The following is a 72,089-nucleotide window of genomic DNA, read 5'->3' as shown; positions in this document are numbered from 1 at the left end:
CGTGTTATTCTGAATTGATTCACTTACACTACCCTCTGTAATGCACTAAGGACACTGATGATATTCTTAAAATATTTATTTATTCAATTTTGCAAGATTAATCGCACACCTCAATTGTGAAAATTTCCAGAAAAGGGTATTTTTTATGGGAAAAAGAAACGAAATATCCGTGGGAGAGCCTTTTAAATCAGATTGAACTAAATTCTCGCATCGAAAAAAAGGAGGCCAAATTAATCAAACCTGACGAGGACAAGCGCTAACTTGAAAGAGACGTTGCAAAAACACCTGTTCAAGCAGCGATACATGTTGGGACATGCGAGGACAGGCTAGGAAAAGCCAGGTACCGCATGGTATATTCAAAAGCCCCCCATGATCTTGGCATAACGTGCAGCACAACAAAAGTGAACCCGTAACGTGGGGTGAGAAACACACTGCGGCGGAAGACAAATATTCTAGTTCGTTTTGGGACAGGCTGAGGGAAGGCATACCTACACGTGTGTCACCAAGACGCATGATTTTCAGCGTCTCTTTCATGTAACTTTATGAGTAGATTACTGATAATAAACAGATGTTTCGATGTACAGGGTGCTGTGCCGTGAGCACGGACGCCGGACGCCGGACAAGCCTCGGCCTTAACCCTTTAACTGGCAAGATGAGAAAAAACAGCGGAAATTTTTTTTGCTTGTTTATTTCTTCTTTAGGGCAACCAGAGAACCAACAAAACAAGTTTCATGATGTTTCATAAAAAACTAAAAAAGATAGCGGGGGTCAACAATTTTGTTGATCTGCCAGTTAACGGTAAAAGGCGTGGCTTAAAAAACTTTTTTTTGATTATCGACCTTTCTGACGCATTTACTCTGGTGATTTTTTTATCAGTTTTCACAAAATGGTAGCGGGCTCGAAAAGTCAGAAAGCAGTTGTTTTCGCTCCTCACACCGCATTTAGCGTATTTGAATCCAAAGACGCCCTTGCGGCACATTGGCGAAGCTACCTCTTGTCTGCTTTCCTTGGTGCGACGGAGAACTAAAGGCACGTTCTAGAGCTGCAACTAGCCAGTGGCTGGCCTTGTCGTAACGGGTATCATCAGAAGCCATTGCGTGTTTATTCTTCGGGACAGAAAGCATCAGGGCTTTCATGCGAGGTCTTCCAACTGTGCGTGGTATGACAACTTGGTTCGCTGATTTCAGTGATTTGCAAACCGAGAGGCGAGAATCTTTGAGAGGCATAGTTTTTTCGTTTAGGGCAAAGCAGTCCCCCTTGCAGAGAAGCCGAGCGTTTCCTATGCTAACGTCCAAAAATACGCAAAACGCGGAAAGTGCCACCTTTGTCGCAATCATCATCATCGTCCGAAACGGGCACGAGGACGCGATTGCGGCCATTTGTTTTCTTTTATGGAGGGCAGGAGCTACTACCAACAATGATCATTTCGAGAGCCCTAGACTGGTTCTCTTAGAGCGATCAGGGCACCTGGTCACGCCACCAGCGTGGTTTGGTGGCGCTTCTGAGGTATCCGCGTGCACAGTTTTATCACGTGAGTCATCATCATTGGAGTCAATTTCAGAGCCACTTGGATGCTGCTGAACAAGAGCAACACCCCTTTCCGTTCCCCGCTTTCCTGCAAAGAAACAGATCGCTGAGTTACACGAAAATCCACTGGCGGCATTCCACTCTCAAACATACCATATTTGCGGCCCAAAGCTTTTATTGTAAAAACTGCAAAGTAGTTATGGCTCTGAGTGCCCACGCAATAGCTTATCAGGCTTTATTCGCGATAAGAATATTACAGCCGCCAATATTTACAATGATAAAAGCGCCCGAACTGAGGCATCCAGCAGCCAAACCCTTCATACGGCACGTGCGCCGTACCTCAACCCTTGCCTGGCAGCTCAACAATTTTGTGGACAGCGGTAAGGGCTGCTGTCTTAGCGTCTCTGCTAAACAACACCGCGATATTCATACAGCGGGTTCCTCGTACCTTGTTCTACGTGTTTAAAAAATCTCGATTTGCTTACCTTGTAGGAGCTCTGGGAACCCGAGGCAGAATTCCGCCGTGGTGGTGAACGTCAGCAAACCGCAAACCGCTAAATTATTGTCAACAAGGCATCAACTGGCGCCATCTGTCATCTTATTTACCAACTGGAATGAAGAACCTGCGTCCTGTTGCCGCTAAACTTAGCGAAATAAGCTTACGTTAGGCGCGCCTTTTGAACAGGGGTGGTTTTTTCTTGGGTCTACAATATTGTTGATATGCGGGTTAAAGGGTTAAGGTGCTTCGCCCCTAAACGATCACACACCCATTGTAAGCGAATAAAGAAGCACCACCATTAGAAGGACACTAATCTCTGAATAACAGTTTGTTTTAGCAGAACAATCATACATTTTATAGCACCACTTGGTTTTTTTGCGGGGTCCAATATTGCGTTAATTTCTGAGCAATAAATAAATCTGGCAGTGCCTGGCACTTGACTCTTCTATTTTCCTCTCATTTCATTCGTGACGGACACATCGCCTCACAAAGCGCCACCAAGGCGCCGATGCGGTTCAGATATTTGAAAACGCAGAACGCAGCACTCGGCAGCGTCAAGATATAGTTGGAACGCTCCGGCGCATGAAGTGATATAATTATGCCCCAGGCAATGGCCGATTCAACAACAAAACTTGCCTAGGAGGCTGGTTGAATTTTATTTATTTGGCCAAGACTTAGCATAAAATGCTCGAGTTACCCGAGTGATTACGTAGAGTGGCAATACCGACCACATCGAGCTGTCATTAAGGACAGCCACTTCTCTGTCGACAACCATCGGCATCGCTCTGAGTGCGGCTCTACTTCCCGGTACTATACTCCGTTTCATATATCACGTTCAACGCTGTCAGAGCTTCCGCTATTGCTTGGGCTGTGTTTTAAATGCGAAGCATCTCTTGCTCGGGGGGATGTCCCGCTTCCGTCCCCCTCCGCAGCGCCTCTCATGATTATCGTGGCAGGATGCCCCTAGGGACTGGCCAACGGAAGAATCCATCACGAGATAGCTTCGCGTTCTACCACCGTCGTCATCTTTTCGTAGGGGAACCGCTGAAAAAGAAGAAGGATAAGAAGACAAAGATGCGAAGAGGAGGGCGTGTACGTTGCTCCCAGCCGGTGCACCAACGTCAACAACCTTTACCTCACCAAAGCTGACGGATCCTACCGATTCCACCACAGAGACGACAACATCGACAAGAGCATAATGGACGAGTTTTGGCGCGTCGAGAACCACTGCCTACTCACCGTAACACAACACTACTTGCCTGCCTTTGCGACCGGTGTGGATCCGGACGCGGAATTCGCTCTGGTGCTACTAAACACCACATCACTCAACATAACGGCAACACAATAGAACCACACGGAACCCCCATGATGCTTCGCATCCTCATCAGGGTTCCCCACGGGAAGATGGTGTAATTCTTTTTTACGGCGACCAAAAGTACTGCGTTGCGCGCGGTGAGCTTGAAACATTAAACGCTTCACCAGCAACCTTGAAGCATAAACATTTGTCTTCAGCTTGACAAAAACGCACGTGGCGGGGAAAACAATCGAAATATACGAGTTTGCATTTTATGTTTGCCGCTTTTTTCTCATCTCTGATTTTCGTTCTGTGCGCACCCCGGCCGCCACATTTTGTTTCCCCTGAATCAGTGTTGTGAAAATGGCGTCTAGCTTCTTTTTTTTTGGCTACCTCGCCCATACGCATTTCAAATCAGAGCTTTCTACCTCTACCAGACAACGGTTCTTTCATGGCGTGCAGGACAAGAAACTCAATACGCGGCTGGGGAGGCGGAGGGCGCTTTTCACTCATGGAGTACAGTGTAGATGGCGCGGCGATAGGGCACTATTACCCAGCGTTACCCGTGCTCACCCCGGCCGGTGCGTCGGCTTGACCCTTCCGTCGGCTTTGTCGTCTGTTTTAGCGATGGTATTTGGCCTCTTTTGGCGCAGCTTCGAGTTCATTGCGCGCTTTCTTCGCACGGCTGAACCTGTTCGACAGCACCTCCTGGGTAACCTGGACCCGGTGGAACTAAGTGGTCGTGCGGAAAAGATACGTTAAGAATAGGTTTTCAGGGCGGGAAAACAAAATCTAGAGACCACATCTGACCGCTACACAAACGCCACCTTTCGGGCACTGCTTGTCACGAATGGGACTGTGTTTTATAAATTGCTGAATACCAATTACGCTGAGTTTTAACAGGTAATACAAAAGACGCATGGAGCAACTGGTTCTGATAAATAGCGATTTTAAAAGTTCCGGCAGCTCAAACTTACAGCTCAAAATTCTCAAACTTACGATTCTATTTGTTTTAAATCTGTATAAATGGTAATTACTAAGGTCCCAGGCCGGATTGTTTCGGTGTCTGCGCTTGTTTCACGCGGTGGTGTAGCCCCGAGCTAGCCGATCAGGATGGTTAGTTCCGCTGTGTCACCCTTCGAAAACTGCTCCTTTCCATTTTCTGTCTGGCGACGCACGGCCGGGGTACAGCGTCGGCGTCCGCCACTCGAGCCCGGCCTTGGCCGACGCTGCTGCGTTCAGGACGGCTCCCTCGCGAATCCTAGGTAACGGCTCGCAAAATCTCTGCTTTCACTCTTTCCAGAGCCACGTATGTGATTCAAGTGACGTCGCATGTGGAATTGTGCATCTTTGGTTTCAACCCCCTTCACAGCGTGGATTGGAGACAATTTTTTTCGGGGGTTCGTACATCCAAGTTGTGAAGGACCATCAAGCAAGTAATTGCAAATGTGTATGCATCTACCACGATGCCTTTTCCGGAGAAAGCTGTCCGGGAAATACTGAGTGTTGTGAGCGAGGACACCGGCAATCGGCTTCACGTTTGATAAGAGAAAACGGAATGTTTTGCTGATCGAGCGCAGTAAGTCATTCCTTGGCACCGCAGGTACCTGCGGGAGATCAAGGACTACGACTTCAGGGCAGGTGGGAATACCGAGATGTTTTCCACATTCTTAGCAAAGTTATATCTGGCTTATACTAGCCAGATGTCAATAGAGACTCCAATCCTTTAGCACACTAAAAGCCATCACAAAATATTTATTTCAAAGTTTTAGTTAATGTCGAAAAATAGAAAGGTGTGCCGAGTTTGGACTTTTTTAGGAACCACGCCATATACGGTTTCTGAGACCGATTAAAATTTTGTCTTCACGACTACCTAAGAAGCATTATTACGATGTAAATATTTTAAGGGATGAGAAGATCGGCACTTTCAGTTATAAGACGTGTAGTTGCGCATGTCAAACACAATATTGTTACATAGCGGCAAAACAAACGAAACGAACCATCTTAGATAGATAGCGAACTGATATATTTACATGGCAACCATGAGCGATGTCCCACGCAAGCTCTGCGCCGCCAAAAAGGTAATTACTGTTTTTCTCCACCGCTCCTCTCTGCTTGCATTGCAGCGACGAGGCGCCATTCAGTCTTTTGCCCAGAGCGTATTTAGCGAAAGCTTCCACAGTTCATCGATCTTCCCTACACATACGCTGTAGTGATATTGACCGGGGAAAAATGTGCGGCTCGTTGCCTAAATTTCTTCATACATAGCAAACGCCATGGAGGGCAATAGCTGTGCTTTCAAGAGACTCACGCAGATAAATCATTATGTAATACAAAGGTAATGTGCCTGACGCTGTGCGCGCGACCTATGTGGAAAACGTTGGTTAGAACAGTCCATGTCTGCCGTCAAGTTCTAATCTTATCGCGCGTGCGGCGCCGTGGAATGTTTGAATAACCTTGATCGGTATCGGATGGCACCGCACAGATGTCTGGACGCGCTGAGAGAAAGAATAAGTTTTTCCCATAAAGTTATTTGTATCGATGCGCTGACGCCGTTACCGCTTGCCATCTTTTTATTTGTCCGTGATGCTCTGTGGGCTTTTCAAGTTCATTTATCTTGTCGGCATGTAGCGCATGAACATTGTATGAACGATTTATTACAATATAGTTTGTGACTCATTGAATAAAGAAATGCGATGAAACAATGTTTTTCCCAGCGTTATATAAAATTACATATGTATCATACACGCACAAAAGGTAGGTATATTGATACCTAGATGTATAATGTAGCTGTTATATGTAACATATGCCCATTTAAATGTAGGCATATGTACGCAAAACCTATAAAGCAGGCATATATTATGTTATATACTTCTTACTTGTGTTTATTTTCTTGCCTTGTGGCATTTTTTTGTTTCTCTGTCGGTAGTTCCCCTTTACAAATTATGTGCTCCCCCTTACGCTATGCCCTTCCATGGGCCTGTAAGGTATCCTGAATAAATAAATAAATAAATAAAGAGTGTATCATTCACCCACTGATAGTAGGTGTAGACCCGCCGGGCGGAGTTGAGATAGAGGAATACATCTTTTAAAATGTAAATGGGGACTCGATGCGGCCAGCTATCTAGCCATAGTTTTTTGAAAAAGGCTTAGAGGTATCAGAAATGATACAGTGGGCCTTTCTTAGCGGTCGAAAGGTACAGGTGCGAGTAAAAACATCCGAGACATGGCGTATCTTATATGATACACGGGCATTACAGGGTTATCCTTGGTTTCGCACACTCGCTACTTTGAGAATTGGCTCACCATGCTCCTGCCAAGTTGTCAGCACTAAAGTGGTCCAGGTAAAACTGCCAGCACTGCGCAGAGCATTCAGGGCGAGCAAGGATCGTACCATTCAGAGCCAAAAGACGAGCCAAGATGTAAGCAGTGGCTTAACACTCTCGGTGTCAGTAGAGACGCTCAACTGTAATGCGGTTAGCCCACATTTTCAAAGATGACCTGGCTCAACCCTGCTGTAAGCACGAGGCAATAAGTGGTGTTTTGACATCAGGCTAACAGTCGGCCGACTGAGCACCATGTCAGCAAGCTTCCAGCATTCTGTCACATTGAGACGCTGACCATCAGCCGCATGCGGGCGCTGGTGTGTACGCGTACTCGCCTCTGGAGCAATCGAGGTTTGCTGCGCAAAATCACACACACAAAAAACTCACGAGTACAGTGTAGAAACTACAAAAGAATTTGACTGTCCGGGATTCGAACCCAAGTAGTACAATAACGCTTGGACAGTGTTTCCTAGGAATGAGCTACGGGAACAGGTAGGGCCACTTCGATAAAACATGTATCAAGCAAAGTTCTACCTTGCAATGTCGTACATTACGGTTTACTTGTTGAATGGCGGCATCCTGAGCTACTAATGGGAGCATTTCTTCAAATGATTGAGCAGTATCCTTCCACTATCCCGCTCAAATATCTTGTACAGCAAATTCGTTCGTTCAGTTAGCATAAGCGATTGCAAATGTGTGCTCGTCTGACACACTATGAGTTCAACCTGTGTCAAAAGTGCTTCTTGTAACTTGGTTTTATGCTTTGCTCAGAATGTTTTGGTTGATTTAGTTCCCTTATTCTAAAAATCCGCTTGCGCTACAGTGACCTTTGATTATTTACAATCGTGCCAGCTGCAGACACATACAAGCTGGAACTCTGCTGACGTAAAATCAGCAAAGCGTCTCTAACGAAAATACGGACCACGTGTGTGCTGTGTGGAGTTATTTTAACTTCATGGACCTTACTAAGCTTAAAACCTTCTGCATACCCACAAAAAAGAACCAGAATCATCGCAGCCCGAGTCATGTCTAGGCCCAGTTTTCACTTCACAATCAATTTGCAATGGCCTAACAGCAGATCGATTAGCCAACTGCTTTGGTAAGCGAATTTTAACAGCAAGCCTTAGCTAGTCTAGAAAAACTTCATCCGTTACAGAAAAAGTCAAAACATCAGGAAGAGAAGATGAAGAAAACGAATACCGCTTTTGAATTCATTTTTCTTCTAAACAAATTCGCATAAAGCAAACTGCAGTGGTCAAAGCACAATTTCGGGACTTCTTACTTTATTCTGCAGAAGTAATCCCACAATGTGCTCGAATCACGTCTAGGTCCCCTTAGAATGCTAACTATTGTTACTGATGTTACTGCTTACCCATATTCCTTAATGGGACACTGAGGTGTGCAAATTTTTCATCCCGATATTTTATCCTCCTGAGACCCGGCTATAATGATTTGTCCAATATTTTCGACATTAGCTAATGAGGTAATGCTCCTTCGATAATGCATCCGTCACCATAAAGCCCAGTGTTCATTATTTTGAACACCTGCTGGCACCATCTATGCAGCATTAGTAAAAATACATCGCTCGAATTCCCGCCAAAACTGTCCCAGAGCGTTCGGCGCGGCGGCGTTCGTCGGCGCCGACCGAAGAACTAAATAGTGCTTCTTGTATTTCTACCAGATTTAAATGTATATCTTAGATTCTTCAATAAACTTAATGCAACAGCGACCGCGCAGATTACACAATTTAAACGGTTCGCCCGCTTACTTTCTTCAGCGCTGCTTTTAATTTTTCGTGTCCATTACGTTGGACGCGAGGACTTTACGCGGAGATTTTAACCGATTTTTTGTAATGGCCTTGTTTAGCGGCTTGCGCGCCGAATCGCGTGTCTTTTTTTTTTTGCAAGACCGGCATCGCGTATCTGATGAGACACATTGTACGAAGGTCGCATTTGCAGGACCATTCTCCAAAGCTCTAAGATAAACAGCAATTCACTTGTTTTCGCAATGTAATAAAAACGTTTTTTCTCTGAATTCAAATGAAGTATTTTTCTGTTTTACATGAACTCCCATGTGAAAAAGAAACTAATGCGGCCAGCTGTTCACTGACAGGTGGCTGGATTAGTTCTTATTCTATATGCCGGATTAGTTCTGTTTTTATTTGATTACTTCTTATTCGATATTGCCGCGAAGCATGCATTTAACTCGTTTATTTATGGTTTTGCTTTTATCGCCAGGGTGCGCCTGGCTATGTTATCTGTGTCCAGAGTGAAACGCATGCTCCATTCATTCTTTCTTATGCCACGCGGATTGTCTCATTTGATAGGGAGAATGTTTCCTAATGCCAATAGCCTAGAATAGTCTTATTTTTCTACAGTGTTCTGGACGAACTTCGACGTCTTGAGAAACACCCGCGCCGAAAGATAAATGTCCGCAGGCAGACGCCACGGCGTTTGATTCGCCGACACTAGCCTGTGCACGTCACTTTGTTGACAGCTGCTTCGCCGCCTATGTATTCTTTGAGTTGTTAGGGGAGCAAAAGTTCCCCCCTATAAACTTGATTTTCCTTCAAGACAACTGCGTCATCTTTTGCTTCGTGACATCCTGTGGAGGTGCCGGGTACATATACCCTAAACCCTCTGAAAGTGGCCAAGCAATCCCCACTCGTACCAGACGCCGACAGCGAGGCCTCCTACCCGAGCTCGGTGTACTGCCGGAGAGAGTGAAGAAGGAAGACTTCGCGACGAGCACCATGGTCAACCAAGCCAATCCTCCCGTCGTTCTGCACCAACCTCGAGACCCGCCATAATTCCGAAGATCCCCTGGTGAAAACCCTGAAGAGGCGCTTGAAAAGCTGGAGCACGTCCGATGTTTCAACCGATGGGATGACGAAGAATCCCCGAGGCAAGTGTTTTAAAGCGTGAGCTACACTGGCCAAGGTTGAGCAGTTTCGCGTGGCTCGTGGAGAGCCATGCTGCGCAAGCGGGGCACGTGACTGCCTGGCCCACTTGGTGATCATGCGAGGGGTCGCCAGGTGAGAAACCGATGGCTCGTGCGTCGCAGCAACACCGGCGTGCGCCTGTGGAACCGCACCCCACGCGCCCAGCGTGTTCGCCGGCCTCCGTTCCGCACGTGGCGGCCCGGTCCACTTGATGATCATGCGACGGGTGGCCAGTTGTGGAACCGATGGCTCGTGCGTCGCACGACGCACGAGCCATCGGTTTTCGGCTTTTCGTTTTCGGCTTTTCGTTACGCTTAGCTCTGGGGTGATTGGTGACACTGCGCCGTAGCCGCTTGATAAATATACATGCGTCACATAATGTGTATACCATGTGTGCGTCATTGAAGCAGAAGAAAGCATTATAATCTAGCTAATCCTAGGCAACCAGGAAAGCAAAGAATAACCAGCTGAACCTTAACTCACCGTACGTATATCCTGGCATAGCCGAGCTAAGCCACTGCTAATTTTTTTTCTACCGCGGAGACCCAGCTCAAATCTGGTTTGAAAATCGCGAGACCTCGCTAACATCATGGAGCATCTCCAAAACGTAATTTTGGAAAAGGTTCACTACTGTCGTGCGTAAAGGACAAGCTGAGCTGTTGTTGCAGACGCGAATCTAACACCCCAATGGAGGTGTTGGAGTGTTAGTTGAGGAGATAAATGTGCTGTTTCCACAAGCCCATCCCGAAATGGCAGAAGAGAAGAAGCTGCACATTCTGTAGCGGGCGTTGAACAATAGCTCTTCGCTGGACTCACTCGCAACCCCTCGAGGCCGCTCGCAGCGGCGTCATAGCAACGCCAAATGCCCGACCTATCGGAGCCGTACTTCAAGGCTCGGCCCAACCGTACCCAAAGGTTCACAGATGCAGACGGAGCGCGCCACTGGAGAAACGCGTTAACACCGAGCAGGGCCGAGTATGCACCAAACACCAGAAAATGTCCAGACCTATGGAATAGCACAAGCTACAAGTGAAATCGGAGACTGCTACAATAGTAGGTCACCTCTAGCAATAGCAATCCTGATTTCTCTCGCAAGAAAACAACGTCGTACCAAAACTACTCGTATTCATCCCACACACCTTGTACTAGGCCCGCGACGTCACTTTGTTTCGAGATATTGTGGTGATACAACACACCCTCACAACAACGGTTGAGAACGATTATGGCGTGACGGAGCTTATTCCGCAAAAGGCTACTGAGGAACACAGCACTATCGTCTTAAACGAATTCTGCAGCCGAGGCAACAGCAAGAAAGGCGGGTGGCAGACCTCCTCCCTCAAGCAATCGCAAAATCGACTTCTTCTCTGTTCGCCATCACAGGTTATTTTAACGCGGCTCACTCCGTGGGGGATGGCGGAACGCGTACTCGAACAAGCGGCGGACCAAGCTCACAGTTTACATTGACGAGGAAAACCGCACTCTTCTTAACAACCACTCTTTTTAATACATGCGCGCACTTTCCTCTTTGCAGGAACGTTCTCTACACCTCATGGTGGAACTTAGCGGAAGCGATGGAAGTGTTGATGTATTCATAGAGACTGAACTACGCAGTTCCTCCTACAGGCGACACCTCGGTGAAGCACGCATCACGGACTAGAACCAACCCAGAGAAAGTAGGCAACAGACTACGGTGAACCCCATCGCGGACATAGAGAGCTGTACCTGGATCCTGCATAACGGCATAGGCCGCAAACTCAGACCATTAAGAATTCCACCCAAACCCCCGGTTGGACATTCGATTCTGACATATATGGGACACCCGTCAGTCTCAGTAAGAATAGAGGAGAGAAAAGCATATTAGAAACCCATACTTCGTGTTGCCGCCGGGACAACCACCGAGGCAATGACATGCGGCGCAGAACTATGCAGGAAATCTGTCTGAGTTAGGTGACGACCTCAAAAGGAACGTTGAGTACGTCCAAAGCCTGGAGTCTCCTACGCTACTTCAACGATACGTCGAAAAGAACGCAGAAACCGACAAAGCGCTCAAGACGATCCCGTATTTAAACCTCGAGAGCGAAGAAGACGTATTTAAAGAACTCCAGTCCCGACACATTACCAGTCCGCCCCCTTTTCGCCCATCGTTATACGAGGGGCCACTCAATTCTCACCTCGACCGTTCGTACTTAGAGGCCCAGGTGCGAGGGGCTCTCACTTAGCTACGAAAATATACAGCCCCAGCAGTGGACCAAATAACATATCTGCCTTAAAGAACCTCGACCACAACTCAATCGCCTCACTAAAAGGCTACATAAACACACACTGGGAACGAGGTTGTCATGCACAAATGCACGGGTGTAAAGAAACAGAAATTATACTGGCTCCAAAACCGAGCAAGGAAGCTAGTATAGAAATTCTACACCCGATCTCTCTTACTTCAAACATATGAAAACGTATGCAGCACTTTCCCGTACCAAGATGGCAAAGATACCTCAAAGAAAGAGATTTTATGCCCCAAACCGTTTTCGGCTTTTCGTTACACCTTTCGAAGCAGGGCATAATTCTTCAGCTTAAACAAGACATATTCGGCAAAACCAACGGAGACGCACCAACCAAAGGTAATTAGAGCAATTGATGTCAAAAGGGCATTTGATAATGTAAGCCACGCCACTATCTTAGGCAACCTGGCCACCCTCGGATGTGGTGAACAGATTTACGCGCACGTCAGGGATTTTCGAACGGGGCGTACAGAAACAATCAAGGTCGGAAACAAGAAATCGCAACCCTTAGCAATTGACAGCAAGGGCACTCCTCAGGAGACGGTACTTGCTCTGCTTCTGTTCAATGTAGCTCTCATCGACTTACAACGATTACTTCGCGAAATACTAGACGTCCATCATGAACTTTATGCTGACGACATAACACTGTAGAATGGCAAAGGATCAATGCGAGGGATGCAAGACCGATTACAACAGGTTACAGACGTACCCCGCGCTTACGACGACGTGTTCGGCCTTATGTGTACCCCACAACATATTGAGCTGCTTGTCACAAGCGGCCCTAGATCCAAGAAGTCCCCAGAATGGACCATCAAAATTAAGCTGGACGATGTCACCATCCCATCCTCCCCTTCCACATTAATCTTGAGTATGACTTTGCACGTGGACTGCAGCAATTCATAAACACTAGAAAACCTAGACGTCAAAACCACCCAGATCTCTCGCACTCTCAACAGAATCGCTAGCAGGCCACACGGCATGAAAGAGCAGGACACGGTGAGCTGGTGCGGGCTTTCGCTTCGTTTCTTATTGGGTATGTCACTACATACGCAGTCTTGAAGCAGGCAGACAGGAAGAAAGTATACACTTGAATCCGGAAAGCGTTCAAGCGGGCCTTCGGTCTACCGATGGACACATTCACTGTAGACGTACTCACGATAGGACTCCACAATTTCGCGGATGATATCATCGAGTCTCATCTTACAGCCGAACAACACCACGCCACCACCCCGAACGGACGGAAATTTCTCCTTCGTCTTGGGTAGCCGATCCCGCAATAATCGTGATCCAAGGTAGAAGACATGCCAAGCAACATCAGAGGCAAAACACGAGTAGCACCCTTGCCTATTGCATGCACCTGCAGTATCCCGAGGACAGAAGAGTAGTCCGAGCCCAAGTGCTACAACGAATTTACGACTCGAACGATCCCGGCGTCTACACCGAGGCAGCAAACTACACTCGTCCGCATGCCCTGACGGCCGTTGTTTCCAACCTTGAAAACGGCCTAGTGAGTCTTACACCGCGACACACGACCACGTTGAAGCGGAAGAAACGGGCCCACCGGCCGTCGCTCACACCGAAGCAACCACCACCAGACATAGTTCCAAGTGGCGTGTAGATCCTTCATCAACGGAAGACTTTCCGCTACCGCACTGAAGTTGCTCCGACAACGGGTGCCAAAAACGAACAGTCGTCATTGCATCGACACCCGTTCACTCCAGTCTCCGTAGGAACCTCGTCACACAAACAAGTTCTGGCCGGCCGGGCACCACGGGACGATCAACAGAGGGTAGACCAATCATTATGTACACATTAAGCACTAAGCCAACTCTGTAGATTCTACCGCAAGGTGTTCCCATCAGGCCATCCTTGCCTCACGAAGGATCAAGGGACAATGCTTAGACAGGTACACAGAAACACGTTTCCTCATCCCACCCACTTACATGCCGGTTTTCCCACTCTTTACACGTCCACCTTCTCATACTAGGGGCAGGCTTCCCCAATTTACCGCATGGTGTGGGCCTGTCAACGGAAGAAAGCAACGGAAACTATCCAGAACCCCAGCTACCGGGAGTAGTAGAGAACCGACTAGCTCTCGCCTTGAATACCAGCTACGCCTGGTGCAACAGGCGACTACGGCAGCAAGTTCACCCGAGGACCTGGAGAAAGGACTCCACCCACCACGCGCAATGCCACTACAGTAAAAGTATATGCCTCCTTTCCCCCTCCTCCCCGTCAGATGGCTTTTCTGGTTAGGATAAAATGGTCATAGGGGCCTTTTATAAGCACGTTCTTCCACCCTGCTGCGATGTTGGCAACACAAATGCCTTGCAAAATGCTGCACACTTACATTAGGCTCTTTGTTTGTTACCTAAGGCTCTTCTTTGGCGCCCTGTGGATCACTAGCCCTTGCGTAATTAAGCCCAACCATCATTCCAACCACCTGCACACTTGACATGCTCATACTCTATAGGTTTCATAAACAGTTGTGCACTTAAATTTGCATTGTGAATGTTCATCCTCTTCGTTGAGTTAGCATGAAGAATTTTTGTTTTCTTCTTTATTAGTCTGGGGTTTGTAATATAGTAATTGTTCTGCCAGTGGAAATTCGATCCTCTTCTTTATCTTTGTGTATTTTGTAAAGGGCATAGTCAGAAGCCCCGTGCTCGAAGTTCACAAGCATCAATGTTTAAGTGGGCTGAAATATCATGTGTACTTCTTCTATAATAATAATAATCAATCAATCAATCAATCAACCTTTATTTTCGGTGCCCAGGAACAACCCTAGGGTCTTGGTACTGGTACACCATATACAAAACATACATAAAAAAACTAAAATCAAGACAACACAACACCCAAAACCGTATGCATGAAAGAAAGAATAAAGTAAAGATAGTTACAGTAATCTCAGAAAGCAAAACAGCAAAAAAAAGAAAAGAAAAGAAACAGGAGACCTAGCGTTGCAAGCCATGACACTCGGACAGCGAAATGTTCAAGGCACGTGAAAAACACAAAATACTCACTGAACATTACAGAGATAAGTTATACGCATAAAAGGAAGGTTTCATAACAAAATGTTCAGAAGTTTCAACTTTGAAAGAAGCTCAGCATTACAAGCACTGGCACTCAAACCTACAGAAATTCAAGCAACGCAAAACCAGGAAATGTGAAAAACAAACAAGAACATGATTTGCCTAAAATAAATACGGCACATAAATTTGCAATGACATAAAGGCACTTAAGCTACAACAGTTTTCAAGTCGTTTGAGAACAAAGAAAAAGAGCTCTGGAATATATCAAGACGATCAGAATATTCATTATATGCACATTGTATTCTGCAGATGGACGAGCGTCTTCTACTTAAAACATCTTTTCTAAAAGTTCGAAATGTTCGGAACAGTTTGTTCTGCAAGTTGACATTGATAAGTGTAACCAAGTAGTCACACAAAATATCCCCATGAAGAAGTCTACAAAGAAAGATAATATCAGCTCGCATTCGTCGACACCGAAGGGAAGGAAGACTTTTCAGAAAAGGCACGCTGCCGTTAGCGTCTTCTTGTACATGACGGAAACGGTGCCTAAAGATAGAAAGGAACTTATTTTGAACTCTTTCGATACGGTCACTATTGGACCTGCAAGTTCCATTCCAAACAACAGAGCCGTATTCGAGAAGAGGTAAGCAGAGAGCCGAATACAACTTGAAGAAAGGAAGAGGACCTTTAAACTCTCTAGAATATCTGCAAACAGCACCCAGACACCGAAGAGAGCGACAGGTAATTTGTGTGACGTGGGAAGAGAAAGTCAGAGAAGAATCAAATAGTACTCCCAAGTCTCGAATTTCAGTCACCCTCGGCAATGCAGTGCTTGCAATTTTATAAGAGTATTGCAGCTGTTGAGTTTTTTCTACTATAGGAGACAACTTTCGTTTTTGAGGGGTTCAAAATTAGGTCGTTTTTGGTGCACCAGCGATGGAATGACGCAATATCAGCCTGAAGATAATTACAGTCATGAATATTACGCACTTCTCTAAAGATTTTCATATCATCAGCATACAACAAAAAAGAAGAATTGTGAATTACAGAAGCAACGTCGTTAATGAAAATGGAGAAAAGAAGGGGACCCAGAACAGATCCCTGGGGTACACCACTGGTTGCTTTGTACCTAAAAGAAGTTTGACCGTTAACACTTACATAGCAATATCGCTGCTGGAGATAGCAACGTATAAGACCCACCAAAGAAGCGTGGACATCTAACAGAATGAGCTTGGCAAGCAATAACGAGTGGTTGACTACATCAAAGGCCTTGCTCATGTCACAGTAGACCACATCAAGCTGGCTTCTACCAACGATTGCTGGGACGGCCTGCTCCATGAAGCACGCGAGGTTTGTGGAAGTTGAACGACCACGAATAAAGCCATGTTGATTAGGAATGAGGACGTGTTTAAGTGAGAAAGACAAGACCATATGAAGAGATAACTCGAATATTTTAGAGGAAGAACAAAGGAGCGAGACTGGCTTCAGTTTTTGGGCCTGATTTGAATACAGGGAATACTCGAGAGATTTTCCATGAGCGAGGGAACGTGCCAGACCGGAGACAGTTATTAAACATTGAAGTCAACACAGGAACGAATATGTTTGCATATGTTTTTAGAATGGCGGCAGGAATACCATCTGGTCCACAAGAAAGCGAGGGCTTTAGCCGCTTGATAATGGTCCGCACGATGTTCTCATCCAGTTGGAAACAACCAGAGTTACCACCCTGGTGACAAGGGGCGTTACTGTTATCACTGCCACCGCTAATTCCAAAAAAAAGAAGAAAACTGACGAGCAAAGCAGTCGGCCACCTCCGCAACCTCATTGCCATTGGAGTCTAGTAAACGAATAGATTCTTTAGTTTTACTAGATCTTGAATGAATGTACTTCCAGAAGGCTCCCGGTTGATGGGTTGCTTTAGCTTCTACTGACGCCAGGTACGAAGCATGATCACGCTTGTGCAATATTTTGCATAAGGCACGTAGGCGCCGAAACTCCTGAGCGAACGGGTTCGCACCAGAGCGCTTCATCTTTCTGTGCGCAAGTTCTTTGAGTTTAAGGGCATCCCGCAATTCAGAAGAAAACCAGTGTGGGAATTTGAACTTCTTTGGTAAATATTGCGGGATGTATTTCTTCATACCCAAAAGTACAATCTCAGTAAAACGGTCAACTTGTTCATTGACATCAGTTTCGTCAATGACTGTCGACCAAGGGGCAGCAGAAAAGTAATCAATCAATCAATCAATCAATCAATCAATCAATCAATCAATCAATCTTGTTTATTTACGTGCCCAGGAACAGCCAGAGGCCTGAGTGCTGGCGCACGGGTAGTTACATGAAAACAAAATACAAGAAACATATAGCAAGAAACAAACAAGCGACAAGACACACAAATTGAAGTAGTGAAAATGACGAATAAAGCACAGGCGGAGCCTGGGTACAGGTAAAAAATAAAAAAAGAAGATGCCTATGTTGCTCTGCCTGTCGTAAAGGCCACACGACAGGCAGAGCAACAAAGTTTGACAGTAATACAACAAAAACAACGGAGTGTAGAGACAAATGATAATACGAACAAATGACAGTAAAAGTTTCAAAAATAGACAACTATCAGTTGGATAGACACAACCGCAGAGAAACCAAATTCCAGAAAAAAAAGAGCGACAGACATATCATAGGTGTTTAACATACTGTATTCAACAGCGCTGTACGGTAAATTGTAAAGGATTTCTGAAAGATGTCAAGGCGTTCAAAGAAGATAATAATAATAATAGTAAAAATATTAATAATAATAATTATTATTATTTTATTATTATTATTATTATTATTATTATTATTATTATTATTATTATTATTATTATTATTGATGACTGGGTTGCACTTATCAATGTCAACTTGCCGAACAAACTTTTCCGAAGATTTCGAACTTTCAGAACAGATGCTTTAAGTAAACGATGCTCGTCCATCTGCAGAATACAATGTGCATATAATGAATATTCCGATCGTCTTGATATATTCCAGAGCTCTTTGTCTTTGTTCTCTAATGAATTGAAAACTGTTGTAGCTTAAGTGCCTTTATGTCATTTATGTGCCGTATTTCTGTTCCGTATTTATTTTATGCAAATCATCATCTTGCTTGTTTGTTTTTCACTTTTCCTGATTTTGTGTTGCTTGAATTTCTGTCGGTTTAGGTGTCAGTGCTTGTAACGCTGAACTTCGTTTTTCCATTTTGAAACTTCCTAACATTTTGTTACAAAACCTTTGTTTTATGTGTATAATCTATCTCCGTCATGTGCATTGAGTATTTGCTTGTGTATTTTCAATTTTTCACGTGCCTTCAACGTTTTGCTGGTCGGGTGTCATGGCTTCTAATACTAGGCTTCCTTTTTTTTTTTGCTGTTTTGCTTTCTGGGATCTCTGTAACTATTTTTATCTTATTGTTTCTTTCATATATATGGTTTTCTGTGTTGTGTTGTCTTGATTTTAGTTTGTTTTTATGAATGCTTGTATATGGTGTACCAGTACCAAGACCCTAGGGTTGTTCCTGGGCACCAAAAATAAAGGTTGATTGATTGATTGATTGATTGATTGATTATTATTATGAGCTCGCCGGCTCATCACCCGGCGAGCACTCCGAAGTCTTGGAAATGTGTGTCGGATTACAAAGGAATTCTCTTCTCCAGATCCATTTCTAATGCTATACAATGCAATATGTATACCACAGTTAGAATATGCTTCTGTTGCCTGGAATGGCATCTCCAAATCTAGTAGTGAATTAATAGAACGTGTGCAGAAGAAGTTTTTATCCATATTTAAGCACCGTCATCACAATCACAGTTTTCATCCTGATTCTGACTTACCCATAGTCCCTTCCATCCCTTCCTTGAACTGCAGACGTATGCGTGCAGACCTTACATTTCTTCACAAAATTGTTCATGGTGACCTTTCCTGCGCAGACCTGCTTAACTGTTTAGAGTTTAGTGTACCAGAAAGGCCCAGCAGGTCGCATCGCCCGTTCTTGACCGCTGCGCGCAACTCCAATCATTCTCCTGTGCGCAGAATACAGAATTGTTACAACCGCTTCTTTGAACGCCTTGACATCTTTCAGAAATCCTTTACAATTTACCGTACAGCGCTGTTGAATACAGTATGTTAAACACCTATGATATGTCTGTCGTTCTTTTTTTTCTGGAATTTGCTTTCTCTGCGGTTGTGTCTATCCAACTGATAGTTGCCTATTTTTGAAACTTTACTGTCATTTGTTCGTCTTATCATTTGTCTCTACACTCTTGCCGTTGTTTTTGTTGTATTACTGTCAAACTTTGTTGTTCTGCCTCTCGTGTGGCCTTTACGACAGGCAGAGCAACATAGGCATCTTCATGGGCATCTTCATAGGCACCCAGGCTCCGCCTGTGCTTTATTTCTGTCATTTTCACTACTTCAATTGGTGTGTGTCTTGTCGCTTGTTTGTTTCTTGCTATATGTTTCTTGTATTTTGTTTTCATGTAACTACCCGAGCGCCAGCACTCAGGCCTCTGGCTGTTCCTGGGCACGTAAATAAACATGATTGATTGATTGATTGATTGATTATTGTTATTATTATTATTGCTGCGCCGTGCTAGGCGCCGCAAGATGGCGCCTAGCACGGACGTCTGTGTACTGTGCTGCTCTGTTTTTTACGGAAAGCAGAAGTTTTTTCGATGTGCATCATGCCAAAAACGTGCTCACATCAAGTGTATTCAGCTACCGGATGAGGAGCTACAATCTTTGTTGACCGGTTAGCAACCTTTCCAGTGTGGTCTGTGTTCGTGTTTGGCGTTGGATGCCGCGGGTAGACCTAGCATCGACTCCGGCGAAGAGAGCCAACGATTGCCTCCCTCGTCGCAACCACTCCATACACAGAAAAGCACCCCCTGTTTGGATGACCTTGAAGACTCTGCCGGTCTTCAACTCATGCTTCTCAACGCCCTCGAGAGGATCTCTTTCCTGGCGGACGAGGTGGCGAAGCTGCAAGAGGGGAACGAGCGCCTGTGCAGAGACAGTGCCCGTGCCTTCGCCCAGCAAGCAGACGTAATTGCTGCGCTGCGAGCGGAGGTTCGCAGCCTGCGCGGAGAGCTGTCGCGACGTGCCGGTTCCTTTCTTCCTGTGCCTTCCCCCCTTCGACGCCCATGCTCAATGGGACGGCGGCGGCAGCTTCCCTACGGCGTGAGCCCTCTTCAACGTTTGCCGGTGCTGTGGCGAATACGAACGGGACGGTGGCGGACACTGCGCCCGACCAGCTGATGCCAGGGTCGACAACTTCTTCGCCTTCTCCCCTACTAGGTCCCCCATCCGGTGCGACTCCTCGCACCGACTCGGTGAAGTCCAACAAAAGGAACGTGAGTGCGGCGTTTGTAGGCGCAGCAGACAAAACTCTAATCTCCGTCGTGCAGCGACCGAAGCACCCGAGGCGCATCTTTGTTTCGAAGTTATCTCCCTGCACCACCTCTGCGCCACTGACCGCGCACTTATCGTCCGTGGACGTCACACCTTTATCGTGCCAGCGGCTGAAGACAAAGTACGACTCCTATTCTTCCTTCTGCGTGACTGTAAACGAGGACTCATCTCAGCATCTGGCAGATCCCTCCTTGTGGCCTAAGGATTGTCTTTTTAAACCGTTCCGAGGAAAGCTGCTTCCGGAGATGATACTTACTACCGATGTCGCGTAAGATGACCAAAGGGATAAATAGAATAGACGTCTATTATCAGAATGCTCGCGGTCAATTCGCACCAAAGCGTCTGAATTTTTCTCAAAGTTAGTTTCTTCAAGTATTCAGGTTATTGTTATTTCCGAAACCTGGCTCTGCGGTGATATTACCTCTTCGGATTATTTTCCACCAAACTACCAAGTCTTTCGTAAAAATAGAGATATTGGTGGGGTTAAGCAAAAGGGAGGGGGGGGGGTGTTAGTTGCGGTTGGCAGTACTTTTCAATGTGCGGCATCATGAACTGGAGGGCGACCACGAGTCTGTCTGGCTAGATATACGACTAAATGGAGGTGAGGTGTTTTTACTGGGGGCATTCTATATTCCTCCCGATATTGCTCCTTCATCGTTCAATCAGGTTCTTACATCTATAGAACAAGTATTCGCATCTCACCAAAACCATCAGCATGTTATTCTGGGTGATTTCAATACACCTGGTGTGCAATGGGATAGCCTTACTCTTCAACACTACAACTATTACGTGCAACAGAAACCAGCATCCTATTAGACTTCGTAGCCTTTACATCCATGATGCAACTTAATAATATCAAAAATAGCTCCGACAACATCACAACATCTTAGACCTCTGCTTTTCAAACATTCAGAATGCACGAGTATCGAGGTCTGGTATTTCTCTTGTTAAACCCGACAAGTTTCATCCTCCGTTTTTAGTTTCTACTCCAATCTCTTTTCAACGCCGTACTGTCTCGTCGAAGAATAACGAATTATCTTGCTACTGTTATGCTCGTGGGGACTACATTGGCTTGTATGACTTCTTTTGTACATTTGATTGGTCTGCAATTCAAGATCTTCCTGATTGTGATGCGCAGGTCGAGCGGTTCACTGAGGTTGTCAAAGGCGGTATGGACAAGTTTATCCCCAAGTTCAAGCCCAGCCGCTCAAAGTACCCCTATTGGTTCTCCGCAGAACTTCGTGCCGCGCTTAAATTAAAGGACCGCGCCCACAGAAAGTCAAAGAGCACTGGACTTGCTAAATGGAAGGAGGAATTTCGCTCTAACCGAAAAATTTGTAAAAGTCTATATGAGCGTGACAACCGCTCCTATCTAGATTCCGTGGAGAGCAGCATGAATTCCCAGCTTGCAAAATTTTGGAAGTATATCCGGTCTCGTCAAAACAACTCTTGTGATCGCATCAGCCTGGTTAATTCCTCTGGGGAACAGGTTCATGACGTCGCCAACTATTTTGCGCAGCAATTTAGCGCTACATATGGCCAGCGTGATGAGACGGTAATGAACCTTTTGTTAAACCATGTACAAGGCCCAAGCATTATACTATTAGACGAAAAGCTGGTTCTTGAGAGCCTAAAGCGCATGAAATCATCTTTGTCCTGTGGCCCTGACGGAATCTCTCCAGCCATTTTTAAAACCTATGGCAGTATTTTTGTACCTGTTCTAACTTCTATATTCAATAATTGTCTAAAAACAAACGTCTTCCCCCGCACGTGGAAAATCTCTCGAGTGCGTCCAATTTTAAAGACAGGCCCGACGTCTGACGCAACAAATTATAGGGCTGTTTCTCTCCTTTCTGCCTGCTCCAAGCTGTTTGAGACAGCGCTTCACAAAGTCTTATCAAGTTCTGTACAAAGCGTCCTTATACCTAACCAGCATGGTTTTATATCGGGAAAGTCTACAACAACAAACCTCACCTGCTTCATGGAGCAGGCCTCCGCAGCAGTTTCAGAGAGGGGCCAGTTCGACGTTGTATACTGTGACCTGAGCAAGGCATTCGATGTTGTCTGCCACTCGTTGTTACTTAATAAGCTTTTACTGTCTGGCGTTGATGCACCACTCGTGGCATTGTTGTGGAGTTATCTGCACAATCGGTTTTGTTATGTGAGTGTTAACTGCAAGAAGTCCGCTATGTACAGGACAACAAGTGGTGTGCCCCAAGGCTCTGTGTTGGGCCCTCTGTTGTTTTCTATTTTTATAAACGATGTGTCAGCTGCAATCAGGAAGTCTTCGTTCCTAATCTATGCTGACGACATCAAAATATTCAACCGTATTAAGTCTGCTGAGGACTAATTTCCCTAAACAAAGATGTGTCCTTGTTCTCTAAATGGTGTTCAGAGAATAGATTAACTCTTAATCCAAAGAAAACAAGGATCATCTCTTATAGCCGAAAAACAAACATCATTTACTTTTCTTACACCATTGATGGCGGCCCCCTGTCTAGATTTGATGGTATCAGAGACCTTGGAGTACTCTTTGACAGCGCCTTAACTTTCTCGCCCCATGTCGATCAACTTACTCGGCGGGCTCTTCGCTCTCTTGGTGCTGTATGCAGATGTTCACAGGACTTTCGGTCTCCTAATTCATTCCTGAAACTATTCAAAATACTTTGTATTCCTCAACTAGAATATGCCTCTGTCGTGTGGAATGGAACCTGTCATTCTAACAGCAAACGTATAGAGCATGTTCAGACCAAATTTCTATCAATATACAGGCATCGTTTTTCTTCTGGGCCTCCCGAGACTGCCTTAGCAGTATCCAGATTCCCAGTGCCTGTCTCTCTGAGTTGTCGGCGAACCCGCCTAGATCTTCTTTTTCTATATAAACTGCTTCATGGTGTTATCACATGCCAGGAACTACTTGCACAAGTCAGCCTTCGTGTTTCGCAAAAAACAACAAGGTTTACCCCCCCCCCCCCCCTTTCCATAATGCTATAGCACTCAACACCCATTCCCCCCTCCAAAGAGTGCAGCGTCTCTGTAACTGTCACTCTGGGAAACTTGATATATTTCAACGTCCCCAATCGGGGACGTTGAATAATTACTCTTCTTTTCGGCACTTTTTTTTTAGTTTTTTATATGGTTTTTATGTATGCAATGTCTTCATAGTTCTTGTTTCTGGTTTGTAAGTCCAATATATTCGTGACTTTGTGGCTGTAACTGCTTCATCGACTTGTCATATATTACGGTATGCTACTTGCCTTCCATCGCACCCGATTTATTGTGATGTGTCTGGTACTTTCCATCTTCTGTTGCTGTAATTTCATAAATCAGTTCCTGTATTTTGTTTCGTACATTCATGTTTAATTGAAGCTTTGTGTTTTCGCCTATATCTGCGAATATGTTTTTATGTCTGCTTGCTTCACCCAACTGCTGTGACCATTGTTCCATATACTTTTGCCATTGATCCACCATTAGAGCTTCTTAATCGTCTAATTGTGGCTGGAGTACCTTTTTATTATCCTTAGGGATTTACTGCTCTTTTTTTTTCTTCGCTCGTTCTTCTCGTTGACTTGTGAGTTGTGAGTTGCTCCTTGTGAGTTGCTCCTGTATATTAGTACCGCATTTTGTCTTCCTCAGTGCCCCAGAACCAAGGCCTCGGCTGTTCCTGGGCACTCTAATAAACATTGATTGATTGATTGATTGATTATTATCATCACGTCACCTGCGGGTCTTTGAGAGCGCATAGATAGGAGATAGTAATTTACAGGTAAGAGCTTCTGTGACGTCATCTTCATGACATGTACAGGCGCCTAGTCGACACATCCGTAAGAGATGCCAAAAACGTGTCTTACTCAAAACGAAGTCGCTATCAGCTTATCTCCGACCTTTTCAGAAGTGCATGATACCACGATACAACCAAACAAGGGCCAAGTCCGGAACAGGGCCAAATGCGAACAGCGATAAGAGGCGCCACTTATTCCTCGTATCAACCCGGATATACACGATTGTGGTCAACATGTCTAGGCGGCGGCATTACGTAATACGACGGGCTTCGCTAATAGTTTGGGTCCTAATGCCCACAGGAGAAGCACGCTGAGGCTCCCATTCTTCTTCCGTGAAAATAAGTCGACAGATCGCCGTGAAACGCTGTCAGGATGGCGGACATTGGCTGCTGCGCATGGATAATAGCCTTAGTCACCTGCGTCTTCTACAGTATAGGCTGGTGGGTAATCAGGTGAGATCTTATTTGACGTTTCGTAGAGGCAAAATAAAATCCTTCTTCTCGCGAATTGGAAATGAAGATGATTTTGCACTGTAGTACTCCCGTGTGCTGAAAGATGTCGCCAGGACACGAGTCACAACGATCGCAAACCCACTTTTTGCGTGCTACTTCTATCTGTCTTTTCGTCTACACCTCGTCTATTTCAAAGATCTTTAAAAGCAGAACCAGCTTTGGTCACAGAGGTGGGAAGCCGGAATTATCATTTTTTAGCATGGTGCACGCGAACGAGCGAAAATTACTTGTAGTCCTCTGGTGACAAGCTTCAGCAATCGTGGCTCTTCACGAAGATTTGACTACTGTGCATATTTGTAAAGAATGCATATGTCACCTATTTCAAAATACTCTTCTGTAATATTCGAAGTAAAACGCGGAAGGGTAAAAATCAAGTGTCGTATACACACATTGTCCCGCCATTTATTTTTTTCCTTTGTTATTGACGATGAAGACTACAATATACCAGTTCATATTTACCTGCTAGCCTTTGTTTAAATGTAAGACAGCTTCTCAGTAGGGTTACAAGGGGTTATTTATTGACATAAACAGATATACAGAGGGGCTCCTCGCAGAACTCTACGTCCCGTACAGCATTCATTTTAGTGGTTAACCAAGATTATCACCCAAATATTTCTGCCTACCCGAGTGCACTCAAGAAGGTGAGAACTGTCATTTCCGTTTGCATTTTAATTGGCCTTTAAAAAGAAAGATTCACTTTATTCCGGTTCATTATACTGCCATTAGGAAACCAAAAAACCACGTTGTACATTTCCGCCCCGGAGATTTTTATCTTGAGCTCCATCCATGCGGATTGTCTACTATCATCATCGGTGAAATAGTGATGGGGAATTGCTACACAAACAAGCCTGAGGTAAAGTTCCTGAGAGGCATGGAACCCACGAGCTTATTGTGCGCCTCAATGCAGAAATGCGCTTAGGGAGACCCGGGGAATCGAACCCTTGACCTTTCGCCGTGAAACCGGCAGCCCGATCACTCGGCCACCCCCAAAGGCCCGAGGTTTACGGGGTTAGCCGTGGCGGGCGATTATAACATGTGCAGCATATTGGAGAGGGAGAAAAAGTTGCGTTGGTACGCAAATGCGCAACACCAGCGAGGAAAAAACGCCAGATACGAATTTACACAAGTATTGCACAGAAATACAATAATTTTGAAGCGGAAAAAATAAACCTACCAGCAGATTTAAACACCCATTTCGTGCCAAAAAGCATTTCATCTCGCCTTCCCAAGTCACCTTGTTACACGGCGGGAAGGACTAATAAACGAATGACGAAAGCGGCCACCTATACCTCCACCTTAAGCCCAAGAGAAAACAATTAGAACAGAGCCGCCGTATGAAATAAAAAGTGCAAAAAAAACGCTTCCTGTCTTCGGAATGGAACATGGGTACCACGCATTATTAAACCGGCGTATATGCGACTGCTCTATCATTTTTTATTTTTATTTTATGGTATTTATTTAAAATAATGAGAAACATACATTCAAGGACTATTTAAGAATTGTGGCGCCTAATATTCAGGGTGAAACGGCAATTCGAAATTCGGCGAACCAAACATTTACGTCTATTCCAGCTAGTAGTGGGGCAGGGATACACACCGGTGGACGACAGGGTACAAATAAGGTCTGTAGAATAAGGTCGTTTTGGTGATAGTAGCCTTTGAGCTTACTATCCTGTGAATGAACTGCAACATGGACGATACCATCGACTCAGCGTTTCTGTTTAACATGTACGTTTTCAAAAAGCCGTGTAGCGCCATAAGAAAAAATGTTATTTGATGCCTCTTTAATAGGAATCGGTAAAACACTAAAGTCAAACGTGCCTTCACAGGAGCGTTTAAATCATTACTGTGTATTCATATGACCGTGCACATATACAATTCATATTACGTCGGTATGGCACCCATAAACTCATCAATGGCATACACTGGATTGCACGCGCCGGTACACTGCGTAAATCTGACTGAAACCACAGCCCCTTAAAAACCGTGCCAACGAAACGGAAGCGGAACCAAAACCGAAAGCAGTAGGTGCGGAGGGTACCTCAGTTCACCCCCGTACACCAAGACGCTGGCATCGAGTGGCCAACTGTAGCCGCTCATTAGTGTCATGATGAACTCCTTCGCTTCACTTATCCTAGACGGCAGCATCTCCTAGACGGCATCGGAATGAAGGAAGTAGTGGGAAAGATAAAAGGCGTGTTCGTAAACCTACTTGCGCTTGAATTCGCAGCCTATAGTTTATATCACAAGCTAGCTGCAGTACTGTGGAGGCTACATTGTTATCAATAGTGCGCCCACTGAGGGCGCCTAACTCGCCGTGAAGGGGGTTCTGAAAGGACACTCCCTTCTCCCCTCTCGGCAAGTGGCACCGCAAGGCTCCGGCGCCTTTTGTCGCTGCCTTCGCGGTGAGTTAGGCGCCCTGAGGGGAACAACAATGTAGCGTCCACAGTGCTGCAGCTAGCTTGTCATATGAACTGTAGTTGGCAGAGCGCTGTGTACTTCCCGGTGCGTCGAGAGAGCTCGTGGCTCGAGTCCGGGCGCAGCCGCGTCAATGGAACGTTTGCTGGTGACGTCATTTTCGTGACGAATATGACGCTGGTAAAATCTTGGTGTACCCCGGCATAAAACACTTTCGTGTTAAAAAAAGTGGTGACAAGGCGCATTATCGCAGGGCGCTGCAAGGCACCAAATACACTTTGGTGTTATTTCTCAATATTTTCGCGGCGCACAGCTTTTCCTTGTGGTAGTAGGGCGGGCCTTAGTATGAACTTTCTCTGAACTGGCTTCTGACTTTCGAAGTTTGTATTTTGGAGGATGGTGGATTGTGGTCTTCTATTTAACCCAGTTTGAATAGAGAAAGCTTCAATGTTTAACCATTTCAACCACCAGCTGCGGTGTTCCCTCAGAGTTAACATTTCAGTTGCGACTTCAGATGACCCAATGTTTTCTTTTGATCTCCGTGTCTCGAAACTGTAAATAATTGTACAAAGTATTCCGTCGATGCTTGCGCCTTGCGTATTACGCTCGCGCTTCGTGCAGAAGTGCATAGTAAAAAAGTATTTGGGGATAAAGATGCCTGTACAGTTATCTCCGCAGCTTTAGATACTCGCGTGAAATAAAATCTGTGGCCTAAAGTTCAATGTTTCGGTTGAAATATTTATGCTAGGCTTCGTTTCATAGTGTTTTTTGCCCTTCAGGCAATCAATGCATTCATCGGGAAAACTCTTATCTAGTATTTGTCGCAGGAAGGCCTGGAGTAAAGGTAGTAAACAAAGGCCGGAATTGTTTTCAGAAACAAGGGAGCCATCTCTGTTCCTTCTCTCGGAGAATTCGGTGTGGCCTAACTTATTTCTTTTTCTGTGGCCAGCATCCAATTCGTAAAGAAGTGTCGGTAATGAGCACGAGTCTTGTCCGCTCTTCCTCGTCTCCGTCTTACTCCACCGTTATTTTTTTAGAACGTGAAGAGTGTCGGTCACCGAAAAAATTGAAGCAAATGTCAATAAAATGTTTCTTAGTTGACTTTTAATACCTCGGTGTTTAAGCCTCTCTATAAAGCCCAAAAGAAATGCTCAATCGCCGTGTTCGTGCACCTCGTGCAAACTGTTGATGTTAAGCTTTGCTTATGTTGCTGGTTTTATACAGCTAATATTACTGTAACAAGCCCGCATGAGGACAAAAGGCGCGTTCGCCGTACCTCAAATTCACTCAATCCAACGGCAACATGGAAATGCACGAAAAGAACCGCACAAGGCAGCATTAGGGGATCTTATGAGCTGCTAAGATGCATTTAAAGTGATTGAAAAGGAAACAAAATGTGAGCGGTCTTTTGAAAAGGAAACAAGAGCAAGCGGCTTTGAGAACACTCCGAACGAGTTCCTGAAACGATTAGCCGAATTGTGTAGCCATTACTTTGTAATTATAGGTCTTTCGACCGCGCAGTATCCATATGATTGGAAAATAGCCTAAGTTCTACAAATTGACAAATCTCGCGATGACACACCGTTTATTTTCCGACAAATATCCCTCATTAGTACAAGTTGCAAAATCAGGAAACGCATCATACTGGAACACTTCAAGTGCTTTATAGAAAGCGAAAATTTCTGATGCCTCACCAGTATGGTTTTTCAAGTGGCTTATTAAGCGTCTCCCAGCAAGTCGAGGTAGTACAAGATCTCGCGCTGGCCATCAACAACTGCGGTCACACAGTCATTGTCGGTTTAGACGGCACAAAAGCATTCGACATTGTATCCCACGCCAAGCTAACCTCAAAACTGAGGGCCATTGTCGGGGAGGGAACAGTGCACTGTTTGCGAACAAGCACCATCCAAAAAAGTCGCCCACACCTCCGGTGCCCCCGCAGTACCAGTTTTGGGACCTCTGTTGTTCCTCAATTTCATCAATGACCTTACCTGTAAGGTAGCTCGTCACATGAAACTTGTTGGATACGACTACAACACATAAAGATATTCACGATCCGAAACACCTCGACATTCTGAACTGTTTACTAGAAAAAAATTCTGAATGGTGCAATACGTGGAAGATGCCCATTGCCCTAAACATAATGTACATGACATTAGAGAAAAAAAAATCCCTATAAGCTTTAACCAAACAGCGCGAAGCACGGGACAAAGGGAAGATGAAGACAAAACAAGCGCTGACTATCAACTGTTTATTTGAAAGCAAAGAACGAAATATATAGGCGAAATGTTATCAAAGAGTAGCCGCGCGCATGATCAGTGAATGAATTAGGCTATTTGCTAACAGAGGGAAAGTCACAATCAATGGTCACAAAGTCACAATTTTGTTAAAGTTATGTACCAACTTGCCCAACTACAAACCCTATAAGCTCTCCTACGCACTTGAAGGTAGTGTCGTAAGTAATGTCAACCGGCAGAAATATTTAGGTGTGACTCTAACATCAAGACTTCATTTGGATAAACACATCGCCATCTGCGCGCCAGTTATGTCTTAGACGACGCTTGCCACTCGCACCGTGGTATGCCAAGTTGCTAGCCTACATCACGTGCGTGCGCCCAATTTCGCAATATGCCAACGTTGAATGGTTTCCGCACACGATGGCTAAGAAATAACATAAAAAGGGTCAAACAAAAATGCATCAGGGTCATCTATGACAAATACACCCGTAACAACTCGGTAGCTTGCGTGGGTCTTCCCACACTATCTGCCAGAGCAAAGCTTAACGACGCATGGGTTCAAACAGTTGGTAATTCATAAGATTTTCAAGCGGGAAATATTTAAACTGGGGACGTAAAGATGACACACATACACTTTACGACTTTTACGTCCGTTGTCTAAATATTTGGCTCTTGAAACTCTTATCATCGAGAAAAACTGGCACGCTTGACATTTCCACAGCAGGTACATCACAATCGGCTGAAAGTCGATCCTTCTAAATATTTATCCTTTTCCAAATGTCGCATCTCACGCTACAAACACTCGTACACACTAGTAGAATACTCGTTTCATATTGATACATTTGAATACACTGTCTTTCCGTTTGCAGTAGATGAAAGGAACGAACTGGTCCCAACTACTTCTAACACAACTTGCCTAATTTTCTATATATATCTGGATAATGTCCCAACAAATCATATTCGCTAACCTTAAACACGTTTAGTGCATTTCATCCCGGTACTCAATAAACACAACAGAATATTTTAGGTACAAGGTGCCTTTGTTGTCATAGTTGCACCCCTGGCAATGCTATTCTTGCTTGTTTTCTTTATGTTGATCATGAATTTATGTGGTCAACCCAAAATGTATATTACGCGGGTTTCTGTATAGAATAATCCAATGGAACTCCATGCTATTCCAAACCAGTGGTACCTTTTATTGTATAGTTTTTCTTTTGTTTTCTTTTGTGGGCCAGTGTTAGGCCCATTGCTGTTCTTTCTGCTGGAACTGTATGAATGCCCACCTGCTAAGGTCTCGCTCGAGACTGGCAGTATTGAAAACAAATAAAGAAAATAAACTTTCAGGAGTTGTAAGAGAATACAGGCGTCTCATGGCTCAAGATGAAATACGCCCAGCACCTGTAATTAAGCACTGAAGTGGAAACGCTGGTTTTGGATATTTATATATTTTGTTTCTCAACGTCCGACTTCGCGCATTCTTCTTGATTCTGAAAATACATTTCAATTTCGCAAAGTCATAAAAAAATGCATCAAAACGCGAAATATTTCCAATTTGAGGGTAAGAAACGGCCATTACTTGTAGCTGCAGTCATTATATTGTCGCAACCAGACAATTGCCACTCAACCTTCCAACGACGCAGCTGCTATACTAATATAATTATAGTCACCACGTTCGAAAAGTTGCAAGGCACATTTTCTAACGACCAGGAAACAATACGTTGCCAGTCCGAACTCAGCGCAGCAACGATAGCTTTTAGTAACAAATATACTGCTCTTATTTGCAATTACCGTGACGCGGTGTTCTTGTGAGGTGCGAAAATAACGTACGAGCTTCTTTTTTCGGTGTAGAAAGCGTCGAGAGTGCTTCGATGTCTTTAAGGACACCGGAATACCTGGACCACCGATTCAAAGTCTCATCAGCGGAAATGCAGACTCCTTTTGGAAGCCGGTGCGTGAAACAAAACTTTTTTTTTAATCCCTAAGTGTTTGTATGCGTCACCTGGCTTTCTTATGGCAACCGTAACTCATACGCAATTCTGTTTTGGAAGCTCTCTCAAACAAAAATATTTTTTCTCCGCCGCCAGCTGTGAATGTCGCACAATGTTTTAATGGCACTACAAAGGGCGGGATATTTGCATAGACTCGTGTATGTCGTTATGAACTTGCTGTCATGATGAACCTTGAACACTATTCATCGTTCCAGACACAGATCGAAAGTTTACAGCAATGGCTGAAGAAATACGGGGACGTGTTCCGGTGAGTTAGCTAAGCTTTTTTGGTTAATAAGTAGTGAAAACATTGTTTGGGCAGTTATTACTGCTTACGCGGCTTCGATTCGAAAGACTTACAGCTTCGTTCAGCATACCTATGAAACAAATGTGTACTGCTACTCTTACAATCCACAGCGCAAACAAGAAACAAGGATAATACGGACAGCACAACGCACAAGCGCTGTGTCTCGTTCTCTCCCTATTGTCCTTGTTAGTTGTTGCGCTGTGGATTTTAAGACTATGGAACAACAACTCGCCGAAGCATCAACGTAAACCATTTCCTGCTACACCTAGTTAGAGCACCTGAGCCTGCATAAATATTATCTTTGGTGCAGCACCAAGTACCTAGCATTTGGCTCTCTACGCGAAATTTCACTCTCCATCCGCTTCGATTTTACTGGCGTACTTTCGGAATTGACCACACTTAGCCGACACAGCAGCATACGGAATCTCTTACGTAGAAGCACCCTCTCACAAATGTCCATAATTGTATTGTGATGCTTCTAAATCCTCCAATATGATGTCTTGTGGTTATCATGGTTCCAACTTTAATGCGTGGAGAACCATGAGCATACAAACCACTATTTTGTCAGCAGAAGCATACCGAATTCCGCTTATTGTACAACACATTCTTCAACATCAAATTCCCAAGTTAATCATTTGTACAGATTCTTTGAGCGCTGTTCGCTCGGTCTCCTCTAAGAAACCCCCCCAAAAAACACATAGTAAATCTAGTTTTTAACACCGTTATGTCCGCTTATGCTGAAAAATTCAACAGGTCGTTGTCTAGGTTTGAGGTAACGCTAGGATGGCTGGCAACAATTGGGCAGACGCAAGGGCCGTTGCCGCTGCTTTAGGATCCCTGTTAACATAACACTATAACACAGTGATCCGATTCCGCACATCAGACATCTCCGTAACAAGTGACAAGCACAGTGCAGCGAACAGACAACAGACCACGCGTATATAAAGCACACTTGATGCGATACACTAGCAATTCACACAACAGACGCACGGAAGTCGCCTTAGCAAGGATGCGGATAAGCCCCACACATTCAACCCACTCGCACATGGTCACTGGATCTCCAATACCCCTCTGTAGCAGATGTGGGAAGGTCCTATGCGTAGTTCGCGTCCTAATTACATGCAAAGCTCCCGAAACAACACTACGCAAGCACCTCCCAAGACTATACAGAAAACCCATTTCACTGCACCCATGATACTTTTCGGGCGACTACCCGTAATCTCTCATATGCGAAATTTCCAGTTTCCTGCGGGCATCATATTGTAACGTAGACAAGGACGACGCAATTGTTTTGAAGGAGAAACAAGTTTATTGGAGCGAACTTGTGCTCCCCTAACAACTGAAAAGAATACAGAGGCGGCGAAGCAGCGGTCAACAAAGTAACTTGCGTCGGCGAGCGTCGCAGATTCGAATACCCCGGCGTCTGCTCTGCCGTCTTTTTATCTTTCGGCGCGCGTGGTTCTCGAACCGTCGATTCGCATCGAGAACATTCCAGATCCAAGAAGATTATTCCGGGCTGTTCACGTTAGATCGGGATGCTCTCCCTATCAGAACAGATAACACATACGGCACAGAAAGAAAGAATGGAACACGCGCTTCCCTTGGCACAGAGATAACACAGACCGGCGCAGCGGGGCGGTAAAAGCAAAACACAAATAAACAAACCTAATGCATGGTTCGCGGCAATATTTTTTACACCTCATCTCTTATCATGCATGTCACAACCTGGCTCTTTACTCATATTCCCGGCTCGTATTCAGCGTTTCTCGTTTAATTTCACGTTTTTTACTGAAATGCTTTAGCAGTTACTATCACACCACTCTCACAATATAAGTTTCTTTTGGCGCTCTTTGCCAATACTCGGCCTTGCGCAATAAAAATCCAATCATCACCATGGCAGAAAACAGCCTCTGTCACGAGACAGAACGATGCACTCTACAGCTTCGACGAACTCTAGGCGTATGGACGGGTTCTTTTAATTGCGCGAAACAATGCGACTGGGGGATTTTAGTATTTTCTATATTATGTTTTTGGGTAAATGACAAATGTGGGCAATTAAAATATCTAACCAGAGAACGGCAGAAAACGCCGAATTGTTCACTTCATTAACGCACATAAGATAATCGTCTTACAAAATGTATGGTGACCTAACCTTGTATGCTAGCATTTTGTTTAGGTACGCTTCCTGAGTGTTCCGACTAAACTTGTCAAAATTGTCGAGGTATCGTTGACGTAGTGCTGATTCAAATGAAACAGTGCAATAACTTGGCTAAAGAGGAACATTACTGCCATTATACAACAGGTGGGATATCGATATCGTGGAGAGAACCAAACGCCGCTTTTCATTTATTCGAGTGCGGCAGAAATTTAGTAGTGCCTTTAGAAATTCCTTTTGCTTCATCGTAAGAAACTCCATGGCCAAAGATGTACAGCCAGCGAATGTTTTTTTCATATCGGGGGAACGTCGATTAGTGGGCAGGTCACCGTCTTATCAGTCAGGAAGCGGCGAAACGAGCTAGAGTGATCGGCATGCGCACAACGGTCCCGCTAGTGCCGCCATGGTCTGCTACAGGCTGTTCCCTCAAGCACCACACAACCCCTTCCCCCTGCAACGAGCCGGCTATCTTTATTGCCGGGCGGTGACATCGATTTCGCGTGCGCCTTGTTTGCTGCAAGGCGGCTGGCTAATACCCAGCAGAAAGGGTTTGTGTCGCCCTTGTAGGAACTGCCCATAGCAGGTCACGGCTGCACTGGCAGCATTGTTATACGCATGCGAAATCACTCTCCCTCGTTTCGCCGCTTTCTACCGTGGTAAGGCAGTGACCCACGCGCCGTTCGATGTTCCTGCGAAATTATTTTTAAAATACGCTAGTTTCATCTGCAAACATTAGATGCATGACGTTATCAATGAGGGTGATTGAGAGCCTAACGCGATACTCACAGCTCCCTGTACGATACTAAATAACTTGTATCAGAACGCTGTCAATACACTTTAAGGCAGCTCTTGGTGGGTCGTCCGGAGTTGTAGTGCCCTAAACTGAAAATATTTTTTCCTGCGTATGTACCGCTCACTGTGGGTGGCGCAAAGCCCTGCCTCTTATCCGGCAATTACTATTGGCATAGCCTTTCCGCGAGCTAAAGGAGTAAAATAGCATATACTGAGCAAAATTGGCGTGTGATATTTTCTTCACCTTCTACAATCACCCCATTTATACAAAGCTGTTTCTGTACATTAGTTGTGTTTTTCTTTTCTGTATATAAAAATAACTCGTTTTGGCAGTGCTGCTACTGCACGCAGAAGGCAGGGGTGGTGCAAGTTGCAATAAAACAGTTTTATTAGGGTAGGAACAGTTATATTATTGAAGCATTTCGGGCAACTAAGCAGAATGAAGAACAAAACGGCAAACACTCTTGTCCATTCACGGTGATATAATCGCTATACCTCCACATTTCCTTTATATTTAGCTTATATGTGTGTGTTTCGGTGTTACAACGTGCCCCTCCCAATGATAGGAATGCATTCGGATATATTTACAGATTCTTTCTGGGCGCCGTTCCCATCGTTGTCGTGAAAGACCTGGATATGGTAAAGGAAATTTCTGTGAAGGACTTCAGCAACTTTGATGCTCGGGGGGTGAGTAAAACTTCTAATCATTCAATTACTTACAAACCTGGGCTGCCTTGTCGCCAGATAGAAGTGGCGGACAGGGGTCGGCGGATAGAAGTGAATAGAGTCTGTCCTTGGCTTACGTCACGTGCCTCGCTTCTTCTCCGTCAGTTACACTTAACGTCCTCATCGACAAAGCAACCAGCATCCCAACAGTTGCGTCTAACTTTGCAAAACTACGCACGATTCCAAACTTTCGGTACTTCCTCGAACCAAACGGCCACGGATGCAGTCGCCGCTGATGGCTGCGAGTGCCAGTGTACCGAATATCCCTGTACAACCTAGAAGCGCCAGCAGAGCAACGATTAGGCCTTTCGGGTAGGGCGGCAGGGGCAGTGTGCAGACATCACAGCAACGCCACCTATTTGTTTCCGTCGGCCCACCTACGTGGCACCGCAACACATATCGGCAATTGCGTTCTTACTCCAATTACTACTGCTTGCCGCTATACATTGAACGACGTTTGTGGGGCAAGTTTTGGGTGCATCATAAGAGTAGTGAGATTGCTGATGACGCTGTGTGATATCGTCTATCTGTTAAACAGCCCTTTTCTGGTAAAGTCGTTTATAGGGAGCAAAAAAAAGCAGGCTGTGCTTGCGGCAGAGCTCATCCTAAACTATCGCGTGATTAGATTTACACATACTTAAGCCCATTGCCATACGTAGCAAAAAAACTTCTTGTTGTTAAAAGACTCAAAAGAGCACTGACTGAACTGTCTGCTATCTCTCTCCAAGCACATGATGCGGATGTACGAGCTGCAGTCTGTCTTTTCTGGAAATGTGCTGTTCAGCAAGGGGCGTGTCTGGAGGGAGATGAGGAACTGCATGGCGCAGTTCTTCACGCCGGCGAAACTGAAAATGGTACGGCTGTTCAAAGTGTTCAAAGCTCTAGCGTATTCCAGAGCGCGTTGCCCAATGGCCGCTTGTTTTATTATACTTCTGCAGGAAATATAAGGTAATGAACGGTAGTGCTTCGACACTGCTGCGGGAAGTGTAAGCCCAGGCACAATTGTGTGTAATATTGAAAGACTCTTGGAAACTGCAAGTGATGTGCAAAGAAGGTTAATTCTGACTTGTTTGCCCACTGGATCATGGTAAAACATTTCTGCATGTTCATGGTGAGGTCCTTGCGCTCAGCTTTTAAAATCACTCAGAACGATTAAATTACCATTAGAGTGTGCGGTTTAGTTTGCAATCTAGCATATACCCAATGTTACATAAAGTCAATTCTACTTGCCCGCAGGTGGTGCCATCTTTATTGGATGCCCAGAGCCAGTTCATAGATGAGCTAAGTGTCAACGCTGAAAACGGGGCCGAACTGGAAATTGGAAGCTACTGCGAGCAATTCACGTTCGACGTCATTTCAAAAGCAGCCTTCGGCATTGACACGGGAGTGCAGCGTAACCCGCAGAACACTCTATTCCAAACGGCCGTTGCTACTTCTCAAGATAACCTGGATGGGTTTCTGTACCACACGTGCTTGTTTCTGTACCAGACGTGCTAGTGGCTTGTTTAACACTGGTAAAGTACACCCACTGCCTGGTTAATTAGCCATGCACCATTATTAACGAATCAAAGAATATTTATTCGACATGGAATATCCAAGGGCCCACTGATACAAAAAATTGGTGCCCTTCCACTCTGTGAAGAAGGATGACCTGCAAAGCTGGGCGCAGTCCACGGAGTGCACGAAAGAAAGCACGTTTGTTGTAATTTGCGTTGGAGCACACCTCCCATTAGCTGAATGAACCTCTGAAGGATCCAAGCTTTGTTCTTGCAGACAAACATGGAGCTGCCTGTGCTACCCTCTCCCCTCCTCCTCCCCCTCCCCCCCTCCCCTCTTCCCGTGTCGTAAGCATCTTACTCTTTGTGTAACACATGAACCCAATACTCTCTACCACTAAGGACTCCGGACAGCTTCCATTTGGCCGTTTAATTTCCGTGTTTAAACCTCGCACCAGCACAACGAACATGCCATCCATCAGTAGGACATGAAACCTATAGCTGCGCGTGCACTCCCAGCCGCCCTCCTCCCACTGTTTTTCACTACAAACCGGCGCCCGCATAACCTGCAACCGTTCATGTGCGCGCGCTTAGAAGTGACAGACGTGGTCGAAAATATCTCTTAAAAGCCCTCTGAAGAAGTTATATAGGCTCACGCTGGCGTTGCGAGCGGGCAAGATGCTTTTCATTCAAAATTTATTCGTAGCAGGCTATTCGACGAGCTGAACTTAAGGCAGTAACGGCGGCGCCAGCAGCTTGCCTTTGTTTTTGCCCCCGTTCGCGCTTTGTTCGGGCCAGCACTTCAATTCTTGCTCTCCTTGCTCCAAACGAAGGGCATGCATCCGTGCCATAACGACTTTAAACCTGGAAGCCCTTGAGCTCCATTCTCGTGTACAAACATGTGGCGGTCCGATTCCCTTCCACCTCGTAGGCATCTTACTGCCTGTGTAACATGTCTATGTAACACATCAATCCACATTCGAACCACTCGATTAAGGAGGACAGCCGACTAAGCACACTGAGCAATGTAATTTCGACATTTAAATCTCCAACCAGCACAACCGGAATTCCATCGGTAGTGGCATGAAGACTAGCTGTGTTTGCACGCACCCCTTTTTCTACCGGCAAACCGCGCATGCATTAACAGTCAACCGCTGATGGCGCATAGTTAGGCGTGAAAGACATCGGTGAGAATATCACTGGGAAGGCCTTCAAACCTGAAAAAGAAAATATGGGCTCACGCCACTGTTCAAACTGAGCAAGTTTCTGCTAAACCGGGAGAAATTCAGAGCTCCGTGACGAAGTCTTATTTGAGCGGGAACGGATACAGCGGGTTTTGGTCGTTTTCAGGGGCAGCCCTTTTAGCAGCCGTTACTTGGGCTTCGCGGGAGCGGCGTCTGTTTATTTCCGCGTAACTGAGTGAACTAGCGCCGCAGCGAAGAAAGAAAGAAAACGTAGAGGAGCGTCTAGCGAAGCGTGAGGTGGAGTACGACACGTGCGGCTACAGCGTCATCTCTCTCACTGCCAGTAAAGATGGTTGTGGTTCATTTCCCCCAAGTCCGGTGTCGATCAGGAAACCAATCGCCCGGGCTCCGGTTGATTTGGCAGGAGGCTGGCAGGGCGATGGTGTTGAAGTTCTTGGAGACGGCGGTCGAATCGACGAACTCGAGGCATTGGGGTTGATTAAGTGAAACGAAGAGTTTATATACAGCTATTTACAGTAGGAAAACTGGGTACATGAGTAATGAAAAGAAAAACTTCAAACTTCAGCTAGGCGCTAGCTCCAAGTGCGCACAAATCACTTGAGCTTCTCAATTTCGTCTAACTCTCCTACCCTCGGAGCGTACACAAACCGCTCGAGAAACGACGGCCGAGACTCTGTCTCGCTGCAAGATCCGTCTAGTTGCCCGGTACGGCGCTGTACCCTAAACTTCCGACGGGATCTTAACCTCTAGCCTAGGGGGCTCACAAATCCCGACCTAGCGTTAACGGTCGAAACTCCTTGTCCCGCCGGAAACTGTCCAGCTCAGCGCTCAGACAAGAACGATTTCTAACGGCCAAGTTTGGCCTTATAACACCTCGAGATCACCCTCTCTCGGGAACGCCCCTGTAGCGTTCGTACACGCGTAAGGGAGTGCCCAAATTCACGTAGACAGCTGTAACTCAGCGCGCTACGGAATATTCAATGAGGCGCCGCCATGTTTGGGTCAACGGCACGCTCGCGGACGAGCAAGTGCGCGCGACGCCGCGGGGTGAGAGCGAAAGAAAGCGACAGTGCACTGTGCCGACCGGGGCGCGTTACAATGGTGTCTCGCGCGGCGCCCGCTTCGACGCCAATAATTCTACCTCCTCCGCGCGTCACGTCGACGATTCTCGGAACCCGGCGGCGCCGTCTGCGTTCTCAATGGGGGATTATCCCCGTGGTATTCGGTGGGCCAGACAATCCATCTCCCGTGCGCGCCGAGACGAATTGGCGACGGCTGCGGCGTAGAGTCCACAGAGTTGAGTTGCCAGACAGAGTGGCGGATTCTCACGCGCAGCCCGGGCGCCTGGGCGCTGATCTCACAAGTGGACCTTACAGTGCCTTTCCCCCACACATTTCGCATCCGTCCCAACAAGAAGTGCCCTCCCTCTGGCGCCTGGGCGCTGATCTCACAAGTGGACCTTACAGTGCCTTTCCCCCACACATTTCGCATCCGTCCCAACAAGAAGTGCCCTCCCTCTGACACTTTCCCCAGATGCTGTTCCATTTTCTGCTAATCCAAACCACTGGCATTTGCGCGGGAGGTTCAAACACGATTTGCAACAACATGCTCGCTGCTCCCTTGGGCGGGACCAATCCGAACCACGTCATATTTCCGCGTGAGGTTCAAACACGATTGCAACATGGTGGCCGGCGGCGGCGGCGCGCTGCGTGGTAGCAGCAGAGTAGCGTACATCGCCGCGCGTTCGGTGATCACACGAACACTTCCTGAGACGCACCAGAAATGCGCCGTTACCGAGAAGACTACAGCTCGCACTGCGCAAAAATCGTCAGCGCATTTTAAAGACGATAGTCTTTCTTGGGCTACTTAAACCCAGAAATTTTGGTCTGTCTGTCTGTATGTCTGTCTGCTGTCTGTCTGTCTGTCTGTGACTCGATTCAGCCACCCGGCCACAGTAAAATTGAAATTCCGCAATAGTCTTATATACTCACAGCTACATGTAAACGTCTAAGCCCGGTTTATATGTTCATACTTGTCAACTTTGCTGAACAAGGACAGGACATTACGCAAATATAAGACAGGAAATTAGTACACAAGGGATATTTACAGTGTTCCTTTATTAAAAAATACATGGATGCTTGGATTTTCGACACAAAATTATATTCAACATCTACTGCAGAAAACCTCCGCCTCCTGGCGGCAAATGAAAAATTCCCCGCATTTCCCCGAGGGGAAGAATGTGAAAGTGCGAATGCACGAGTTGAATTTGCGCGGTTCGGTAATGTTCGCGAAAGAGAGATCACACACACACACACAACTACAAAGAAAGAAAGATGCATTTATTCACGGACACCTATTTGTGTTGTCGTTGTACTTGATTGCTAGAGCGGATCTCAGCTTTGAAATTTCGTGACAGTACTCCTTTAAGCAGGTGCATTAGCCCTTCTCACGCCCGATTCTTGGCCAATCACCCACGTGGGTATGTGCCATGTCAGCGGCCAGGCTGCGCGCGCCCATCTCCACGTGCGCGGACTTCGCCGGTGGACGCAGGTTCAGTGTCGCTTAATAAGTGCATTCGCACTTAAAATCACGCGGCAACAGCAACGAAAGGTTCCACTAGGTAGGTTCGACGTTCTGCTTGGAACGCACGTGGACCATGGCCACGCGGCTCTATAAACATTCTAGTCGGCCGCCTCCATTCACGCGCGTCTGCGCAGTACCGCAGCGCTGGCGTCGAGGAACCTGGCCTGGAGCAGTGTAACGCGGTAAATTCAAATCGCCTTGCGCAAACCTTTAGTGTGTTTACCTTAGAATGAGCGCGACGGTACAGGAACAGCATGAGAGGTGAGCGGAAAGCTAAGGGGGGAATTTCCTCCGCAAATGTCTACAAAGACTATCGTCTTTCGACGACATTTGCAACGAAAGGAGCAGATACGCGGCCAATTTTTTTAAATGCGGAGCATTTCTTAGGCTCGCCTTGTCCTGCGTCGTTGATGTCGGCGCCGTCCACACGCTCACTGCGCATGCGCAACTCTCCTCCTTACACCCACAGCTCCGCGATACTACACTATAAAGAAAGAAATAGTTAGCGGTACCCGGTTTATGATCCCACGACTCTCTGGCCGCAACGGGAGGTACGCGGTGCTCTTCGCACTACGCTACAAATCCGGGACAGGAGCAAGTGCAACGAACGCGCCTTATGTCCTTGACTCATTCAAACTACATCAAGAAGCTACTAATACAACGAAGGCACGCGAAGCTGAACGTCAACGGAAACGACGAACTGAAAACTTTAGAGGGGGATGCTGAATTTCCCGTGGGAAAGCTGTGGCGGGAAGCGCCACGCGCCTTGCAGCTCAACCAGCCCCGTCCGCAGCGCCTCTGATGCTGATTGTGGCACGATGCCCCTAGGGATTGGCCAACCAAAGAATCCATCACGAGATAGGTTCGCGTTCAACCACCGTCGTAATCTTCCCGTAGGGGAACCGCGGAAGAAGAAGAAGAAGAAGGAGAAGACAAAGCTGCGAAGAGGAGGGCGTGTACATTGCTCTCAACCGGTGCACCAATGTCAACAACCTTTACCTCACCAAAGCTGACGGAGACTACCGATTCTACCACAGAGACAACATCGACAAGAACATGATGGACTAGTTTCGGCGCCTCGAGAACCACCGCCTACTCACCGTAACACAACAGCTCTTGCGTGCCTTTGCCACCGGCGTGGACCCGGACGCGGAATTGCCTCTGGCGCTAGTAAAAACCAGATCACTCAAAATAACGGCAACACAATGGAACCACACGGAACCGCCATGATGCTTCGCATCCTCATCAGGGTTCCCCACGTGAATATGGTGTACTTTTTTACTCCAATCCGTGCTTCTGTTTATTTTTCGCGATCATCTGATAACCGCACTACCGCCGTAAGCTGCCGACTGCGCAACTTACCAAAGGGGCATCGGAGGAGGCGAGGGGGATAATAGTGAAAGACGTGTCAGAGGTGGTGAGGAGGAGCGCCGAGTAAATGGATTGCACCGGTATGAAAACTGGGGGGGGGGGGGGGTAGGATAGGGGAGGGGGGGTTAGACATATGCTGCTATGCAGTAAAAGTTAGGATTGGAGTGTTTTGGCGCTATCTTTGTTCCTATGCAGGTCTATATGAATTCGTGTTATAAACTGGGACAGGAAAGGGACGAAAGAATCAGTAACGGACGAGTATGGGTGATATTAAGTGCTTGTCGTTACTGGTTCATTCCCCTTACTTTCGTTACGATTCAGCGCTGTTTTACACATTAATGATACCGTGTTGAAAGTAGAGTGACAAGATCCAATCAGGCTGTAACTTGTCTACGGGGACCCAGAATAGCACAAGCAGCTATAGAGTCACCGGGTGGTATGGTAACGACGCAGACATATCTGTCCTTGTAAAGAATAATACAAAAAGGTAATTTCGGGAAGTGACTTTTGCAGTGGCGTTGGCGCTGTGAAGGTCAACACAAAAACTACAGGCTAGTCGAAATCAAATATATTCCGTGGAGAGAGATGACTAAAACCATCGGATAAACCACAAGAAGGCGCGCAGTTTGCTCTGGTTGAATACAGAGCTCGCATTGGCAGTCATGTTGGCGTCACGTGACTCAGAGGGGACAAATGCGGCTCCAGGGTCGCTCCAGTAATGCTGCGTTGTCTGCTACAGTCTCCGCGCGGTGAAAAACCTGTTACAACAACTTTTAAAAATGGCGCATCTTGTACTAGTGTTGCGAGGCTGGAGAAACAGCATATCTGGAGGCCCCTAGCTCCATACCTTCGTCGGAGACCCCCTGTTGCACCTTACTTGGATGCCCGAACTTGCCGCTGAAAGCTCTCCGTGACTCGCAGACCCGGAATGTTTCGTCCGCAAGCTTTCACGTCTGTCCCAAAGTGGACCGCGGTAGCACGCACTAGAACCCGCAGCCAAGACTAAAGCCAACGCCTGCACTACGAATGCAAAGATAATTGCGATAATAGCTCAATAGGATAGACACAGGTTTCATAACGCGAGTGACAAGGTTCAATTCTGTGCACAGAAAGCGTTTTTTTTTTCAATTTTCTGCGAACCCCGTACCCCTCAAGACTTTAGGGTGACCCAGTGCTTAGGGTGCCGGATTTACGGCGTAAACGTCCCAGGTTCAATGCGCGGGACCTCCCTAACCAATTTTGTTCTTGAGTCTTTCAGGTGTTTTGCTGCGACGGACGGAAAGGCTCGGCCCAAACAGCTCTGCTGTTAAAAGCTTGATCACACGATTTGGCTCAGGTGGCTCGCAGCAGTAGTTCTCACTTGATATCTTCTCTCCGTGTGCGCGCGTGAAAAAAGGCCGTGGCCATCGCTAAATGGGCGCTAAATGGGCGCTGAAGGTATTTGTAAACATGCGGGATTACTAGGGAAAATTGTAGTCTGGAGTCTCTATAGCATGTTTCGTCCAGTCTCGCTGCGTTTACGTGACTTTATTAAGTATCAAAATGTATTTGAAACTACTGTCCTCCTCTCTGCATCCTCCTTGGCGATTTCCTAGGACGTTTCGTATGACATCAACACAAGCTGGCTAAACTTGCGGGGTGCTGATTTATTAAGAAAGCAGAGAAGAGAAAAGAACTAGGGATATAGTTGAACTGAGTCGGGGAGTTCAACCTCATACAACCCAGTCCAGTGAAAGGAAGTGGGGGTTTCAAAGCATAGGAAGAGAGAAAGAGGGAAGAAGGAAGTGAGTGGAGGGCAGTACATGTCGCGTTCGTCTCATCCGAGGCTCCACGGCTACAAATGCTGCACTAGCCCGGTCACAACCATGAAGTTAAGGAGGGACTGGAAGACGTTCCGTCGTAAGGCGACCGATCCCGTGGGGAACAGGAAGTCTTCCAACTTGTGGCTAGGTGCACCGAGTCACTGGAGTGCGGCCCGGAGTTCCTCCCTTGCGGTGTCGTGCTGGCAGCAAGAGAATAGTAAGTGCTCGAGCGTCTCCGGCTCTGGGCAGTCGTCACAGGTGGGGGACACCCGGCGGCCTTGGTGGTGCAGGCGGGTTCCCACATTGCAGCAATTAAGACGCAGGTGAAGCAGGAGTGACCGGGCGTCTCTGCTGATGCGTCCGGGCAGGACCCGTGGGGCCTCTCCACTGGGTCTGACTGAGCTACTACACGACTCGCCCACCAACCTCCACAATCAGTCGGCCAGGCATTTAGTCGGCTGGCCCAGGCGGATCGTCACAATTCGTTCGCTCACTTGAAACTACGCCCCAACACGTTCGGGCCTGGCAGAATGTGCCTTTAGTTTGTCGGTTTGTAGACTTTATCAAGCTCTTAGTCAAAGTCGCTCCACACAAGCACACATGCGATGCTTTGCTGACTGATACGTTACTAGAAATATCTAAGGCCAATTGAAGGCGAGAGAATAGTCTGGGAAGGTTATATATGTACCAAGGAATTGAAATCTACCACAAGGCTTACCGCACGCCGTAAAACGACGCTGCGGGAAGCACGTTTTGCGCTGGGTGAACGAGCACAGCGGGCGGCAGCACGACCGCACCTTTTAAAATTCCTTCTGCCTAAGAAATGCAGTCGCTAGGCTTGAGATATTTGTGGACGTTTGGGGGACTGTAATGCTTGATAGGTATTCAAAAAATAGTCATCTAAGATGCTTGGAAAGCTCTAAATAAAATCGTAAACGCGCTATAGATTATCTACTGCATTTTTTTCCGCTCCTGGCACGCTGGCTTATGGCCTACTTGACTGCAGCAGTAGGTCCGCTGTTTTCCGTTTCTCAAGTTGGAATCCCCGATAGTGCACGTTGTTTTAATTTGGTTTATTTGTGTTTGAGTAATGTTTTCTATACTGAATTCAACATTTTTGCACAGTAATGTTCATTGCTCCACAAGCGAGTTCGCAGAACGCATGCAGGCTGGCACTGGCGCGGTGAGTTCGCGTTAGCTTGGTGTTGCCAAAAGCACCGACAGCCTGCGGGCACAGTCCCGCATCAGACGACCGTTGGCCTGATGCGAGCGCGCGTCTTACGATACAGGCACATGATAGGCAATCCCAAAAAGGAGGTAGAGTGCATCGCATTTGAGCGTCTCCGGTGACGCTCATGGCGTTTATCGACTGCATACGTCTCGGCTAGTGATCGTTAAGATTCCAAAGCGTGCTGATAGGCTTATCCAACGCATTTGACAGCCGACAACATTGGAGAAGCGCGGTATGCCGATTACTGTGATATCGAGAATGCCCAGCCAACAAAAACGCTGTACACCAAGCATGTTTTTTCGCACAACCGAACGACAAACTGGTTTGAATTGTATCTTGGACATCGTCCAATGACGTAGCACCTTGTTAGGACTTGACTGCTTTATTTGGTGCGGCCGTCACAGGCCGCGCATGGTAGTGTTTTTACTTCCGGCCTTTATAAAACAAATACCGCCTCATAAACCGGACAAATGATGAAAAATGTGCTTAAGTGCAAGCCAAAATAGGAGCTTGACAAATACACTTCAGTGTGCCTTTAGGAGTTCTGAGTTCACTCTGCAGCACAGAAGGCGAGCACAAACGTACAGCTTCTAGTTGTAATCGATTTCTTGCTACCGTAAATGCTAGATGTTTAGCGCGGTAGCATGACCACGACATTTTTCCTGGACACTAGGCACCCGCAGGTGCCATGCTTCTCCGACAAGAGTATCCGTGGTTATCAGCTATGCTAAGCAATAGTACGCAGAAAACCTTCATCAGCGCCAACCGCCAATGCCAACAACAGTAGCCAGAAGAGCATGTTCTGGGCTGTATTGCGCATGCGCAGTTTCATCTTCCGGTCGACTGCGCCAATTGTACAGCCGCTAGCACAGCCCAATGATAAAATGGAAGCTCACAGGACGAAGGAATTAAAAAGATCTGTAGCGGGTCGTATGCTGGCACGTAACGTATATCTGCACAGCCTATTTTTCTCGTCATGGTATGACATGTGTGCTGCGTTCCACCACCTACTTGCGGCGCTTTAAAGCCTGCGCCTGAAAACAGACAATCAGGCCAACTTCCAGGTGATAAAGTTTGACATCGTAGTTTGCGCTTCTGCATTGTCAACCCATGCTAGATAAACTGACATCGCACATCTCGCGCTGTGCGGCATCCTCTGCAAAAACCACGCCATGAATTGCGGTGTATAAAGTGCGCCCAGAAAAGTATGAATGCATTTTGTGTGTGGCCGTTTATAAACTGATTTTTATGTGCCGGGCTCCCACGATACTCAAGAAAATAAACTTGAATAGAGAATGACTGATTGTTAATAAAAAAGCTGGTAGGGTGACAAGCTCCATTCAAGCTGTAACTGTCTACGGGGCCCCAGAATAGCACAAGCAGGTATAGAGTCACCGGGATGGGTGGCAACGACGCAGACATATCTCTCTTCGGAAAGAATATTCCAAGAAGGTAATTTCGGAGTGTGACGTTTGCAGTGGCGTTGGCGCAGCAGAGGTCAACACAAAAAATACAGGCTAGTCGAAACCAAATAAATTCTGTGGTGAGGGGTGACTAAAACCATCGAATAAACCCAAAGAAGGCGCGCAGTTCACTCTGGTTGGTTGCAGAGCTCGCATTGGCAGTCGTGTTGGCGTCACGTCACTCAGAGGGGACAAATGCGGCGCCAGGGTCGCTCCAGTAGTGCTGTTTTGCCTGCTACAGTTTTCGCGGCATACAATGAGTGTAATTACGTTACTTTTTCAGAGAACCTGCAGAACTGGTCGTGGTTACTAAAGGCAGCGCTGAAGCTAATGAGTCTGTTCATCAAAAACTCGTTCGCGGAAATGACCGACAAAGCAACAGCCGTCATCGAATTTCGGCGCCAGAATCCCGAGGTACTCTTTAGTATGCTTAATAACCAGCGAGTTTCCTGTTGAATACCTAGAATAAATCACATTGAGTTTAAAGTTGCATACCTTTTATATCAGAAAAGATGAATATTTTCGACTGGGTTAAACTGAAATTGCATCGTGGGTTTCAATTGAGGCGATTTTACAAAAAATCGGTGAAGTATAATCTCTCAAACATTTATTTTCAAACCGATGTGCTTTCGCGCCTATTTTTCCAGTTTGGAATAAGGTGGAAGAAAATGTACCGGATTTGATGAAAACCACAGACAATTCATTTCCTCGTACATTATAATTTTTCTCAAACTTTTTAAAACTGTGTTTCAGGGCAGTAACATTCAGTGGGATGTCCCAGTCAATTGAGTGCCGTGTGAGAGCGAAAACATTCGGCCTGGATTTGAAAAAACGTGATTCTTGACTAGTGCATTGCCAATGCTAGTGAATACCTTGCGCGGCTAGCGTAATAAACGGACCTGTTGGAACCGGAAGGCTGAGGCACATCTGTAAAATGGCAGTCAACCGCACGGTGGCTGGTTTTTTTGTGATAAATGATAAGACAAAGCCCCTTTATACGCACGTAGTGGGCAAATTCTTGCAATTCTCTCTGAGTCGACTTCCACGTCAAAGGAGTGCTCCTGACGGGGTGGGTGCTTGAAAAGGTTTACTGGTAAGCATAAAATATTTCGGATAACCGATCAGTGGTGTTGGTGTTAATATCTAGTACAGTGGAACCCCGTGTTACATTTTGTTCATCGGATGAACGCTCAGAAGACCTGGGAGTCATGGTTTTTAGGGGAGATTTGCTAATTTTATTTTTTGTGTGGGGTGGGAGGATGTTATATTTTTGCGGTAGACGTAGGTCAATTACCCCAATGAAGAAGAGGACGTCTGATCGTGCAGCGTTTGTGTGAAAAGAAGTAAGAAGAAGTAAGAACGGTGTACGTGCCCATTTGAATTTCTACCTTCACCGTGCACGCATAGCGCCTTCGGCCCAATGCGAGTTTTGTCAAGAGGAGGAGACAATCAAATATTTCCTGCTGTCTTGCCGGTGATTCTCCTTTATCCGAAATCGATTCCTGGAGGTTCCCCTCCGGCGCCTGGGTCTTTCCTTGTCTGTATCGAATTTACTGTCATTTGGGGCATCGGGTTTAGGTTTCTGCCACGGGAATGTTTGTCGCGCCCTTCACGCTTTTATTTCACAATCCGGTCGCCTACCCTGTTAAAAGACACTTCGTACATTCTTTCTCTGGTACGTGTAGTATCTGTTTTACTTCAGTATGTTATAGTTTTTTTTTCCTAAAAATTGTCAACATCACTTCCCTCACACTCCACAGCTCTATTTTACCCTTAGTTTAAATTCTTGACCAGTTTCCCCAATCTGACTTTGCCAATCCCCCAGAGTGGGTACGCGCCACTGATTTTTGGTTCCAACCAACCAACCAACGTTCATAGCGGTCTCATGTAAATAGAGTTATTCTTTCCTTTTACGGCGGCTTCGCACTCCTTTCTTCCACATCTTATGGTGCCTGGAAACCCGGGAAGGAAGAAGTCGGGGCCACCAATCTGGCGGAACGGGTACCAATCCAAGTGAAAGCGGCGGAGTCGGTGTCCGTAAGGTGGATGAGATATCGGCAAAGATTCCAAGTGTTCGGACCATCGGTCTCTTACAAGAACGACAGCAACGATGCGGATGGTGGATGGATGCACTCGGCAGAGCTACGGTGGTGCAGCCCAAAGGCGACAGACGGGATGGACAAACGAGAGCGCGAGTATTCATTCTCACTTCTCACGGTTGCCCTCGGTGGGTCCGGACAGTGATTTGGCGAATGGTGAGGTGAGTGTCGCTGCTTGCCGCACAACGAAAAAGAGGCTACTTCAGCAGAAGCACGCAGTTGCACTCAGTCTAGAATGCTGCTTCAAGATCTAAAGGTAAAAAGGGATAGAGAAAGGACAATCGCTCGGAAACTATGCAGCGACGCAAGGGCAGCATTAAGTTTGAAGGTATGGACCACTGGTGTACATGGTATGTTGAAGAATTTTTTGCGCGACATATGAAGAGCTGAAGTTGTGCTAAGGCATTTAAATGATGCGATTGAACAGGTTATCGACAACGACTGCCTGAATGAGGAATTCACATCCAACATTGAGTATGAAGACAAGATGATTGACATATTGAGCCGATTGTACCACCGGTTAAAAGAGAACGCGGACACCAGAGAACATTGCAAAGTCATAAAGACATTGAATGCATTGGCAAACTTCAAAGAGTTTTTTACACTGACTAAGATGTGCTACGAGCCACCCGATGTTGAATACGCTGCTGAAGAAATACGCTCGCCCGCAACTTTGCTCCCATCACATTTTCTATCACAAGCTAACGGAGCGACTATGTCACGTTCCCTTGCTACACTGGACATCCAAAGTGAAGATGGTTTGCTCTAGCGTTCACCTGAAGAGTCCCCGGAAATGACCCCAAGTAACATAGTCTGCTCATCAAGGGCGGAAGCATTTCCACAAGCTCCATATAGCAAAAGTCCCGAACATGTAAATACAACTGATGGTCCTGCGGAAGTAGAACGTAGAGATGGGACACTTATAGTGGACGACAACAGATTTTTCAAAGGTCCACAGACTGCTAGTACCCATAATGGACGCCGCAAGGTTATTAAAACAGGTCACAACGGTTGTTGTCGGAAGGGTGGCAAGAATGAATCCCACATGTACACACCAATTACCAAAACCCCAAGAAAGACGCGAAAGGTGCTAAACAACTCGTCTGAGGCCCCTGGGAATATATCTGAAAAATTCGCATCAGAGTACAAGACCGTAGAAGACGGGATGCGAGTTGCAAACTGGATACGGCGTCTGCACCGAAACTCCCGTCGTGTGCGCAAAAGACGGGCTCTTGCAGCACTCTATCTATCTGACTGTTTCAGCGGATTTGACAGGAATGGCTTTAATGTATGCCGTGCTCGGAGCCTCTGTGGTCAATTACCTGACAGACACTCGTAGGACCTTGGGGTTCGGATATTCAAGGGTAACTGGTAAATTTCATTTATCTGTGGGCCGGGGAGGATGTTACATTTTGTTCATCGGATGAACGCTCAGAAGACCTGGGAGTCATGGTTAATTTTCAGGGGAGATTTGCTAATTCAATTTTTTGTGCCGGGGTGGGAGGATGTTATATTTTTGCGGTGGACGTAGGGCAATTACCCCACTGAAGAAGAGGACGTCTGATCGTGCAGCGTTCGTGTGAAAAGAAGGAAGAAGAAGATTATCGGAAACGGTGTACGTTCATAGCGGTCTCATGTAAATAGAGTTATTCTTTCCTTTTACGGCGGCTCGGACTCCTTTCTTCCACACCCCGTGTATATGTTCCCGGGTTTTCCGGGGAACTAGTCGGGCCTCGACAAAATCCCCGTAGAAACAATGCATTAAACACCTTATTGAAAAATGTATCCGGCTTAGCTCCGTTAACCTTGGATATGCAAAGCAAAAGCTTGGATTAGTCTCGTTGAGTGTTGGTTTACCTTGTTTAACCTTTGATTTAGCTGTATTGCCGACCACGTCTGAAAGCCGTTGGGTTCCATGCAATGGTCACAGAAGGATGCCGGGCGAACGCGGTGAACGCACCGTTCTTCTTCGGCGCGCGCCAGACGAGTCATGTTGCCCGTGGCAACCCTTCGGCGCACGCATAGGAGGCTGCAAGGGTGGTCGGCCGCAAGGGGGTAAAGCGAGCTCCAAGACAATACGAATTGTGGGCGCTGACATGATACAATTCGCATGGTTGCCAGAGCAACTGCATTGTTCCCGCTAAAAAGTTGTTCAGTCATTATTTAACTAAAACAAAGAAGGCAAGCAAAATAATTGCACATGATTTCCTCAGTAATTAATACTAGCTCTCTAAAACTTTCAGTGTAATTAAGCTGTTTTCAGTGAACAAAGACTAAGTGTGTAGTTCAGTTTTGGTTTCGATTTTCTTTAAGTGCGCTAACAAGTGGCGAGGGCATTGCGCCTGACTTGCGTAGTGCGTGTGTGCAGTCTCCAGCTCATATGTGCGGGGTGCAAAACGTGGGCACCTCGGCTGCACGCGCTGACCAACTGCCTCCCCGGGCACTTTCGAGGCCATCATTTGTTGCTTGAAGCACCTTATCTATTTCCCCTGAACTGACCCCGGAAACGCGATTCCAATCTGTGGGGATCCTGCTGCCCGAGCCATTGCGCGATCACTGGGTTTGCGGCGTTGCGCGGCGCTTTTCCCCTCTCTCCCCGAAATGCCGGCTCGTCTCGGCGCCACTGCGTAGAGCCGAGCGGTCTTCTCAAACTCCTGCCTGAGGTGAAGGCTGCAGCGACCGTTGCGGCTATAAAACACTGTCACGCAGCAGGTGCTCCGCCCTGGTAGCGGAGCAAACCTCACCTTATTTGGTTCGTTTGAACGATGCCCGAACCCCACTCTCGCCGGGACGTGAACGCGCGCCCTGCGAGGGGTCCGTTCGGAGAGACGCTTTCAGGATGCCGAAGGCGTTGGCCGAAGCTATGTGACGCTTTCTTTACCATCCGGCTGCAACTCTGTTGCACCGGCGAAAGCCCACCAGCCCTTCCGGCTGCGGCCCGTGCGTAAGGCTGCTCCTGTTGCCCCTACACTTGCATATAGTAAGACCGTACTTACCACTCGACGATCACGGCGTGCGGTACGCGCCTGTGAGCGAATGGGCCCCGTCTCCCTCGCTGCTGCGAGCCGATCTGGCCAGCACGGCGATGCGCGCGCGCACCCCGGAATTTGCCCAGACCGAAGAGCCCACTGGCTTTGCGCCGACGTCGCGCACACTTGCGGGTGGCGCCCCATCACCTCTTTCACCTCAAGGGAAGTGCGTACTTGTACTTGAAATTGTGTAACTGGGACGTTAATGTAAAATAAACGTCTTCCCTCCGTACCCTGGGCATATTCCTTTGTCGCCCTCTTCTCCACCTGCCCAACAGAGGCGGTGTTAAGTTGGCGCGACAGCGTTTCAGTATCGCGAGCGTGCTCAACTAGCTCGAACCCAGGGCAGTTCCTCGCAGTGTGCATGAATGCCTGCCTTGTGCAATGCTACGGTTATGCATATTGTGAGGTAGAAAGACCACAAATCTGAACTTGACTACCGGAAGTTCACTACAGTCTGTGGAGCGGCAGACAGCGAGCGTTCCGGTTGGAAAATAAATAAAATCAGCTTTTATAATTGTTCCATTTAAGCTGTTTTATTCGTGAAACTTCCTACAGCTCTGGGAACGTTTGCGCAAATGTTCGCGAAGGTACAACAAAAAAGTTAGACAGAGAAAATCGATTTTGTAGAATTCAAATTTGGCGCCATTCGAAGACCGCCTCATAGTCTCTACAATGGCAGAAAGAGGGCGCCAGGAGTCCGCTAGAAGTAGGAGTTCCTGTATAAACATCCCCCTCGCGAGGGGCACGATCAAATGCAGAGCATTTCCGGGGGCGCACGACATTAAGTAGTTTGCGTTATGTTAATGTTGTTGCACTTGTGGCAACTGCTGATGAGAGCGCTCGTCAGCAGTAATTTGAATGAGTCAACGATATCAGGCGCGTTCGTAGTGTCCCATTCTGTGTCGGCTTTGAGGCGCAGTGGGTAGAGCACCATGTACATTACGTTCCGCCCGCAGGGTCGAGGGATCGAAACCAGGCGCCGGATAGTATTTTTTTTATATAGTAGGGAGGGGTGCGGTGCGGACTACGGACGTCAACGCGGGTGACATCGTGAGTTACTGAAAAGCTCTGCATTTAAAAATATGCGGTTTCTTTTTTAAATCAGGGACAATAAGTGAATGTTCTCAACTCGCTCTGTGCGCCAAATAACTTTCCCTTTCAGTCCCGAAGCTTTTCCTTGGATGTGCTGCAAAGCAGCTAGAACTGGACGAATACAGACAGAAAAGGAAAACGAGACACGCCGCTGGCCGTATTTCGCATACTGCCCTTGACATCATTCTGCCACTCCGCTGGCCTGCGATCGACCGCGTTCTTTTGTTCCTCTGCTTCAAAGGGACCGCGACTCACCGGCAATATAAGCGTTGGCCCATGCGATAACGTCTTTTCCAGGGTGTTTATAAATATTTCACATTTAGCTAAAGCCACAGTTCACTTCACTTTGTTGGAAAAGCATTGAGCGCCACGCCAAATGTCACAGAAGGGCGATCAAAGCGACACGGCGCAAAAATGCCCGCAGATCATGAAAGAGATACATTTTCTGTGCGCGTTGGCACGGATCAGCTGTTTCCTTGGCGTCCTCGCGCATGCGATCAGTCGCATGCGAGCTGGCGCACAAGTGTTGTGTGAGCGTTGCAACGTCTTTGCCAAATAGTCTCACTACATATAAGTCACACGCTAAAACGAGAACACCTTGGTTACCTACCCACAGGAAATAACTTACGCAGTGCTCCGGACGCCGCCAATACAAAATCCGCCTGGCAAGCGGGCCGCCATGTTAAAATTTATTCCGGCATGCTTCGCTAGCCGGACGTGGAAACGCCACAGCAGCAGGATGCCAGAATAATACCCATCGCTTTAGCCGTTTTTAGAGAGCGAAAGCTCCGCTGGCAACCTTCAAATTGTTGTACATCATATCAGCCACTGTGTGTCGTACGGTTGCAATGCATTGGCTCAGCGGTGCGCTTTTCCTCTAAAGTCAGTATATTACCTCTGTGGTCGGCTGCCTGGCCGCAGCGATGGCAGCGACATCAGCTCGTTGCGCGCAGAACGACTGAAAACGTGGCCTTGTGCGCAGCGCCGACAGAGGGCCCGGCGAATCACGCGATGCGCTACGAGGGGTTGTCGCTGGGGGTGTGTTTCAGGTCAAAAGGTCACCTTGTGCGTCCTCCGCGAAATCGCTGGACGAAAGCTTTGCTTTAAAATCTGACGTGGTTTCCTGCCTGACCAGCATTATCTGACGAACCACACGAAGCGCCCAATCGACGATGGATGAAAAGAAAGTACCGCGGATCTGCTCCGCGAATCTTGACCTTGCTCAACCGGATCTCTCCGGCACAGCTTTTTTCTCTGTCTTACCATTCGTTTCTCTTCTCTCTAGCAGGGGCCCACTCCTTTCCACAATTGCTTTCCCCCTCTACTCGCTCCCGTCTCGAGTTGCGCAGCGTTTTCAGGGGCAGTGTGCAGTAATAGTAGAAAACTTTGTTATATGTTCATTTTTACCACTCAGCCGAGGATCGCCAACGAGGTTACGCTGACAGGCTAGGCTTCCACATGTGTTTCTCGTGATCGTGTGTGCCATGATTCGCATTCGCTGCTGTGAATCATAGGGGTCTACGGCGGTGCAAGATTTGTTTTAATGCAACGTGATTGTCACCTGCAATGCATTATTCTTTGCACATGTAGCTGTTAGTGGCTGTGGTTTACGAGCCTCGCAAAGTATTAGTTTGTAGTTTACATTCACCTTTCCTGCAAATCCGTCGCCGGAAACTGTATTTATAGGAGTAGTTGTGGCTTTTCGTATTTTATGTGTCCCTCATTTTATGACGCTTTCTCATGGTCCCGAGGAGATGATATAATCGCGGTTCTAGACTATTTAAAAAAAAGATTGGTAATCGATACAAAAGGAGCGGACCAGGGTGTCGGCGCGGGTTTGCACGCGCGTTGGTACGGCAATATCTAGAGCACACGCGGCTGCAAGGTCTCGTTCTCGCCGGAACCAGCAGTGCACAACCAGGCCGCACGCTTCTTCTAGTCGAGGAAGGCGTTTGGTACAGCGGTTGCGGAGATCAGCCGTAAAGCATTAACCCTAACAAATACGCAACACCACGCCTGAAATACAATGTCCTGGTCGGCAAGCTACACAATATGACACAGTGTATTCGAAGGCTTGCTGCAGGCAGCGATGAAGGTACGTCCAAATTAGCATCCGGCTACGAGATTTACTGACATGATACTGACATGACATGAAACGCTTTCAGTCTTTTATTCCTGCCTGGAAGCACTGCGAAAGCTATATTTATCGCCAGCACGGAGCGGCACTGCGTGATTTGCTCGTCGCACCAGATACGCCTTCCGTTTCTGCTTTGTGTTTGTGGCTTTATTTTTAAAGTTGCTATCAAGAAGCGTTTCATTGCTGTAACTGAAGGGAAACCGGCCAACAGCGGTTATATGGCCATAATGACATAATTCGATCGGTTGAAGAACGTGAAGACAGTGAATGAGAAAAAACTTTTGAGCAAGGTTCCAAGTTATCTGATGGGCATAGAGCAGTACGTTTTGGTCGAGGTACTTCGCGACCCCTAATCTAAGTACTGGGAGTGTTGAATGACTACGTTCTATTAGCATTTAGCATTTTAAAAAAAGTTGAACAAAGTGTTGCAGGGTCCTCATAAAAGCAGCTGAAGAAATTCTTGCACTTGTATGAACAAACAACCATTAAATATGTTTATTCTCTTCAATGAAGCTTCTCAGGTAAATCCCTTCTTTGAACGCATTTATGCTAAAATTCTGAAATTATTTCCAGGTGAACCGGCCAGACATGGCTCAAATCCTTTTGGACCATAAACTTGGCCGCAGAGGTGCCCGTGCAAAGGGCTCAGAACTGAGAGACCCAGGTAACTTGACCTGCGCTTATACGGTACTCTCCGTAGCTGAGGGGACAAGCGACCTTTCACGCCCTCACATTTCAATGGCGATTTGGCATTGGCAGAAAGAGTATCGTTTGTAATAATAAGTCTAAGACAGTCAAAAAGTAGCTGCACAAAATAACTTTGTGTGCAAATATTCCGAAGGTCTGTCGTTTGTTTCCCGTGGCATTTTTAGATCTTTGCTAATGGTACTCTACTACACCACGGCGTTTGGTTTGTGTGGTTCAAGCTCACATAAAGCAAAGGTCTTAACAGCGTCAAATAGCCACCCTTTATCAAAATCCCCGCGATAAAAATACTAGAACAGAAGATCAATCATTTCAGAGGAGCCGTTTACTAACGCAATAAACTAATATCAGGGAGCGGATTCCGCCAGGACATTCGTACCCTCAAAACAAACGTTATGAGACAACGACCAGTCAGAACATTTATTAGTCAATAAAGCTTTTCATGATGTTTGAAAACTGCGCTTGAGGTTACTAAGGGCACACTTTTAAAGAATACAAATGAACGACGTGGACAGCACGAGCGCAAACTAACAACTGTTTATTAGAAGGTAAAAATCAAAATGTTTATAGTCGAGTCGTGAACGCAAAATGTTCCTCCGTGAAAGTGTCATTGTTGCCGGCAAGACTTCCAGCCACGGTACGTATTCACCAATCACCTGGTCCACACCCGCCTCCTTCACATTTCGTATTGGTCATCTTTATACTTGCCCTTTCTAGCGTAGCCCCATGGTATCTCGGGGTCTTGCGCTGGTGATTCCTTGTAAAACAGCTCCTGCTCCATGGTTTTGCTCCTGCCAATCAACCGCCATAGAGCTGTATTCAGATCTCGCAATAATTGCGACTGGTTTGTTTACCCTCCCTACCTAAACACGGCGCCTTTTCGAGCCTAGTCCATAACGTACTTGCGCTTTATTATTTAGCAATCCTTCTAGTTCGAACAGATGCGCGGCCTTTGAGATTCGGCCTTCTGTACACCGGCAGATCTTTCCGGGAGGAGCTTAAACAGTTGTTACACACTTTGGCCGATGGGCCTAGTGCCACCTCGTGCAGTCACCCTCGCCCTTTCTTACTCCAGTTTTCACGGCGTTGTGGCTGTTAGTTGCCGGAGTTTGGTAGTCCGAGGTGCGAATGCAGGACACGTGGACGCACTGATAGAACACAAAGGAAGATACTTTATTAAGAACTAGCCCGAAGATGACAGGCGGCGTCCATGCTTGGGCGCGCACAGGTACTCCAGGCCCCCGCGATATAATTTACGTGAGTCACTATTGAAGCGGGCCCCACCAGGTGTCGGAATTTGTCCGCTTGTGGCTAGACATAGCGCAGTACATGACAGTGGCTTCCTCGGCATTGGCCACCTTCGTGACCGAAAAGACAATGGAAAAGCATCCCGCGAGGATCTCGCGTTTTGAACCCAAAAAGGGTCCTTTATTTCTGCGAATAAATACATCAGCAACTAAATCTGTATATGTTAAATTGTAGCATCAAAGGCAATCGTAGTACAGGCTTAGTCATACATGTAAATCTGAGTAGCTGTTTGAGAGGCTGGTGCAACGTACTTTTTAATATATGAGTCACACAGTTCTTTTTCTCCCAGACCTTTTATCGTGGCGTCAACGTGTTCTCTCATGGGCGATGGCCGTTTGCGCAATTTCTCATCGAAAACGGTGCTCGGTGACGGGAGGCGGAGCTCCACATTTTGTTCGCTCTATGCGACGCAACCACGATCATAGAAAACGATCGCCAATCAGGAAACTGAAATATTTCGGTACTTTTAGTTAAAAGAGAGCACACAGTTTGCAAAGTGAGAATCCACATATGTCCGCCCATGATCGGCCCGAATGATCCCTCCGTGCCCGCATAACCGCAGAGAAAGCGCGATCTTCAGTTTATGCCGGAGTTCGGAAGGCCGCCACGGTGCTGCTTCTAGCACTACAATGTGATCACTAATCGGGTGTTCCCTTGCAGTTAACGGCAGAATGATTGAATTTGCAAAGCCTGATTTTGTTTGTATTCGCTATACCGGCTAATATGAACACACTTCTCATCGTTCATCTGGTCGAAAAAGAAGTATTTAATATATAAAGCCTGAAGGAATAAATATTAACACACGAAGTCTGCGGCTGCCGGAAGTATTAACACCAGTCACCGGCATACGAGAGGCGATGTGATTGGACGGTGTTCAAGGTTAGAATTCAGATCAGTTTCGATTTCGGTTCCATCCAACGTTATCGTTGGCTTGGACATCCAACGTTATCGTTAGCTCGGCATTCTTGATATTCCAGTAATAAGCATACCGCACTTCTTCCATGTTGCCGGCTGCACAAATGCGTCAGATAAGTCTTCCAGCACGGCTTATAATTGTAACGATCACTAGCCTAGGCGTACGCAGTGGATGAACACCCTCAGCGTCACCGGAGACGCTCAAATGCGATGCGCTCTTCCCCCTGCCTTTGGAGCCTGCGTAAATCGTGCATATATCGCAAGAGGCATGTTAGCGCCAGGACAAGGCTCGGCTGATTCGGAACTCTGCCCGCAAGAAGTCGGTGCTCATGGACACACCATGCCAACGAGAACTCGCCAGTGCGTCGTTGTCAGTCTGAACGTGTGCTGCAAACTCGCTCGTGGAGCAATGAACGTTAAGCGCAATAATGGCGAATTGAGTATAGAAAATAATACCCAGAAACAAAAAAAAAGTTTCACAACAAGAAAAAAACATGCGCTATCGGGGATTAGACCTTGAGATCAGAAAAGCAACGCAGATCGTGCTCCTCCTGATTATTCGGCAATTATCCAGCGCTGGCAAGAACGAAAATATTCAGTGTATATCTTATAGCCTGCTTACATTTCGTTCAGTTTTTTCAATGCCAAACGGCTTTGGTGACTCTTTATTGAGTAACGCGAGTGCAATAAGCGCTCCCTAAATTCCCACTAGTATATCATCTCTAGCGACTGCATTCCTTAGGCAGAAACGCGATCGCATATGTGTGGTCGTGCTGGTGACCACTGTGCTAGTTCACCCAGCGCGAAACGTGCTTCCCACACCTTGGTTTTACGCTGTAATATAAACGTTTCGGTTACTTTATTTCTTCTTTAGCTATATTAACTTCGCGTACTCTTCTCCCGCCTTTATTTGGCCTTAGGGTTTTCACTAGCGTGGCAGTCAGCGAAGCTTCGTATGTGCGCTTGTTTGGAGCTACGTTTGCTTAGAGCTTGATACAACCTACAAACTAACAAACTAAAGTCACATTCTTCAAGGCACAAATCGGGTCATGGCTTAGTTTCAAGTGAGCGAACGAACTGCGACTACCCGCTGGTGGCTGGCCGGCTAAGCGCTGTGCATCTGACTCTGTCGGTGGGTCGGCGAGCCGTGCAGTAGCGCAGTCAAGCCAAGCCATCACGATTGAACATCATGCGAAACGTGATAGGAAATCATCAAGGAGGGTGCAGAGAGGAGCACAACGCTTTTGATATAATTTTTTAAACTAAATAAAGTTTCTTAAACCCAGCGAGAGATATCAAAACATGGCCTACAAGCTCCAGACTAAAATTTACGCAAGTAATCTCGCAATGTTTTCGAATCACATCGGTCTCCCTTTAAAGGTTTCTTCAAAGACTGCGCAGTAATTGGGGCGTGTGGACGGTGGATGATTTCGTTCGTAGCTGTGAACGTGCTTACTCGTTTACGTCAAGTTACATTCTGCTGCTCTCGTAAAAATGTGAGTGCTGAACTTTGGTGGACAGATGAATTCTAGTAGAAATGAAAAATGCAAAGTAGACCAACCGCGTTTTACGGGGTCGATCCAAAAACGCCCCCCATTTTTTTCAATAAACTTTTTATACCTCACAATCTTTCCATACCTTTTCGAAGCATTCTTCTCTGCTGCGATGCACTCTTGCCAAAGCTTCACCAAGTCATTGAAGGCGCCCTGGAAAGCATCAAGGGGAACTTTTTTCACTGAGGTCGTTACAGCTGCTTTTACCGTGTCCAGCTTCACATGCAAAGCTCCTTTCAGGGATCTTTTGATTCTCGTCCGTTGTGATCACTCTGTTCAACAATTCTCGGTCTGTTTCATAGCCTCATGCAGCTACTGGCACTCGAACAAACGGTATTTCCTCAACTCACTCATCAGGACTTTTGTCACGATTTTTGGGCAGAGTTTCCTCCTTTAAAGATCCCCCATTAAATTCAAAGAACGATTGTTTTGGGTATTTAACACTCCTCTGCGATCATTCCAACACTTGTTCTCCCGTACTTGTCCAAAATATGACGCACGTTTTGACGAGCGTTCCGACCGGCAGTATTCGTTGACGGACAGTCAACCCTCCCAGAACCTCTTGTCCCACATCAAAATTTGACGTTGCTTCAACGTGTCGTCAAAGAAGGCATTCCGAACAATGTAGAGCGTTACCGCCCTGTTTTTACTGAGTCTCAGAGAAATTTTGATTGCATAACGCTGCTCCAAGAACTGGTTCATTTTTTTCTCCACGAGGGTGCACAGATACCCCTGCCCGGAGCAACGTTACTAGAATAAAGCTTATTCTAGTAACGTTGGCCCGGAGCGTGTACCCGCTGACAACTGACGCCGGTCTGGTTTCGAAGATTACATCCCCCACTAACGTTTCTGTTCGAAGGCCCGCCCCGCTGTACTGGCTGTACTGTAATGTACTGGCCATGCATTATATATATATCAATACACTTTGATTACCTTTCAGATTCAGCATGCTCAATAATAGGCAAAAGTGATCACTATGCAAAGAACGCTGTATTAGGGCGGGGAGCTCCCGAAATTTCCCTGTCGTTTCCTGTTCGATCACTGCTCCGTTTCATTTTGTTGTCACGGTTTTTTTTAACTAAATAATCTTTAACACACCATAAAGATATATAGTTACATGGTTGCGCCTTGTGATTTTGTTCTTCGATCAGATAACATTTCTGCCCTTTATTTCTACTTAGAGCCATGTACACCAGTCACGATGGATGCGATTGCCGCCAACTGTACGTCCATTTTTTTGGCAGGGTAAGTTTATATTTATAGTTTTGATATGGTGCATCCTTTCTTGAAAGGGTAAGCTGCTTGCCTGTGAAGCGTGTTGTGCGACGTGCTATCGTGTTCGGTCTATGTAGATGCAAATTTACAGCGCCACTTGCATTGCAATATGCAGAGTGATTATGGCAATAATGGTTCAGGCTATACAGGATGCCCAATTAAGAAAAAGTACAACTGTTTCCACCCGCCGCGGTGGCTCAGTGGCTAAGGCGTTGCGCTGCTGAGCACGAGGTCGCGGGTTCAATTCCCGGCCGCGGCGGCCGCTTTTCTGATGGAGGCGAAAAGCAAAAACGCCCGTGTGCACGAGATTTCGGCGCACGTTAAAGATCCCCAGGTGGTCAAAATTAATCCGGAGCCCTCCACTACGGCGCGCCTCATCGCCTGCGCTGCGTCGGCGCGTTAAACCCTACAATCAATCAACAACTGTTTCCGTTGAGGTTTAAAGTTTGGATAGTTGGTGTTGACGTAAATACGTATTACACCTGAACACAAAACGCGTACGACGAAAGAAACACACAAGACGATCGCTACACTTCAACGGACAAATTTTACTGCGGGAAAATAACACATACCATACAGAGGCGAGGCAAGTATCTAACAAAAGAAAACAACAACATTTCCGCTCATATCTTCATGCACCATCAAAGAACCCGAGCTACGTGTCAGGCCTGCACCCTTTTAATCGAAACCAGTTCTGTGCACTAGGATTTGCGAAGTTTCAAATCATGAAGTGTTAAATGGGATTGATGCAGCTTGCCTGAGATGTTTCCTAAAATACGAATGAAAACGTGTACGCGTAATTCCTAAAGAAATGTCCGCAGGAGCGACTACCAAACATTGTTTACGAAAGCCTTACCGCAACTCCTTGATATTGTTAAGCAGGTTTTTTTTTTTTTTTACAACGGTGGTCAGATGTGTTTGTCTTGATTAAAGTCCAATGCTTTTTGTAGTCATAGGCACCATCCGGATTCCTATGCAAGTGAAAGCGAAAGCTGTTACCCATTTTTATCTTCGTATTTATTTCAATACGAAGATATTTAAATACAAAGACTTTTTCACACATAATGCCAAGCTTGTTCTTTGAGTTTTTTGTGGTCGTGAAGGCTTACGTTTGAACTAGAAAATTTTGAAAAAGGCTGTACTTCACCACAGCGAGTTATCTGGCTGGTGGTTTGGTTTTCTTGAATTGTAAAGTCCTAATCAGGAGCAACGATATAAATTAGCAATGTACCGTGCTTTTGCGCGGGCTAACATCATTTAGAGCAAGATGGAGCTTGAAGTTTTGACATTAAATTAATGAAACCCGCCATTTATCGCATTCGCCTGATACTCCTCGAACCATCTCGGAATCAGACCTGCTATCAGTCAATGCTTTCTGCATAGCTCGGGTCCTATATCACGCTCCTCAATTTCACTAAACATGAGGCCTAGTCAAAATGTTTCCTAAAAGTGTAAAAGTGTGTATTAGCGGCGGCCGTGACATGCTTCCCGTCTATATAATTGAATGCGGTGAAAACGAACGCGATTTAGTCACATTTACGGTATCTGTACAAGGCAATAAAATATTGTGTCGGTGCATATTGCCAGAGAAATATATTCAAAATGCAAGTGCTTGATACCACTAAAACAACCACCGCGGAAACAAGAATTATTAGGAATCGCTTGCCTTCCATGATATTTGTCGAGGTAAAGCTGGGTGTATTTCATCCAATAGTGGAGACTAGCGTCACTAGATAAGATACAGAGTACTGTCACTGAGGCACGCAAGTTAGCAACGGTGGCCACTTTGGTGTTTATCAGTGTTGCCAAATCGCCGCTTCTGCGTCCTCACCGCTACCTTTTGTGAGGCCATTTGTAAACAACACCGCAGAGGACCTAGCAACGCGGTACTTTTGGACACACTTCTGTAGCTGAAATGCTGAGAAGCGCGTTGTCTTTGATTCGCGTTCGGAACGACTCCAGTCACGCCCAGCCGCAGAGCAGAGCGGGGAGGACGAGCTGATACTACCGCAGTTTACCGACACAAAACGCATAAACAACAAAATGGCGGTAGACGTGAACCGTCAGAGTGTAACCAAATGTCAACTGATGCGAACTGACCAATAATCACGGCGGCGACACGGAATAGTAGTAGAAGAGAGTGCCGAAACTCTGTAACCATATCTAGTGACACTAGTGGAGACTACATGTAGGGTTCGTGCTCTACAAGCGGATTTTACAAGCGCAGCAGTAACATCCAGTCGCTCGGTTGTATGCTCACCACAGTCACCCATCATGCGATAAAAACCCTCCGTCTTGCTGCAGAGTTTCTGCAGCAATTTTTAATGTTATCCTGCTACCATGCATGATGCCAGATGGCGTTAACAGTGCCTGTTTAACACCGAATGTGTTTATAAAATCGTAGTTTTTCGTGTCTGCAGTAAAAAAAACCAAGAATTTGCCGAGCGCGGTCCACGCGGTGACCGCCCAGCGTCCCCTAGGCTCCCACTCAATGGCGATGATGATGTTTGAGTGGCGCCCCCTGGTTCTGACGTTAGCTTAGGGACTCGCACCGTTGTCGTCTGCTACACTCGCGCTACTGCTACACTCGCGCCGCTGTCGTCTGCTTGTGAGGGGTAGCAACCTGTTCAAGAAATAGCTCCCTTTTTGATGCGTATTTTTGATGGGTATTAAAAAGCGTATTTCCAGTAATTCAGTTATTTTTCAACTTCTTATACCTCTGAATAATCTTAAACTGCAACCCGCACAAGCTTGCAACAAACAGAGGAGAGAGAGAGAGATACCAAGTCTCTTCAGACCATCGGTCATACGATCGTGTGTAACTCGTCCTTTCTAGCTTATTTGCCAGGTTCAGTGCTCCGTGCTCGTCAAAATGTATTAAAATGCGCGGCATTCCCTAAAGTGTTTTTGAGATGATCATATGGAGACTCAACTGTCTAACGCTACGCACCAACCAGCGGGTCCCTACATGCGCATGGGACAGCAGGAAACAAAATGGCTGCCTTGTATTTCTTTCGTAGTTCTTGACTTGCATCGGATGAATGTTTATTCTTTGCCCAACGCATTAATTTTTCTGCACCACCAAAAACGTCTCATAAGCAGGTTTGGGGATATTTGGGAGGCCCAGTGAGTTCGTGTGGATATTTTCTACTGGCTGTAAGGCACACTGTATTTCTCCAGAAATTGGCCCTCGTTATGGCTGCGTGCAAGAAGGTGCATACCCGCAGCGTGCGTTGTTTACCCACATGCAAATGCAATGAGGTTTGTGCAACGCTACCGCGAGACGGCGCAGACAACGTTGTCCAGAGTACTTGAAGGCGGTTTTTGAGCCCCGAATTTCTATCGTAACCATCGTTATCGTGATGAACTGAATCTCAAAACGAACAGTCTTCACATAAATATGGTTTTGAGGGGTTGATATACTGGCTAACGAAATGAATAGTATACGTGCCGGTTTTCATCATAACAAGAATCGAAACCGATGGATATGTCCAAGCGGCTCTTTATTGTTTTTCAACCCCTTCAGACGTAAAGAAAGAATCCTTGCTTACTCGGAATGACATTCCATGAATAGATGAAAATTACTTTTACTCTCTTGTCCTGAACTGAGGAGCCCGCCCACAATCCAACTGGATTTTACTATTAAAGCTTTCTTCTCCTCCTCCTGCACTTCCTCCTGTTCAGTGCAGATTTCCTATAACAGACATCTGAATATTGGGAAAAGATATGGTTGTGGGAATGTACCGAAATATATCTCCCGGTCCGAACAAATATGGTGTTACACGTATTTTTACCATACTCGTGACTCATTTTTATCAATAAGCTCAATACTGCTTAGAAGCCCGGTATAAAACCATCACGCGCCAGGTAGGTTATTTCTACTCAACCTACATTTTTTGCGCCCCATAGTCATGTCGGCTTATTTTCATGCCGTGATAATGTAAAGTGATCTGATGCAATACTTTCGAGCCTTCGGCAAGGTTGCAAAAACGGTTTTACCTTACATACGATTACCGGGAATCGTAATGCCTTCTGCCAAAGTTGTCAGCTCCAAAGGCCTGGAATTTATTTTGGTCGTGTATTTTGGTTGCTGTCGGTTATTTGACTATGGCTGTTTCCTTTGCTCGAAAGATTGCTAAACACAGAAGCTCACAATCCGCTCCGACTCTTCGCGCTCCGCACAGGACCGACTTCGCAGGAATGGTGCGACGCCGGCAATGTTTCCTCCGTTGTGGTATCAAGTACTATGCTTTAAATCACGGCTTGAGCTAGTTTATACGATTGTAAGTCTTTTAATATGATAAAAAGTTCCGCATACGCAAATATGGTGCGGACAAGCATCAAACGTCAACCGAGCGCAAAGAAACAGCACGGTGAGCGAGCCCCAGTGAATCCGACGACAAATGCGAGAATCCCTAAGCCGACGTCACGGAGACGGGCTCCGCAGCGCCGCCCGTGGTCGCGCTCACGGCCAATAGCAAGAATGATGAAGTCAAGTTCGGTGCGGCAGCGACGAAGCAAATTGGCTGCAATCGTGGAGCTAAACCTTCGCAATCGTGTTGAAGGTTGCGTACAGCTTTGCAACCTTGAAGTTTTACACGTTAGTGTGAGCTTCCTTTATTATTTATGCATTCTTCGCAATGTGCAGGTACGACACCACGAGGTTGGCCTTGACCTACTGGTTCTATCTGATGGGCAAACACCCTGATGTTCAGGAGCGCATGAGGGAAGAAGTTTTGAACGCTTACAAACTAGAGGTGAGTCGGAGCTAATGCATTCTGCACAAATACAGTTTGAGGTGCCTTTGCACGGTTGCGGAATACAGGTTAAATGCACTGGAAATACAAACCTGTGAATTGTGACTTGCTAGGTTCAGGCTTTGGTAAGTTGGTTCATCGTTTTGAAGGAAGGGAACGACGCAAAATTGGACACACACGAGACAAAGGAAACGACAAAACAGCGCTGACTTACAACTGTGAATTATGAATTCTGCAGGTGGTGACATAAGTAATTGGAACAAGGATTTGTGAATATTACAAAATCTGCCTTAGTGCCTTGAAAACAGCCATAACCGTTTTACAGGAGGCTTTTTTTTCTATAACGGAAGACTTCTTTAAATGTGCACCAATGCAGCCAGGCAGGTGCCGGAAGAAGAAATTACTGTATATTTACGAGGCTGTGTTCAAAGTACTTTTGACGACCCCTGTACACTTGATGCCCATTGTGTAATAATAAAAATAATTTTCGTATTTGTGATCTTCCCGGTATCTCAAGCACAGAAACGTTTTTATGACGTTAGATGGTATGACGTAGAACATTTTTTTTGTACGTTAGAAAAACTGCGAGGCATCTTTCAGAATAGTATTCAGACGCTCTATTTTATTGCATCATGGAAGGCCTAAACGAAATTTGAGTAACATCTGCTTGCAGATTGAATGTACACTTATGTTTGTTTTATAAACGTTTTTAAATGTGAAGTGTCAGTGCGCGCAGCATACGAGTGTAAACAGGTGTGCCATAATGCGAGGTCAATCCCTGAGTACGCCAAACCTCCGTCCATCGTGAAACCTACTTTGATTCTGTTTCATCGTACATTGAAACAATACTTTAGCCTAATTTAGACCAGCTAATTCTTAAAAGGAGTTTCTGACCATAACCCCAATATATATCTAGCGGCATTGTTTTCTGTACCTCGTATTGCGTGGAAACTCGATATTTTCTTTGATTGCACTGCGCGGGAACAATATTTTTTCCTCCTTTGTATTTCAAAGCTGCGTCACTCATGCACTGCTATATATAATGGCTTTCTTATCGCGTAGATGTGTTTAGTATTCCCCAAAACGTTTTCTATATAGGATACCAATTGGCAGCACAGCGAGTTTTATGATTCTTGTGTAAAGTTACACACACGAAAATGATCATAGCAGTCCGTGTTTAAATTTTGTGTTCTTTTTCGTCTTATCTCAGAACCTGAACGAGGCACAATTTAGAATTTTCATGGAAATACCAACTGTACATAACTTACGTTCCTTCAAAATTCTTTACCTTCCCTTCAAAAGAATGTTACAAAAGCTAGCGAAACACAAAGGATTACTGAAGTTCTCTCAGCACATTGGACGTATGTACCTGCACTCTAAGAAATCGCTGCAGGTGCGCTTCACCAAAACGGCTCATAACGACCAATGAGCGTCACCAAATGGGCGAAGTTGGCGAATGATGCGGCGAAGAATAAAAAAAAACTAAGAAAAATATTAAGCTGTGCAGATACAATGGTTCACATACACCACTGTGTGCTGTTAGAGCGCATGTTCTTCTTTTATACTGTAGTCGCTTGCTGGGCCTCGTCATTCGCTTATTTTTTACATTTGGTGACTCTGATTGGTCCTTCTGAGATGTTGTGGTGAAGCTCACGTATGGCCAGTTATTAGAGTGAAGGTGTTTTAATAAAATATTTTGATTCCGTGGGCAACCTGGTTCTGATACATAATTTCTTTGTTTCCAGGGAGATCACCTGTCTACGGAGACTCTGACGAGCCTGTCTTACACAAACCAAGTTATTTCTGAAACACTAAGGTTGTACCCGCCTGTCATCACGTAAGCAATTAAGAACTATTCTTAGGCTTGCCGTAGTTTCCAAAGTAATGTGCTAGACCTCGCGAATTGGGAGCAACAGGTGTACTGTAGGGAACCCAGAGTGTCGTTTTTAACAGTGGATCTTTGTAAGCTTCAGCTTAGTCTGGTGCAATGTAAAAAAAATTGGCCGCGTATCTGCTCCTTTCGTTGCAAATGTCGTCAAAAGACGATAGTCTTGATAAACCTTTGCCAAGTTGATGCCTCCAATTTCTTTCCCGCTCACCTCTCATGTTGTTCCTCTTGCGTCGCGCTCCTCCAAAGGTAAAGACGCCAAGGGTTTGGTTAAAATATTTATAGTTTACCGTGTTGCACTACTTCAGGCCGGGTGTCTCGATGACAACGATGCCGTACGGTGGAGACGCGCGTGAATCCAGGCGCCCTACTTGAGCGTTTCTAGAACCATGTTGCCCTCTTCCATGTGCGTTCCAAACAGAACGTGGAAGCTATCCAGTGGAAACTTTCGTAACTAGTTCCGGTTGATTTCTTAAAATGGCTGCAGAAGCTATAGGGGCGCGGGCGACAGCAGGCGACGGCAGAGTGAATTTTTTTCTGCAGTTGATGAAGTATTTATATTCGCAAAAATCAAGCATGTATGATTTTTTATAAAGGAGCACTGCGAATACCACTTCTGTATTAACTTGTTGTCTTATATTTGCGTAATATCTTGTTCTTCTTCAACAATGTTGACAAGTGTGAACACTACACCGGACTTACACGGACAGATTTAGCTGTGACTATATAGGACTATTGCGCAGGCCTTGTTTTAATTTTGCCGGGTAGCTGAATCAAGTCACAGACAGACAGACGGATAGACAGACAGACCAAAATTTCTGGGTTTAAGTAGCCTAAGAAAGACTATCGTCTTTAAAAAAATGCCTCGAAAAGAGACGCACGCGGTGCCTCCTGGAGGGGAGGGAGAGCGCGAAAGCAGCGCTCGTAAGATAAGAGCGCCTGGCACACACTAGTCTACAGGCCTACCCTCCCAGCAGGGCTGCACTTCCTTCGGTCCCAGCTTCCAGCCGCATCGAGAGCTAACCTCGCATTGATTTATTGTAAGGTTTAACGCACCGACGCAACGCAGGCGATGCGGCGAGCAGGGCTGCGGATTAATTTTGACAACCTGAGGAACTTTAACGTGCAGCAAAATCTCGTACACACCGGTGTTTTTGCGTTTCGCCTCCATCAGAAAAGCGGCCGCCGCGGCCGGCAACCGAACTCGCGACCTCGTGCTCACCAGCGCAACGCCTTAGCCACTGAGCCACCACGGCGGGTTGCTAGCCTTGCAGCCGAGCTCAACGCTGCTCTGGGAAGGTGCGGCCTAAACGAAGTTACGTCGGCAACGCAAACAACTCCCGTGACAGCTGGAGCGGCTCCTGTCTGCCCTCTAGACGGTTACTGTCCCCCACCTCACTAGAAGTCACATTTTGGCTGCCATTTGCGTCCCTTCGAAGTGCCGGTTCTGCGAAGCCCCCGGGACACTCGATCACATTGTAGGAGGCTGTGACCGAACCCCAATTTCGCGCCTTAATCCCTATCCCGCCCATGAGCTTTGAGAGAGCCTTGACCACGTTGACGTTGGATAATCACCGTCAGCTGGTCGACGTGGCTGTTGAGGCGGCTCGTGCCCATGGTGCCCCGAACTGAAGAATCTACCCGGAAGACTGCAATTTTGTCTCAGTAAAGAAGCTTATTCCCTTCTCGGAGATACACAGTGCCTCGTGACCCAACGCCGAGCGCATCGTTTGGGATCCCGCAAAACGTGGATTCGTTGAATTCGTGGATTCGTGGATTCGTTGCCTCGTGACTCTGCGCCGAGCCCATCGTTTAGGCTTCCGTGAAACTTGGTCGGTGGAAAAATGTACGCATATTTCGAGTAAGAACAAGCGCAGCGCAAACGCCGTCGGGTCGGTGCTCGAGAAGAATGAAACGGCTATGATGGAACCCCGGCTATCGCGTCGCAGCCACCGCAACTAAACGGCATCATAGAGCGGAAGATCCCGAATAGCGGCCTCGCCGGGCTCGACACTGGCAGTGGATCCCATGGGGGAAGAAGCGAGATCGACCTCCAGCTCTGCTGTTTCTCAAGCCTTGCAAGTTGCAAGTGCAAGTTGAGCCATTTTTATTCTTGGGGAGGCGAAACTATTAGTTGTATCAGCAGAGCTGCTTAAGCGTGAGGTTTCGCCGTACTGCGTTACCGGAACAAAATGCCAAGAAACAATACCGAGCTGACATAAGCGTGCCCTTTGTAAGAAGAGCCCGGCGTCAGGCAGCTCGAGCTTCGAGAACACTCTGCCAAACGTTTGTGGCGTGATCTCTCGCGCGCTCTGCTACTCGCTAGTTTAGGTGCGTTCGCGCCTGAAGTGGGGAGCACAGACGCCGAGTTCGCGCTACGGACGTCGAGTTCGCGAAGCCGGTTGCCGTCGGTTCTGGCACGCGTTAACGCGGCCCATTTTGGGAGACATATATGAAAGCCTGCGGTCAAAATGATCCGGGTCTGCCAGTCATGAAGAACTTTCAAAGGCAACTTCGGAAATCTATGTGAGGTGCAACAGCCGGGTCTACAACGAATAGAAGGAGGCCGCCAGCGTCCTGTGTTGTAGTCTTTCTCGTCCTTGTTTACTGTCAAAGTTTAAGCGCTCTCCATTCAAGTTTTTCCAGCATTGCATCACTAGTGAAAGCTGCGCCAATTTTTTTATCTTGCAAATCAATAAAAAAAATTACCCGACCTGTCGGTGTGTCCCGTGTGATGAAATGTGGCCTAGGGAATAGTGTAGCCATCATTAAAGAATTTGTTTTCAGGACTGAAATCCTTTTTATACAGGTTTGACATTGCCTCTCCTGAATGCTGAAGTCCGCATGTAAACATAAGCAACTTCTTTATGGCGTTCTTGTAAAACCTAATGCGACTGGTGTAGTATCCTGTACAAAGAACGACGGTGCCAGTGTGCCTCCCTGTCGACGTTGCTTAATTAAAAGTAAAAGTACGTATTCACTACACCTAACCTTTGAAAGCGTCAGTTCTTTCTCCTAGGTTCCGTTATATTAGTTGGCATTAATTGATTTATCCGGCGCAGCATCACGACGCGAAGAGCCGAGGACGACTGGCGTCATGGCAGGTACCTTATCAAGAAAGGTACCTCAGTTATGGTGCCCGTGTACCAGCTACATCGTGACCCACTCTACTGGGTTGACCCAGACAAGTTTGACCCTGACAGGCAGGTGTTTTTTTATTTTGTTTGAGCAGCGTCGGTGGGCAGGGTTATGATAACGTCTCGCCGTCTTTCATGGCTCAATCGGCCATACAACTGCGTCAATTATCAAAGTACATTTTTTCTAACATCAAGGTTAGCGGACGTCAAGTTTTCTGTGACAGCTTTAAACACATGATCCACGAACAAGGCATTGATATTTTGATTTTGCAGCATACTACGCTCAATGCGTTTTCTCCAATAATCGTGAGAATTTCCAGAAACTGGACAGTCTATCTTATAGTAAGCAAGTTTCATGCGAATATACGTAAACACGTGTTTTTTATGGATGGGGGAATGTCAGACACCTATTTCGATATAGTTCTGATTGTTTATTGAGCCCTGAAGGGCTGCAAACTAAAAACTTGTGCTTCTCACCGGCAAAACCAAATGAATTATCATAAAAAACTGTTGAGTTAAGCGAAGTGGTTGCGACAATTTCTTCTTCCAGGTATTTACGCGAACCACATGTTTTTAAACTGGTAATAAATCAGCTCCTGATTTCGTTACGTTTTTCGTATAACTGAACCCACACATGAGTGTCGGTAGTATCTGGTGACCACGTAGAAGCAATGGCACGTGTTATGGTGTTAAGTCGCAGAAGAGGTACACCGATAGAACTTGATTTGGTATTGTTGTGTGTTATCCACTTAAATCATGTTGATTGCAAGCTTGCCTTTATAAGCGCAGGTTCAGCCCAGAAAACAGACACCTAGTAAACCTCCTCGCCTACCAGCCCTTCGGTATCGGTCACCGAGTGTGCATTGGTCAACGTCTGGCACTCCTCGAGCTCGCATCGGTGGCGGCGCAAGTGATACGTCATTTCCGGATCCTGCTAGGCCCTAGTCAAAAGGTAATTATTCCTGCTTCACTAAGCAATTTAACGATTAATGATTTTGGAGATCGTATGCGTGTCTAGTTTTGGATACCACACTTGTTTTTAAGTTATTCATATGCTTCACTAGTTCTCTTGAATGTTCGGCACAAGTGTACAAATGTTGCATATTCATTAGTTGGCATAAACGACAAGGCTGGCGACGTAGTGAGAGCAAAGTATCCATACATCACTTGCATGGGTACAGTGCTTTTCTCGTCGGAAATGGCTTGCTTTGCGCGCGATTTTAATTTAAGTTGGGTAGCTTTGTGGAGGCGTGCTGGTTAGAAAGTGTTGGTGGATTTACGCTCTCCACGACATTACCAGTCGAGTACGTTAAACTTCAGCGTAAATTGGAGGCCTCCTTGTGACGTTTCAAAATGTTATTTCAGCCCCATCTGGAGTTGAAAACAATCGCGATCTTGGCAGTCCCACGAGACGATGTGTGGATACAAGTCCAGAAGCTCAACGCTGTGATATAAAAGTATTTGTTTGGTAATTTGTTGGTCTTCATAATAGTCAATGAGGCAATAAAAGAGATACTGACATATACCATTCAGGAGTGCTTTCCCGGAACCCTTGAAGAAACTGGAATCAAGGATGCTCTCAGAGATTTGGAATATACGTGTCTTGGCAGAGTTTTTGGTAGATAAAGGGGAGGATTTATTTTATACCAACTGATGAAGAAACTACATCCACAATGAATTTGCGGTAAGTACAGTGTGATACACGAAAATAAGAACGCAATGTTCAGTAACATTAAATGGGAACCACACAGTTTATGCAGGTATACTAAAGGTAAACTTACCCGTAAACGTAA

General features: G+C 46.3%; 1 protein-coding gene across 1 annotated transcript; it reads left to right on the top strand.

Annotated features, from left to right (window-relative positions):
* The first annotated feature begins 24,336 nt into the window (after positions 1-24,336).
* On the top strand, positions 24,337-71,806 carry LOC144139933 (putative cytochrome P450 6a13). Its single transcript, XM_077672157.1, has 15 exons — positions 24,337-24,565; positions 31,128-31,227; positions 31,483-31,535; positions 35,112-35,208; positions 35,976-36,101; positions 36,484-36,743; positions 43,912-43,962; positions 46,515-46,812; positions 55,332-55,422; positions 60,421-60,484; positions 65,163-65,271; positions 67,017-67,108; positions 70,222-70,362; positions 71,086-71,248; positions 71,662-71,806. Exons 1-15 carry the CDS (start codon positions 24,486-24,488, stop codon positions 71,749-71,751), a joined length of 1,815 nt encoding a protein of 604 aa, XP_077528283.1. The 5' UTR covers positions 24,337-24,485; the 3' UTR covers positions 71,752-71,806.
* Positions 71,807-72,089: the final 283 nt, after the last annotated feature.

The sequence above is a fragment of the Haemaphysalis longicornis genome, unplaced genomic scaffold, assembly GCF_048455015.1.
Source record: "Haemaphysalis longicornis isolate Haplotype H1 unplaced genomic scaffold, Haemaphysalis longicornis Haplotype H1 scaffold_5, whole genome shotgun sequence".
Lineage (NCBI taxonomy): Eukaryota > Metazoa > Arthropoda > Arachnida > Ixodida > Ixodidae > Haemaphysalis > Haemaphysalis longicornis.
The sequence above is the reverse complement of the archived record's forward strand: the minus strand, read 5'-3'. Positions and strand labels throughout refer to the sequence as shown.

Bases quoted from the DNA above. Each gene is read 5' to 3' on its own strand.
- LOC144139933 (XM_077672157.1), top strand. From the start codon at position 24,486: ATGGCGGACATTGGCTGCTGCGCATGGATAATAGCCTTAGTCACCTGC. The intron at 43,963-46,514 runs GTGGGGGACACC...ATAAACCCAAAG, and splicing joins GCTCTGGGCAGTCGTCACAG to AAGGCGCGCAGTTCACTCTG. The intron at 71,249-71,661 runs GTAATTATTCCT...ATGTTATTTCAG, and splicing joins TGCTAGGCCCTAGTCAAAAG to CCCCATCTGGAGTTGAAAAC.